The following is a 70,241-nucleotide window of genomic DNA, read 5'->3' as shown; positions in this document are numbered from 1 at the left end:
CTTAAGGTTAGCAGAGTTACATTTTACAAGGAGCTATTATCAAGCATAGTTATAGTTTCACGCCTTAAAGCACCCAACACAGATATCTGTCCACACTTTCTGACATAAAGAACAGTGCAGTAGCAGCTGAAGCCTCATTACAGGGGATGAATGTGTACTTAAACTGCTGGAGAGATGCCTAGATATAGACAGGTCACCTGCTGCTCAAGTGCTGAGGACACTGTAATCTGTCAAAGTGCTACATCTGTACTCACAGGAAACAGAGGTACAATTTGCAACTTGTGAGCCAGTATCTTCACCACGAGTGCATCTGTTTAAAGTTAGGAATCCAGCATACGTCGAGAAACTGCATCACATGAAAACTGTAGCAAAACTACTCTGTCATCGCCAATAAGTTACACAGACAGGGACTGTCATGCTGATGACACACCCTACACTAATCTCCACAGTCAGTGATGAGCTAAAGTGGTCTCTGGACTGTGAAAGTGACTGGAAGAGAGAAAGAGAGAAAAAAAGGAGATGGGAGAAGCTTGAGTGAAGCTTGTGTGAATCAAATCACTACTTATAGTACTTTGACATCAAATAAACAGTACTGTTGACAAACAGTATTGTGGTAAGGGCTAGAAATACACAAGAGTGCAACTGTGAAACAAAGTGAAAACCTACCGCTGGCCAGAGGATGTCAGCTGAGGAGGCGAGCTCTAATCCATCCTGAGGACGGACAGTGTTCATGCATGTTCAGGAATGTGGACATATACACCCTAAAACCACCTGCAAATCTGGTTTTAGTGAGGAGGATCCTTAGAGGATCTAAGGAAACACTCAGGGTGGACTGGGAGCATTCAGATCTGTACATCAATTCAGGACAGATGTTAATGCCTGTTCTGAATGGGGTATTTGCTTTGGTTGTCTTTGTTTCGTTACTTGTAAAAAACAGAAGGACTGTTTAAGCACTGGCCCCATCAGTGTTGATTTAGCACCAATACCTTGACAAAATCCCAAACAGCACTGGATCTCATCCAGGAGAAAAATCACAATTTTGACTCACGACAATCAAACTACTGGACGATCGGTGTAAACGTCTCAGACTTTCCCCGAAGTTAGAGTGAAATGAGAAGGAAATGCCGCAACACACACTTCATCAGCCCCACAGATACTTGTCACTGCCTAATATGCTTCTTGCTGACCTGACCGCGGAACAACTTCAGAGAATTGTCCAGCACATACTGTACAGAGATTGTAATACTCTACATTTAGGTCGAACCTTCCAGTAGCCGCAAAAAAGCTAACGCCCAGCTCACCTTTATTCTCTCTGGTGTAGGAAATCGTTGTTGAAGAACGTTTCCCATTATCTAAACGCATACTAGTACCGACACTGACTGTGTCGAGCTAATTACAGCAAGGATATTCTGAGCTTCATCGTATTAACTTAGCGTTAGCACTGTAATCCTGGACTGACAGCCACTCACAGGAGACGGGCCAGAGCGGCTGTGGACCGTCCTCTGCCCTGACAGGCTGAGTGTTTACCTGCGGAGAGAGCGCTAAGACTAACGCTAGCCGCTACAAGCTAACTAGCCATGTCAGTCACTCAGGGAAAACAAAACTAGTGGAAACGTATTGTGCTTTGATTCTGACTCACCTCTGCAAACATCGTCTAAAAGGCTGTGCGTGCGGTGGTCGCGGCTAACCCCACCACATTGTAACATGCGAGGAGGAGTTTGTTTTCTCGGTTAAAAACGGTCGTATATCCAATCTCCGTACTCTCTTCGGAGGGTCGCCATGTTTGCCAGGTTTACGTCTCGGGTGCTCCGTTTCCGGACGTCGCCGTGTGATTGGCTGAGGGGTGATGACGCAGAAACACACCCGTGACTGACACACAAATGCTTTTTAGTGAGCAGACAAAACCACTTGTTTCTTTCTAATCTCATCATATTGCTGCCGGCCAAGTTTAATATTGATAAAAAAATGTAAGGTGTATGAAATCCTCGTTTTGCATCATTCTAATCTTTAGTGATAGGATCTGAGGAGACACTTAGGATGGATTAGCATTCGGATCTGTACTTAGCTATATCTACAAGTGATCAGATCAATCAGGACAGATGTTAATGTTTTTGTTCTCTCATTGTTACTGTTACTTCAACGCTTCAACACTGTTGAGAACAAGTTTGTAAATTCCTCATACACACATTCCAGTTTTCTGGATTCTCCCCCAATTTCATAGGTTTTCTGGTGTAATTTAAAGAATATATATATTAGCATTTTAAAATCTGTCACTACAAACAAGTATTAAAAACTGTACAAAATATATTCAAATAAAAGTAAATTACCCAAACCACATAGTCATTTTAATATTATTCTTGATGTTATTTTAAAATTCCTCCTTACTTAATGGGCTTATTCTATCTCTTTTTTTTTTACATACTGTGAATATTATTTTGGTGCTGGAACAACCTTGTAAATATTCTGTTCCAAGACAGCAATGTATCCAAATGAGCAGTCGATATTTAAGAGAACTGCTCTGTTAAATGACTTCATTTGTTTTATTATTTTTTGAATGAACTACACAAAAATGTACTTACTCAAACAAAATAAAGCAATAATAGTTCCGTCTCGACCAGGGACATCAAACTGCTACTTATACAATAAGACATAATTTAAAGAAAGACAACCATTGTAACACATTACCATTTTGTTTCTGTATTTCTATTCCATTCATTAGTTATTCTATATTTTAAATTCTTGCCTTTTATGTGTAAATGTATAATTATAGTTACTTTTCTATAGGAAAGTCAATGAACTCATTCCACTACTGATTATACATCACAATGACCTGCTTTAATCACACAACGTTTTCTTGATTTTAGCCACAAAGTTCACATTGAGTGCATTATTAATCAACAAAGCAAAAGAGACAGGAGTGCGGTTTGATCACATGCTTGACCAGTGGCCATCTTCAGACCTTGTGATAATGCATTATGCATCGCTGCAGTGGCACCGTCATTAACCTGAGCTGCACCATATACTCTGTTCGGCAAAGAGAGAGAGGTCAGGGAGGTGTTGGTGGAACGAGGCGGAGAGTGACAGCAAAAGATTGTTTGATACAACGTACTGTGAGTGTACTGTACTGTCCATGTCCAGGAGAGTGCAGTACACTCACCGTGGGTGACCCTTCTTCTAACAACCAGGTGAACACAAAAGAGCCATCTAATGTTTCATGTTTCTCTGTCTCCTTCTGTCGCTCTACTCCTTTCTCTGTCTGTCTGACATTTTTTTTATAATATTAAAGTATATGACGTTTACTGTACGTAAGTGTCAAAAGCAGCTCATCAAGACTAGAAAAGAGTAAAAGTAAAAGTTGCGAGAAATATAACAAAGTAAAGTACAGATAAGTGAATGTTGTACTTAAGTAGAGTAACAAAATATTTTGTAGACAACACCGGTTTTATGACCAGCATGTTTTACAAATGTATAGTATTGTGATGTTACAGTCGCCAGCCTCTAACCTGCAGTAGTGGGTCTAATTCACTAGAGGTCACTGCCAATCCATCTCAAATTAGGATGAGTGGACGGTTTTATTAAAAAGAAGTGAAATGTCTCAAATAAATCACTTTTTGCCCGTCATTCATTTCCATAATTGCAAACATTCTGCCACTACTGCCAGAAAAAACATATAAAAAAAAAAAGAAAAATGAAATAATTTTTTTTTTTCCAACAAATGCTTTGGAGGTGTCTTGAGAAGATTTCATGTGTTTTTTCAAAAAAAAAGAATTAATTATTGCAATCCACTGTAACTAGACTGTATCTGCGACATGTCATGCAGATCAGACCATATTGCTTCCTCTTTGTATGGCTCTTTATCGCAGGTCTTATTCGCTCCATCTCTGTTAATGGCAAAGCTGTAAGTGAGTGACCTCACAGTCAGTCAGTAAAGTAAGTGATTAGAAAGCCCAAGTCAATTTGTCATGATTTGAAAATAATTTTGCTTTAATAAGGATTAGTGTAATAATAAGGAAATAAGGATAATAAGGATTTCGACACAAAGCTGTAATACTGAAGTCAACACATTTGCTGAGTGACCACGTTAAGCAAGTTGTTTGACAACTCACAATTAATTTGTCATTTAATGGAGTCATTGACTGAGAGGTAACACACTCTTTTGTTTGAGAAGCCCGTGAGTGACCTGAGGCATTGCGTCTGTGATGGCCAGGCCCTGGAGGAGGAGGACCGGTGTGTCAGAGTTCAGAGGTCAGGAAGTGGAATGTGACAGCAACTGGTCATTTAATGACGAAGGAAATCCTTTTCCCAAAATGTCACCTATTCATGGAAAAGGAAAAACAACTGCAATTTCTGTCACAGCAGATTTGAAATTTTGGGAGGGTTTTATTAAGTTTAAAGCTAAAGTTACACTGCAACAACCGACCAGGTAATTTCTTTCAAAGTTTTAAAAAATACAACACGACAATGTTATGATGGCGTTTTTTCAGTCCATTTGAAGTGCATCTTTTGATATGTAGAGGGATAAAACATAAACTATGGACACACAATCCAAAAATAGCTTAATACACAGCTGTTATTTTGCAGCATTTTGTGCTGATTAAGAGTTTAACCCCCTCCAAAAGACACACACACACACACACACACACACACACAAACACAAAATACCATTCTTTGTCACTGAGGAAACACTTTTTACATAAGTGAGGGTTAGACATTCAAAAGATTTCATGCAGGGTTAGTCAGTTCTTTTTGATTTGGCAACAGTAACGCAGAGAAGATGATTTTGTATAGCAGTGTGTTTGTGTGTGTGTGTCCAGTTTATGTTTGTGTGTGTTTCGTTACTGTGCCCATGGTGGCAGCGTGACACAAGGTAGATTAGGGGTGACACTGGCTAAATGTTTGCAGATGAGGCCTCCCAATATCTAATCACCACAGTAACAAGGGTCACCAGGGCGGGCCAGTGGGCCAACTATGGCCAGAGGCACTGTGGCTGTTGATGGGGCAAGATGTTTACTTCAAAATCAACTGTTTTTGGATGTGTGTGTGTGTGTGTGTGTGTGTGTGCCACCATCACTTGTCCCTTGACCACTTGCCTGAGGGAAAAGTGTGCATGGGTGCTGCTTTTCCAAACTCCACTTAACACAACCTTCTACATGCACAGTTAATTTGCGCCACGGTTGTGGTTGCATGGACTAGGCCCTTGTCCCAGAATACAACCACTGAAATATCCACCTTTCAGGGTGTTAGTATTAGGCAGTTTAACATGTGGGTAGTTATTAGCATGGCAAGCGCCATTCCAAGTCCTCCAAAAATGCCCTTTATTTTTAATCAAATAGAGTCTCCTCTTTAGCATGAGTCTGATAGATGGTATATAAGCTCGACTACTAATCTAATTTTCTGGGTGTGTCAGTCCGACTTTTAGAAAGTTAATTCCGTACAATTTTAGTTGGACGAACATGTTTACACTTTAAAAAAAAGAAAAAATTATTAGTTTTAGTTGGACTAACACAATTATTTCTTTTGTTTCAATAATGCCATGTCTTAGCCTGTAGGAGTAAAGGAGAAAACAACTAATTCCTGTGATGCAACAGTAACGGCTGTCATGCAACATAATTAGGATTTTTTGTTTTTTTGTTTTGAGTCTATTGGGGTTTTTTTTAACAATAACATTTTGTATTACACTGCAAAACTGGATAGCAATACCACTGAGAAAAGGAAATTAAAAAAGCAAAGCTGTAACCACAGGCAAAGACATTTTTCACTCAAGTTATTTTTGGCCCAATAACTACTGTCTTTTACAGCAGAGGCCTGGCTGTCACCGCTCTTATATACGAGGTTTTAGAGCAACATACAATGAGATAACTGCATTTATTTACAGTGCATTAGCAGTTTTCATTTGCACTACAATGACAATTGGGAACATTGGACTCATGCTGAGACTAACATGGACATGTCTACATGTCTGTATACAAGGACCTAGCTTTATGTTGAGTTATTACATCATTCAAACAGTTTATTAAAAGAACTGCTCAACAAGACAGGGCAGATTAATTAGAATTTCAAAAAAATATAGTAGAAACAATGCTCTTTTTTTTGGTGTCACCACAATTGAGTCTTTGCCATTTAAAAGGTTCCATGCAGAGTCTCAGTTTTACACATAAAAACAGTCAAGTTGCAAATTTTGGAACAAAGGGAAGTTTCTTTTGTTAATTTTGTATCGACTGAAGGAAAACATGTCTGCTACAGTAGAGCCGTGGTTATCATCACTTTCATATATGAGGTTTAAAAGCAACTTGCTGTAAGATAGTTGCATTTAAAATAGTTCTGAATTTAATGAAGGCACACATAGACTGCATCATAACTTAGTTACCAAAGTTGACACGAAGGGTTCAGACTGTGAAAGAGATCAGTGTAGTTATCATGTCATTTCCCTGTAGATTTTTGTATTAAATCAGTCAGTTAATATATCAAACATTGTTTTATAAGAACATAAGGAGCCTCCTGTTTTATGGACACACAGTGAAAGACATTTAACTGTGTTAATTGCTCACATTATGTATTAAACTGGGAGAGTTTGCTTATTTTCTCACAAAATGAGCAGAAATGTGCTATTTTTATACTCTCCCTTGGCATTTTCAACCTTTGAGTTGATCCAGTAAACTAATACAGCCACACAGAGATAATGGAACTCTACATTTCACTTTTCAGAATAGTCCAAATGAACCTGTTTTTCATCCATTTAAGAAATTCCACAAAAACATTGTGGGATCCTGTGGGCAGGAATACCACAAATCTTCAGGGAACACCGTAGGAGAAAATTTCCTGGAATTTCAGGGCCTGTGCAGCCACAGCAGCAGCTTGTCCTGTGACTCAATGCAGCTTATTCTGAGATAACACAGGTAGCAGAGCTTTTTTTTGTTTTCTTGTCTGTTCCTCTCTGGCGCTCTGGAACTGAAAGGAAAACAATAAACGCATAGGAGACAAGGAGGGAGTCAGGCATCTATACGAGGAAGCGAGGGAAGAAAAAGTGCATTTTTTTAAAAATGGTGAATAATTTGTCTAACCTGACATGATGCTGGGCAGGACGACTTCCTGTGGCTCAGGTTTCAGTGTATGTGAGTGTATGTGTGCTACGGGGGGAGGGTTTGCTTCCTTTACCTCCCATTTTCTGATTTTAGGAACCTTATAATAGTGGCACACTTGGACAGAAGATACAATGAAAGGAGAATTACCTATAGATTAGAACAAACAATGCACATATGAACATAAAAACTGAACAAATATAGGTGTGAAAGTCTAACATTACGGATAAGGTGTAGATAGTATGGGTCAGTAAAGAAAAATGAAAAAGAAAAGAAAAGAAAAAAAATGTGCATGAGACAAGATAAAGACTTCAAACATGAGTCTAATTGCCTCGGGTAATGGTATATGGTCAGTTCTATAAGCTAAACAACCATGATCAATTCAAAGACCACCATTTAATTAGCAGTGCGCTGATATACTGTATCTCTGATGCCTTCAATAACCCTTGCTCATCATAAAGCTGCAGACGAGTGGGATTTACCACAGTGAGGCTGTGTTATTATGTGAAGCATTTCCTCTCAGATGCCCGCCCAGTCTCTTTGTCCAACGCGTTGTTATTGTTTTGCTTAATAACTTCACAGTTATTGATGACTTTTACTTTAATGCTTTGTGCTCTCTCGCTCTCTCTCTCTCTCTCCCTCTCTTTCTGAGTGTGTTTCCAGCTTGAGGTTTGGCAGCGTTTGTTCTGAGGTTTCTGTGGCTGCAGGTAGCGGACCTGTTCACTTAAACACTGTACCTCTAATGTACTCCAGATGATACAAATATTTGGAACTCTCCCACAGGCAAGTGCTCTCTCTCTCTCTCTCTCTCTCTCTGATACACACACATGTTTGCACAGCTATCCCTTTAAGGACACTGCATTGACTATCATTAATTTGGACAGCCTAACCAAAAGCCTTAAACTCTAACCTCAACCCAACCAGAATTCAATCTTAGCTCTAAACTTAACCAGTTTCTTATAAATGAGGTTCTGCCTCATTAGGACCAGGTGTTCGTCTTCATAAGGACTACTGGTCCTGACAAGGTCAGTGTTAATGCCATGAAAGAGTGAGAGAGAGTGAGGACATGTTGGCTGTTCTTCACAACTTTAAAGGGTTTTTGGAGGGTTAAGACTTGGTTTTAGGGTTAAAATTAGGTTTAAGGGTAAAGGTTAGGCATTTAGTTGTGATGGTTAAGGTTAGGGTAAGGGAATGCACTATGTCCGTGAGAGCCCTCACTAAGAATGCTGTACAAGAATGAGTGAATTTGAAAATTGGCCCTAACCTTTACCAGGCAGCCAGGGGCAGAGAATTATGGGGCATTTAGGTCTGTTTTACAGGACCTGAAAAAACATACAGTGGTTCACATGACACCAGATGGCAGGCCAGTAAAATCACAAAACCAACACCTTCTAAGAGCAATGCAGACAGAAAAACAACAGACAGGAAAGCAAATATAATGTTCTAATATTAAACATTTCGCAAAGTTAAACAAACACACACAGACACTCGCTCTCTCTCGGTCTCATACACACAAGAAAAATGCTGGCCAGTGATAATCTCTGCATCAGCAAGACTTTGTTTTCTTACAGTCCCAGTCCCCTTGTGGTCTCTGTGCAGTTTCCTTCTTCTCTCAAACTGCACTCATTCTCTCCGGTGTTGCATGCACACTGCTGTTATTTATATTAGCATGTTGAGGTAAACAAAAACCTGTGGGCTTTGAGAAACGATAGGGAAACAAGAGAGGGCAAACGCGTTGGAGGAGCGGATTTGGGATGGAAGAATAGAGGAAGAGCGATGGAAAGAGACCACCTCAAAGTAATGAAAGAGGGGACCGAGGTGGGAGAAAGAAATGAAGAAGGTGGAGAAGGAAACGGAGACCACCTCACAGTGAACTCCAGAGGGAAGAGTGCAGATTTTGAACGTCTATTTCTCTCCAAACACAGCTCCACTTAGACCCACTCTGAGGCTGGAGTAACTCTTACTGCCAAGTCATCCCTTACTTTACCCTTGTGTGCATGTGTGTGTGTTGGTTTGTGTGTAAGAGAGAGAGAGAAAGAGAGAGAGAGAGAGAGAGCCTCCAAACACTGACTGTGCTCTGGTTATTGCTTTCAAAACAGAGATGAAAAATAGTATCTAATATAGAGTGATGCAACTCTCTGTTTCTCTCATTCTGTGTGTGTTTCTCTCGCTCTCTCTCTGTGTGTGTGAGTATGTCAGACAGCTGAAGACAATCCTCTCCACTGTTAATACAACAAGGAAACATACATTTCCCCATCGAAAAGGCACACTTCCATCATCGTGAATGCCCCTGTGTTGGGGTTAAACAATGCCTTCTCTCTGTGGAAATAACACACGCTGTGTTGTGCGTGACCTGTGGGGCTTTTCCATACTGATAGTCCATAGATCCACGCACGATAAGAGAGCAGTGTGGTTTTTAAAGGTAAACATGGAGAAAACCCATTTTAGTTCATCAATAGACACCCCCCCGCCCAACTATCCCCCATTTTCAGCCGAAATTAAACATTCACACAGCTTAAATTCAATCAGGGAACTTTGTATAGGGTGCAGTAAATTAAGTTAGGAGAAAGAGCCTATGTGTTGAAGAGAACCCTGCCGGCCTTTGATAAAGCGCCTGTGTTTATGTTCGTAAAGCGGGGCCACTGTGATATTGTCTGGTATGTGGAGAGTTACAAGAGGCTTGTGCTTAACTCAATTTGCAGGATAAACAGCCATGGGCAGGAGCACTGAGAGGATTCCTATAAAGTTTACTCCCTCCTTCCTGCCCCCCCCCCCTTTTTCTTGATTTCTCCTCCTCTCTCCTTTGAAACATTTATTTCATTTTCTTTATTTTCAAACTTGTCACTATACAGTATGCAGGATGCAGGTCCGATGCATCTGAGACATATTAGTGGTCATGCCACGGAGGTGAATGCGGTGGCTTGTGGTCCAGCTGGGGGTCGCTGTCGTCAGTGGACAGGGTCAGTTAGAAGGGTCATGGGTCAAAAATGATTGTTGCAAGAAACATGTGTGTCTCTGAGAGTGTAGTTGCTGCGCTGCACACACCTTCCTCTTCTTGAACCCCTGCCAAGGCAACATTTGAAATACTTATTCATACCAATACTCATTGATATGAACATTTGTTTTATTGTAGTGTGACAGCAGCTTGGTGCCTTTAGGCTTAAATAGTGATTGCAGCCAGCCAAAGCTGGGGGCCATTTGATGATTTAGTACTGTTTTTGTTTGTTATAATTAATGCAACACAGGCCGTGATCCTGACCTGTGATCTTAGGACTTTCATATTGAAACAGAACTCGAACTCATTCATTATCCAAAGCTCATAAAATAACCCATTTAACTGAGAAACCATTGATCTGATCCTCCACTGCAATAATAAACATACTCATCAATAGATCGGACCTATTAAACCAGAAGCATCTGATAATTTTTTGAGTGTTTAGAGAACTTTAGCAAGATATTTACGAAAATGATTTTTAACACGCACCTGAACAAAATACCCTACCTGCGTATGCATGTTTCTGCACTATTATCGCTATTATGTACGTTTATACAATAACACAAACTACTTCGTAATACTGTATATATAACTAAAGGCCAATGACAAATCAGTTTATATACACTTAAAAAGCACAGGCACTGGGTTTGAGTGCAGCCTTTTCAGCAGTGTTACATTTCAGGTCTCATCCTGAGGATGTTGCAGATTGATGCTCATCACAATTTGAGGTGCAGGAGTCCAAAGCACATTTCATTGCACGCACACCAATACACAGATAAACACGATCATAATGAACATATACACACACACACACACACACACACCCACACGCACACACACACACACACACACACACATTCACATTCTAACTGGTTCAGGTTGAGATGAAACTGATAATTAACACTGATGGAAACCAGACTTGTAATCTAGTCTCCTCAAGTCCCCCCCCCCGAGTGTGTGTCAGTCTGACTTCCTCTGCCCCTGTCTTTTTGGAGTGTTGAGGGTTAATATAAACCAGGGCCTGTTACTCTGTATAATGGGGACCTTCAGATGAAGATGCAAGTCAGGGAGACACAAAGCTGAGAGAATTAAATATGAGCTAGGTGAAGCGAACACTGGAGCACAACACAACCCACTGTCTTGACTTATAATGACCGAGAAATCCATTTTAACAAAGATTTACAGCTCCCATTTAAACACACACAGGCCTGCACCTTTGACATGTAGACATTTGGATTTGTCTAAGGACTAAAGGAGGCAGATATAAACTGTGATTAATGAGCGGTAGAGAGTGTTTTTGAGTGTGAGTGTCAGCCATCTAGAAGACTATAAATCATAGCAAACTGAAATGCAGAGTGCCAGATGCCCCCAAACTGATAACAACCGTCCAATCACCTTCACACATCAAAGCAGGGTAGGAGCTGTGTTGCCGGAGCCCCCTCGCCTCTCCTCTCTCTCTCTTTTTGATTCTCTCTCTGTGGAATGTATTTCTCTGTTTGGTAGGTGTGAGAAATCTCCCTCGATGTACGTGTGCGTGTGTGTGTGTGTGTGTGTGTGTGTGTGTTTCAGGGCGTCAGAGGTGACATTCCTCCATGTCAGAGCAACAGCCTCAAGTTTAAGATAACACAGCCATGGTGATCTAAGGGTGGGAATTGATTCCCCCCAGTGGTTGGTGAGGACCTCTAGGTCAGAGCTGATGACTTTACCTTCCACACGCAACCTGCGCTGGACAAAAGTGGAAATCTTTCATGGTCACCATCATCCTATCACTGTACTTATTTCTTCAGTATATTCACATGATATCAAATTTATAACATTTATGGGAAGAAATTCTTGGATTTTTACTTCATAAACAATTCATAAACATCATATGTACTCTGTAAGATCATTTTTGTTTTCCGGTTTGTTTCGATATATCATTTATACATTAATATGCAACTATGTTCATGAATTGAAATGAAAGGTGTTTATAATGTTACATAAGCAATCTGAATTATGAGTTTTTATCTGTCAGAACTCCTTGCTTAGCTGTTGACCTGTTGCTCGTAGGACATCTGGGAATATCATACATGCCTCCCACAGCTCCACATTCACCCTGTTCAAACAGACCACCAACTAATTATGGGTTTCCCAGATCCCTGAGCTCAAGAAATCACTACAGAATAAAGCCACTGGTATGAGATGTTTTCCTTTGTCCCCCACCACTGTTGATTAGTTGACTGGGGATTCAACAAATGAAAACAAACTCTCCATAAGTTTGACTGAGTCTATGGAAAACAAGTTTGTTTCAGAAATATCAGGTCAGCCGATGGTGTTGAAATGCAGCCTCTTTGGAGTCTAATGAATATCAAAACAACTGAGAGGGATGAAAGATGCCTTCATTTTTTATTCAAGACTTTACCAAATATTTACAACACTCCAAATGCGCAGACTCCAGATCCACTCAGCATTCCTGAAAATAAATAACTTTTATTTGAGAGGGGTAAAGGAAACTTTGCTGTGTATAAAAATAAATACAAAATACTTCATCTACGTTGAAACTGCCACAGAGAACGTGTCAAAGCAGAGCAGTTCCTCTGAGATCCCTTTTGTTTGTATGTCTTTTCAACATTCATTGTCGCAGTGGTCTCTCTCTTCGTGCCCATCATGTCTGTCCTAAGTGCTCCTTTGCGAACGTTACAGTCCAAGCAAAGGGGAAAATATGAAAATCCCGCTCTCCTCGCAGGTCCTGACGCACAGCGGTCTGTGCCTTTGTGGGCCTCAGCTGTGATTGGCCTGTTTGCCTGAAAGGTTGATCTGACTCACTGGCACCTCAGTATGGATAATCTGTGGAGAAAGCAATAACTTAATAACAAGATAGTAAAACATTTTAGAGCTCTTCTGATGATGTAACCTGCATGAAACTTTTAGGGAATGCAGTTTTCTCCAAACCCACATCAGTGTTGTAACAAATGTGGACTTTCAGTGTTTTGTTTTGATTGTGAAATGTTGTGGTTGTTTAGCAAAAAACAACAACGTGCGTAATTAAGGTTTTGCAACGAACACTGGGACCTGCATCCAAGTCATAACGAAAATGAAATATACTTAATGAGTTACAGATGAAGTTGGAGGAAAATTCTCACAAAAGAACATGGAATCTACTGGGATACGAGCACCTTTACTGTGCGTAAAATGCGCCTATACAAGCCACATTTGCCACAGTTTGTCTCTGCAGGACAAACAAGTTAAATTACTTTATCTTACCGTTTGTCCCATCCACGTCTGCCCTGCTATGATGTAGTGGACAGGGACCACGCGCCTCCCATCCTCCAGACAGAAAACGCGTAACTCAAGCGCTCGTGCGCCACGTAGGTGCAGCTCGTTCCCCGCGCGTCCAGCTCGTCGCTCTGCAGAACTTGGCACAGGAAGTCGATGTACCGCGCCGCCAGCTTCAGCGTCTGGATCTTGCTGAGTTTGTCCGACGGGAGTGTGGGAATGATTTTTCGGAGCGACGTGAATGCCTCGTTGAGAGACTGTGTCCGTTGCCGCTCGCGGATGTTTGCCATCACGCGCTGCGTCTGTGGGTCCTCGAAGGAGCGCGCGGGGCTGCTGCTCGCCTCGCTGCCGCCGCTCCCAGCGCTGCCGCCTCCAACGTCGCAGTTCTTTCTGCACTTCTTTTTCCCGTGGCTCGGACTCTGCGCGTCTCCCTCCTCCTCCTCAGTGTCCGCGCTCCGCCGTGCGGTTCGCCGCTTCCGCGCGCCTCTCCGCGGCAGCTGACGGTCAGTCTCCTCCTCGCTGTTTCCCGCACTGTCCATCGGGGAGAAGTCCTCTTCCCGCATCGTCTGTTCCAACGCTTTTCTTTGGCCCCGAGAACCGCGTATAAACCCTGACCCGAATTCCCTGAAATGGTTACAACATCAACAAACCGGACAGGTAATGGGAAGTGAGGCCTACGATGGGGTGTGAGCTGAAGTATGACCCTAATTCTCGTGCGCCACGGAGAAGTAGAGGAGGCTGCCAGACTGGGAAGATCGGGGCTCTTATAGGAGCAGGCAGGAGGATTTTGGGGCGCGCTGTGATTGGGTGGAGGAGTGTAACATAATACTGTGTCAGAAGGAGAGGTCTAGTTATAATATTAGGAGTAGAGTCTAAGACATGAAGGCTCATTTTTAACCCAGAAATGGGAAAGGGGGTTTAGTTGAGGCGGGATTACTGAATCATAAAGGTGTAGATTTATGAAGCGTTTAGGAATTAATTATTTACCTCTACTCCACCCATATTTATTTCTGCATATAATCCATGAGGCTGTCTAAAATAAATCCATCTTTGAAAGTAAAATGAAAAAGGGTTAACTCCATGGTCATGGACACCAATTTCGAACATTTTCATTATTTATTGATGAATTCCTCCACAGTCTGTTGTCTCATTGTTCAGGTACATGGACCCTGTTTGCCATGGGAGCAGTGGTGAAAACTATCAGGCCTACTGAAACACAGGAGGACGTCACAGCGGGAGGCCCCTGCTCTTATACGCAGACCGACGTGTTTATTTTTCCCGTCAGCAGCCCCGCGCTGAGGTATGCGCTTAAATGGGTCTGACTCACGCAGGGATCTCGACACCACGGCTCAGGTTTAAAAGACGGACCGTCACAGGGAGCTCTCAGGGCGGATCCGTGCGCACAGCGGGGCGCTGAAGGCGGAGAACGGCTGAAGCGCAACACAAACACTGGAGGTGATGAAGATGGGGTGAGAGAGAGAGAGAGAGAGAGAGAGAGGGAGAGAGAGGGAGAGAGCTTCATAAAAAGACCAAACACATGACCACCCAGCATAATACCACAAAGCCTACACCAGGCAAATTGTAGAGGTAGTCTGCGCCAAAAGGCCTCTAGGCTACTGTCAGGCCTGGTCGCCATGGAGACACATTACAAGCTCTTTTCAGACATGTTTCTGACAATCTCTGTATTCCATCCAGCAGTCAGTATAAGTGTGCCACCTCTGGATCCTCTCGTCCCAGTTCTCTTCTCCTCATATTGCTGACTTCACTCAATTCACACCTAAGTGCCAAAGACAACACCCAGCGTCATGTCGAGAGCCCGGATTTGCTTTTCAAATCCACTTCATTTTGGTCTGATAAGGGTTTCAGATGCCCATTTGCTTGGATTTTCTGTTTGGGGAAAAGCCTCGAGCTTTCACGTTACGACCAGGTGACGATTAGGTCGCTGTCCAAGGTGCTGAGAAACACACCTGGCATTTTCACTATAACGTGAGGCAGGCAGTTCTATTTTGCACCGATGTGCTTAATCGTTTCCAATTATTATTAATAGAAAAAGTTTAACGTTTTTTAATTATATTACAGCATAACAAACACATAAATCACCCATAAATCACCATAGGCTATATGTTTATTTTTGAAGCAATAAAAAACCCTCATATATTAAATGAAATCTTTAGGGAAAGTGTTCTTTGTTGTCAGTCTAATAATTTAATACAATCATGTTATCACTGATATGGCAAACTATTGTATATAAAAAAAAGGCTAACAGTCTGATGTATTTCAGAAAGCTTGCAGTTATATGCTGACATAATGTTTGATTCACCTCAGCAGTTCCTTGTATATCAGTGGTAAAGTCAACACAGTCGAGTCCAGTGTCCATAGAGTAAAACTAACACTTTACTGTCCAGTCTCAGGTGTTTTCCAGCAGGTCCATCATGAAGGAGATGTAGACGATGGCCAAGCGCAGAGTTTCGATGCGGGACAGTCTCTTCTCGTACGCAAACGTGGGCACTTTCGTCCTCAGTTCGTCAAACGCCTCGTTCAGGCTGAACATCCGCTTTCTCTCCCGCACGTTGGCCGCCTGTCGCTGGACCACGGTGATGATCCTCCTGCGTTTGGACTTGCTGTGGTCGTGGGCTCCGCGGCTGTAGTACCTTGGCGCGCCCACCACCAGATGCTCGGTGCGCGCGTCCGCAGAGCACGCATCGTTGTCCAAGGCCGTTCTCCAGGATGCTGTGAGGGTGTTCGGGCTCGGTGGGGCCTCATTCACCTGCTGTTTCGGTCCTAAAGTGCACTTCTGTGGAAACTCGAGCAGGTTCATGTCACTGACTAAATGAATTAACGTGGAGTCCACCAAGCGGCCTTGGAGCTCCATCTTCTGACACCAACTGCAGAGAAGATGTCACTTTTATGCGTCTGATACTCAGTCAAGCAGAAAGAAGCGACGCCAATCAACGCGTCCAGGTCGGTCTCATGTCTCTCAGCAGACCGGAGAGTATCTCAAAACAGTGAATCCAAATCCGGACAGAGCTCGACAGGGTAAGATCCTATTTGGCTCAAATCCAAGGCCCTGCTGTTTTAATATGCCACTTCACAGCGCGACACCTTTGCCTGCCCCGGCTCTAAATTGGGTCCATTTCTGTCGTCAGTCGGCCGATAAGTGGGTGGAATCAGAGCAGAGTGCCTTAAAAAAAGGCCAAGAGGAAACTGGAGGGCCACGCCAATTGATGTGCTGTCCTTGAGGCACTTAATGAGCTTCTGAAGAACGGAGGCTCTTGACAGAGGGTCATACAGTCTTGTTTGCGCTCTCTCCTCTGCTTCAGAGGCTAAATAATGACACTTTTATCACTTAAACAGGCCAGGGGAAGACCAAATAGAACATTCCCTAACAGTCACTACACCACAAGCTTTTCTGTTGCAAATTAAAGCAAATACCCTAACTGTTCGTTCCCATGGAGAGACACTGTGTCCACACTGCAGAAACTGCTGAGAAGGCCCATATTGTAACTGTCCTCTGAGTCCAGTGGTCAGTTTAAAGAGTTGTTTAGTGTACTTTAGTGGGAGTTAAATATAAGGTCTGTTTTGGCCTAAATAGTGTTTTATTAAGTTTAACCAAAGTCACACGTTCTCATTTTTCATAGTCAGGACCAATCCAAAATCTCTTTGTGACTGTGGGTGAAAGTATGTGCTGTGTTCATCTATTGCACACAAAGAGTGCAAATGTCTCACCCCGCAAAAACTCACACTGGTCTATTTTGTGCAGGTGTTGTTATTTTACTTGGACACAGAGGTGTCTAACAAATTCCATATCTGACCTGCCAAATAGATTTTCCCTCTTGACCCAGTCGGTTTATTATAATTCAGTCTGACTGTTTAACTTAAGAGCACAAACAGATTTACTAAACAAATTGTTTACTCAACTCCATTTTTTCGGTTAAAGGAGGAGCATGTTCTGTTGTAAAAGTTGCTGAATTCAGCCAGCGTAGCACTGGTGGTTTGAAAGCCAACTCATAACAACAGATCTGACTGTTGGTGAGACTATCCCGCAAAGAGTGTGTTTTCTCACTGACTACTCTCTGAATACATTATAGTCTGTGCAGCTATTAGGTTTAAATAGCCATATTAAATAGGAGTTTCGATGTTTGTTACTACTATTATTATTGTTCATGTTACACTGCACCAAGTTCAGAAACACTTCATACTCACAACTCAGCACAAGTACAGTTTACATTGTGAGTTGTGAGTTGGCACAATAGGAAATATTATAAATCATCTATAAATAATCAGGCTATCAACAAATATCAAAATATTATTACTGCAATTATAATTCACATAAATGGTGAATGGCTTGTATCTTACATAGCTTAGATTTTCTAGTCTTGATGACCACTCAAAAGCTGCTTTACACTACACTTTTGCCATTCACCCATTCACAACCATTCACTTCCATACAGCATCTTTGTGCTGTTCATTTTCTACCACTCATCTTTCATTCATACGCTGTCGGCAGAACCGTCAATGTGGGATTAAGTGTCTTGCCCGATGGGAATCGAACCCATGACTCGCTCTGCCACTGAGCTACCTGGTTCTCTGTCTACTGGTTCATAAAGAACAAAAATACCGGTTAATATAATAATTGTAATGATAATAATAATAATAATAATAAGAATAATGATGATGATAATTGTGTAACATTGAGGACATAGGGGAAGACTGTGGCAACCTCTGAAGGGAGAAACTGAAAAAGGAAGAAATGCAGCATTGACCGTGTAGTCCTGTGTTACTGTATTCAATGACAGCTTTGGCATCAGTCATTCATTCACATTTCTGTCTGTTACTGTATGTTACTGTGAGACGATATAGGAGGTTATATACTGTATATATAAACATGTAGTTGTTATAATCCATTAACTATGTTTGTATACTGCGCAGCAAACGCTAAAAAGGTCCAGCTGTGTTACCACAACTTCTAATTACTCCTCACAAATAAAAACTAAGCAGAAACTCCACCAAACTACGTCATTTGCCAATATTAACTGAGAGATTTTTACTCCTGTTGTTTCCTGGTCCAAGTTTTGATTAACTTCCTGTCGTTTGCTGAATGAGCTCACACATCTGAGAACACAGCGACACTCACTGAAGTTCCTTTTACATTCTCCTCCTTATGATTTCATACACACAAATGTGTGAGTATGTGTGTGTGTGTGTGTGTGTGTGTTGTACACATATTTCAGCTAAAGTGTATCTTCGCCATCTTCCCTCCGCCACTTCTTCTTCCTCTCTCCTCTCTCTGTTTCCCTGGCAGGCAGATAAACATGATGGGACATTCCGCTGGGTTGTCGTGGAAACATTGAGAAAGCACAGCTGGGTGGGAGAATATGAGGTAATCTCACCCTGGGGCTGCTGAGTAAATATTGGTCTTAAATAAGGAGTAAAACCCCAAAAGAGATACACAAACACACACACACACACACATGGCTGTGGCCCAGGTTTGTGGAAATACACAGGGCAAACATTAATAATGGCAGAGTTACTGCTCTGATCTGTTATTATTGATTATGCAAATAAATGAGGTTCTATAAGAGGGACTTTAGTGTTAACCCCAAACCTTGCCCATCAGATTGAATGTTCAAACAAACTGACTACATGTTCTTTCTTGTGTGAAACTGGAAGTGTTAACGTAATATGACTATTTCACTGTTGCATGTTCACCATCTTTGGTGAAGACAGTGAGACTGTCAAAGATTTACCCACTGGTTTATTTTGTATTACTGGACAAAATAATCCTTTGTCTGACCTGACGATAGCGATAGAGGGAAAATGATTACTAATATGCACTTATTATTGTATACATATGATTGTGTGCACTGGTGTGTACTGTGTGTGCTGTAATACATCATCACGTACCATCATCTTTTGTCATAATTTGGTACAATGTAATTTTTTTTGGTGATCTGCTCTGTGCCTCCAACATCTATTGTCTATCCCACTATATGAGAGTGAATTTTGTTTGTTGGTTGTTTGTCTCTATGAGGCCCTGTGATGGACTGGCGAACTGTCCCAGGTGTACTCTGCCTTTTGCCCTTTGTCAGCTGGGATTGGCACCAGCACCCCCTGTGACCCTCATGTGGAGGATAAAGCGGTAGAAGATGGATGGACTTTGGTGTGATGGACATTGGTTTGACTCACATTAGACTGCATGATACTATGCGACATGCTTATTTTTTTTTCATTGTCTGTAACTTACTGCCTAATCCTGTCTTTTTTCAGCCATAACCCTAACATTACTAACACTTAGTAATTAAGTAACAGCTGAGCTAAAAATTTACCTATGGGTCATATTCAGGGATTGGAAGGAGCAAGGGGAGCTGTTCTTCATCTGAACCAAGGGATAAAGGACATGTGGTCTTGGTTTCTGTACAAATTGTAAAGCCTACTGAGGCAAACTGTGATTTGAGAATTTAGGCTATACAAATACCAAAATTGAAATTCAGGGGAATCACCAAAGTCAAACGAGTTTGACCAAGTTGTTTGGTGACCCACTGAGACATAACTCTCAAAATCACAAATGTCGTCATTGTGGTGGCAGTAACGCAAAAGAGGCCGTCATCCGCTGGGAACCGTGACTTTTATTACAATTTCATTTCAGTGCCAATCCATTGCAGCCAGTCTTATTTTTCTCCTGGAGAAGTGAAAACTGCTAAAGATCCGAGGATTATCCCCTGAAAAAAGTTATTATTTATCCTCTGGGGAGCCGACTGCCATCGGCACAGCAGCATGTGACTATTATACGTTGCTTATGAGGTAATGAAATGTTGAAAATACTCAAACGTGTGGCACTTAAGTCACTTAGTTCACATGAGTCTAGGGGAATCTGCTTATGTTTTTCATCGTATCTGTGTCATCGTATCTGTGTTTTATCCACATTTTTTGGGGGGCCCTGAAAACATGCTGCACAGGGGGAAAATCTCAAAATGCCACACTTAAATACAACTAAACTAATGCGCCACTTTGGGATACCAAAGATCTCATAATCCAACCTCTCTCTCTCTCTCTTGGTTATCTTTCTTATCTTTCTTTCTTTCTTTTCTTCCTTGTCTTGTATTTGAAGTTTGTTTGGTCTGTTCTCCTCATGGTAACTTTTATTTTCTTTCCTTAGTCCTTCTGGTGTGCTTCATTCTGTTTCTGTTGCACTGTACTGTATACTTATTTGAATAAAGCTTTATTTTAATGCCATGTACAGGCCTGACTACAGCATTCTGAGTCGTTTTCGAGGGATTTCATGCAGATGAAGACATTTCCTGAAACAATGCCAAGTTTATGGAACACTTGTACAAAACGACAAGGAAAGTAAAAAGCTAGTTTACGTTTAGTTCTCTTTCCATGTGGATAGGGTCTTAAAACAGCACCTTACATCACGTAGCTCAACGATGCTCCTGACACTGAATCCCTCTATGGACATCGGGTCCATATATCATCATAAAATCAGTTGTGTGTTTGGGGAATCATGATGTCTCTACTTTAACATGAGGGCCGAGTGTGAACAAAGTATGCACGTATTGTTGTTACAGTGAAGTTTTAATACAGAGATCACCAGAGAACATTGTGCTACTCCAGAGCAGCCAGAGCTGTTCTCACCATGTAAATCTGTCTTCCTACTCCTCCTCTGGCTCCGTCCTCAGTGTGCTGTAAGAACACAGCCAAATCTCTCCCACTACCATTGTAAATCTGAAACTAGACACTTTTCTCTCATTCTGTCGCTTTCTTACTCTTTCACTCTCCTTCTGTGTTCTCTCTTTTACCGAGTCGAGTCGGTTGACGCTTCCATCATTTTCTATTGCATGTTTTCTCCACTCAGACTCACTCGTGATGCATCCTACTCTTTTTTACAAATTGGTGATTTTTATGGTGTTTTTTATGTCACCTTTGTTGAAGTAGAGGGGGAAAAACGTTTACACCATAAGCAGAGCAAGTACAAGTTTTTTGGTAAATTTAGGAGTGTGAGGGAGGCTGAGAGTGGGAGACAGTGGGAGTAAGGGAGATGAGTTTAACTCCTGACCTATCTGCCTCTTCTTCATTGTGTCACAGTGACTTTCTTTTTTTGTTCCTCTCCACACACAGACGGCGGCTCATTGGTTCGTTTGTACCACCTTCCTCGACACGTTGCCCTCTGATTGGCTCGGCTCTCCGGCCAGCGCTCAGTCGCAGCATGTTTACACAGCTGGGTGGCCTGAAAGAGGTAGGGCTAATGCATGTATGCATGTGTGTGCGTGTGGAGGTTGGATAAACCCCAATACCACATCATACATCTCCTCACGCACCCACCTTCTCCTCACCCTCTTCCTCCAACCCCACAACTCCCACTCGCCAAACCGCTGTGTGCCCTCAGCCACTCCTCAGAATCACCCTCCTCCTCCTATTAATCCAGCAATCTAGCTCCCACATGGCAGCCACACTAAAAATCTCATCACATGGCACGACTCCCCCACCCATCCTTACCCATGTCAGCACCTTGCCTTCACTCTCCCCCATCCCCCATTTCTGTCTGAGTAATGTCTGTGTTTATTTTCTGAAAAAAAAAAAGAAGGTTCACCCAGTCTTTCCTGTGTATTTTGAGGGTGCTGTGTTTCATTGCTTTTTTGGATTATATTCCCAGCTGTGGTGTGTGCCTGTTTTGCCAGACAAATAGATACAACTGTGACAGTGATAATAATATGATAATGAAGAGTGGCAGCCCTCATGGACGTTGGCACAGCAGGCCTGTCCTCATGCCATCTGACTGCAAGGGTGTTTGTGTAAGTCATAATCTGTTAACTCAGTGTTTTTTTTCTTCTTCTTTATGCTGACATAATTTAGGGAAAATGTGTTTACACACCACAGCTCCAGATAGATCAGACTTTTTTTTTCTTCTTCTTCTTCTCACAATGTGGTGCCAGAACTGCTTTGGAACAAAAGTTAGTTGGAAAAAATATGAACGGTGCTGAAGAAAAACATTGCCATTTCTCACAAACACAATATTATTGAAAAAACCCCAACAACTTTTGAATGTTTAGTTCCCCACTGATCAGTACACTGTTCTGTTTACAGTTCTTTGTTGTTTGTTACTCTCACTACAGGCTCTCTCACGCTTGACTTAATCTGAGAGGACATGGATAACATAGCCGTGGTGCTAGAGAGCACAAGAAAAAAAAAACCCAATATATATTGGAATGTGCAAAAATCTGCAAATAGCTAGCTGTTACCAACATTGTCAGTGCTGTGGCGACAGTTGTTACAATCTCTCGCCGTGTAACGCCAAGGCCTGCACTCCGCTAACATGATAAACCACTACAGCAGCTCCATGAGCTGATGAATGTTGATAGCTCTGGAAACAAGGCAGAAGCTGGCTTTTTGTTGGAGCAGCTTCTTTTTACAACTACTTTCAGTTTTTACTATTTTCAATATTAACTTCACAACACTAAGCTGTCATAGCCTTAAACCATCCTCATAAGTAAATGTACAGTTTGTAGAATTGAGCTAAATCTGTTGGTGAAGTTGCGTGTTGCAGGTGAATATACCTCTCATCTCATCCTCATACCTTCCTAGTATGTAGGAGAACATATGGTTGCCTTCAGTGATCATTAAAGCCCAGTATTACACACTGGACCTTTAATGTTCACAATCCAGTAAATGGAAATGGGAGTTAATGAAAAATGTTTTGGTAAAACATCTGAACAATGTGCTTATATCATATGGCCCTAACATGACATTTTGAGTAAGACCTACAGAAATGTCTTAGAAAATGGCAAGAAATATCGGCAAGATTGACAATGTACAAGAAACTGCAATGACGCCATGGTTGGAAAACCCCTGACTAGAGCTTTTGAGACATTTATTCCAAACATATTGGCCCAGACATTCTCTGTATTTAACCATTTCGGGACATTGTGCAGATGAGACGTGTTCATAATAGCAGGAGAATCTCTGCAGGATCCAGGTGAGGGGGGTGGAGCCTGGCTTAAGCATGCAGGAAGCAAGACATTCACCCATTCACTTACTATGGACTCATTAACTGGGGAGCTGGCAAGACTTCTGCAGCTAAGCTTGCTTCGGTTTAGTTTGATGTACTGTAGGGCCCCCTTTGCCCCTTTTGTCCTGGGCCCCCAATGTCTATTGAAACACCCCTGCTGCTTATCCTTTCAGAGTCTTAAGGTGGAGCTGGAGCCAATATCACAATAATAGGTGCACTTATTACAGCATTTGTAGTCATTCAAATGGTCATGGTGCAAAGAACAAATGCGAAAATCACAACTTTGAGCACTTAACACACTGCATCTATATTAAATCAATTTCAGCTCAAAGAAGCTCATCGTGTGCTCTCAGATCGGCTGGCGTTAAAAGCTGCTGGTTAGAGCACGAGTCTCTAAACTTGGTGAGGGAAACTGGGAGGATCTTTGTGTCTAAATGAAATGTTAAACACATTGTCATATGTCGTCTTTATTAGTTAAAATCAGGCTGCTTTTGAACCTCAGAGGACAGTTCACTGATCACACTGGTTTCTTTCATCCTCTTGTCAATGACTTTATAAGTGTTTTTCCAGTAATCAGCTCCAATGCACACACCACCACCATCATCGTCATCATCATCATCGTCGTCACCAGTATTGACCACCCATGTTTCACTTTCTCTTCATCTCTCCTTCTTTCCTTCTCCTTTCTCTCATGCCCTTTTTCCTACACTGAGTCCCCACAGGCCCACTCTGCAGTTTGACAAGTTTGTCATAAAATTATTATAATAAAATATTTACTTGTGTCCGGGGTATTGTCCTGTAAAGATACACGGCTAAACATGAGATCATTTTTTCCGAGCCTCGTTGTCTCCCTCTTGGCTTATTTATTTTTCTGTGGTTTTGGGAGGTTGTGGCTGAAAATCTGATGATATGCTGTGTGTTCCCTCCCTTTACCCCACCCCTCACTACTCTTCTCCATATTTCTGCTCTGCTTTTTTTTTCTTTTACATTCACAGTAAATCACTAACTTCACTTCTACATTTATGTTCCTAGGGATGACCTATACATACTTTATTAATGTTGTCTCTGCAGATGATGTTACTATCATAATAACAGCATACTTTATTGATTAATATATTTTTTTTACCTTTTGTCTTGTCATTTCCTGTGTTTTGGGTGTAGGAGTAAAGGTTCGGTCAGAACACTGACTAGACGCAGATGAACCTCATATTACCTCCTGATTACACCTCGCTCTTTTAATCTTCAATCTTTTAGGGAAAACATTTTTGGTATCTGTGAAGTTGGTAGTATAAAAAAAGCAGCAATTGCTTGTCTTGTGCTGTACAGTAAAACAAATGTGCTATTTCACCTTATTGCCGTACTGGGTTTATGTCAAAATAATTATTAATAACAGTGAGGTTTACATGTGGGGGTTCCTGTTCCAGGCCTCATGTCATAAAGTATACATTTATTTTTTTGCTCCAGTATAATTTAAATTGACTGTAAAATGGCCATCCTATAACTAAAATAGTTAGATTTATTAACTAAACCGTGATGTGTGTTGTTGTTTGTTATTGTTTCACCTCTGTCCACATCAGAGAAGGAAAGATAACATAACTAAATCACTTAGGGATCACTGGACTAATCTTACTTTCAGTTGCATCATCAACACATTCACTGATGACTCCCTGTGGAATCCACAAAACTGTACAAAGTAAACATACACTGTATGTAGACCCGAAAATTAGCAAAATGGTGTCACAGGAAACACTTGTCAGTCGTCGCCGGGACTACTGAGGACAGGACAGTGGGTGTCGGGTGCCAAGGAAACACACTAACTATGGGAATCTAGCTCACTGACCAAAAGTAATGTTTACTTTTGGGGTTAACAGTGTGTGTGTGCTTGTATTCGGGTGTGTGCAGACACCGATCCCTTGAGAAAGACTTGAACGCTTGAGTCGGCCTGTCTCTGTGTGTGTGCATGGGCCTACCTGAGGGAGTGCAAAGCTGAGGTGCCAAAAATCTCAGAAATACCTTTGAAAATGCCATAAAGGGATTTCATGGTTGAAACTAGGCCTGTGAGAGACGGGCTTTGATACATCTCCGTCTTGTCTGGACTGGGCTGGTGGATATATGGCCACAGTTGTACGGCTCTGACTGGTGGAACACTTAAGGTTTTATGACCTGCTGCCATTTGGGGCTCTGGGATGGAGCACAGTGCCCGCCACATAACTAATTAGGCCTGGCTAATGGAGGTGCACAAGGGTGGAGATCTGTGGATTGTGGGGTGGTGGATTTGTGGTGGTGTGTCTGCATGGATTAGAGTGAAAGCCAGTGAGAGTGTGGCATGTCTTGTTTGCTCTTTTGAAATTTGGACCTGGGACATTAGGACTCCACAGCACCACAACCGAGAGAACATAACTATCAAAGCAGCAAGAGGTGTAGGTAAAGATTTTAAAAGTTTGGCCGGCTCAACAGAAACAGCACTTCTCCTATTGCCTCATTCCTCTAACCCAGGGGTGTCAAACTCATTTTTGTTCAGGGGCCACATACAGCACAATTTGATCTCAAGTGGGCCGGACCCGTAAAAATAGTAAAATAATAGCATAATAACCTATGAACAACAAGAACTCTTTGCTTTTTTTCTCCTTTGTTTTACATTTAATGAAGGATATTTTTACAAAACATGAAATTTCTTGAGAAATAGTGCAATTTCAACAATATCGTGCCTAAATGTACTATTTACACGTCACACTGGATCTAAAAAGGCACAAACATTTAGTCACAGATATCTGGAAGAGATTTAGATTGTAATTGTAGTGTGAAATTTTAACAAATTCATCCTGTGGGCCGGATTGGACCCTCTGGCAGGCCGGTTCTGGCCCCCGGGCCGTATGTTTGACACCCCTGCTCTAACCCCTCCTTCAGCTTCTCTCCATCCGTGGCTCATGAAGATGAATGACTGTGCCTAGATATGAGAGTTCAGTGGCGGGGAGTTAGGGGCGGCGGGGGTGTTGTCAAAAGTGGAATGTGTGTGAACTGCACACCGCCTCCTATAAATCAGGGAGACAAGTAGGGGGAGGAGCAGGAGGAGAAGGGAAACCGGGATGGGGAAGAGGAGGAGTCACTGTGAGGGAGTGATACTGACAAGATAAACTGGAAACTTTCTGGAGAAAGTTTGAAATGTTCTTCTTCTTGGAACGTCGGATTCTGCTGTCAAAGCCTGGCTGTTCTTATTATACAACATTGACTATTGTCATGACAGTCAACACAGGGAGTTCCACTACATTGTAACTTTCAAATATTATATGGAGCAACGGCTGGTACAACTAAACATTATCTCTAAAGCTGCAACAGTGACATTCAAAACACCAAACGTTAAAATTTGTTTCAGGCAGTAAAAGTTTACAAGATTAAGTTTGGATTCATGTCAAACAAAACACATCACTTAGATAATAGATGGAAAGCTTTCATTTAGCCTGTCCATAACACAAACTTGTGGAGAGCTCAACAACTTTGTAATGACTGAAGGTATCTCTGCACAGTTGATTAAAGAGGTAGATGCAATTTTTGATAAAATGTTAATGTTTTACAAGAACTACGATTACCACCCAATGGTTTTATGCCTCCATCGACTAACACAGTTTCACTCTACACTGCTATTTTTTCCCCAGACTCATGTTACTTATTGATTTAAAATAAATTAAACTTAAGCAATCAAAAACATGATTTGTGAGTCCATTTTGACCTTTACACTTAAACCAAGACATTTAAAAAGATTGCCTCAAGCCATTCTTGAGATATCTTATTCACAAGAATTCACAAGGCAATGTTTTTTTTCGTATTTGAGGTCTCATTGACCTTAGCCTTGGACTCCAAACATTTAACATTCATGTAATTGTCCAACGGAAGCTTTGTACCAAATTTGAAGAAATGCCCTCAAGGTGTTCATGAGAATTAGTGTTCACAATGCAGAAAAATCTGACCTGTGAGGCCACAGCGACCATGACTTTTGACTGCTAAAATCTAAGTGAACTCTTAACTGTCCATTTTACAACAAATGGCACGTAAAGTCAGAATTTTTTTTTTTTGATTTACAATTTTATTTTTGAATTTTCCATCTATTAGCTGGGGCCAGTCCCAACTGACATTTGGCAAGTAGCAGGGTACACAATCTGGACAGGTGACCAGTACATCATGGGGCCAACATAGAAAACCAGAGAACACGCAAACTCTACACAGTAAGGCCCTTGGTCGAACCTGGACTTGATTTAGTGGTCATCTTATTGGACTGGGCAGACTGGGTTTCATAAGAGGGTTTATAAGCTATGGTGTGGAGCAAGACTTAGTAAGAGGGCAGATGTAGGCTACATCATACATCCACACTACTATGTGTTTGTTTAAAAACGTCTTCTTTGGTGTTTTACAGCAGTTAACATAATGCCTCATGTTTGCATCACTGCCTTCTTCTCTTGTGAACACTTCTTCTTTAGAGGCTCTTCTTTGGTGTTTTACAGTTTAGGGATGATGGTGTGGGAGATTTGCGCAAGGTTAGGTCCCTCTCGACCCTCTGAGGAGCTGGAGGACAAATCTCTTCATGGTTCCCTTCTTCCCTTTTCTTTTCATCTCTTCAATCTCTTTAACCTGATTATCCAAGGTCATTACTTTATTCATGAGTTCATCCCAAGATTCAGTTGTCTCTCTATTTTTGTCATCCAAGGCCTGCGTGGCATTTCTTAAAGACTCTACAAGGTGGGACTTTTCCCCATGCCACTGGAGCCTTTGCTTTTCCAGGGCTTCCTGCATCCGGACCAGTGCCAAGGATGAGGTTTCTTGCTCTTGCTTGATGAGAAGCGAGGCCAAATCATGATCAGTGGATTTCTCAACCTGTTTGGTGCGACAGGTATTGGTCTCCTTCTTCATGTCTGATTCGGCTTTTAGATCAAGCATGGCAATTTTTCTCTTTAGCTCTGTGATCAAGATGGTTTTCTCATTTGTAGTCTGTGCAATGGTGTCTGCAGCAGACTGGGATCTGGTTTTCACAACAGCCTCTGGTTCACATGTTTCAGTATGAACTGATACAGCCAGTGCCTTTTTTTTCCACGTATACTTCTTTGGACCTTGGTTGTTGACTGGATCTCTGTAGTTATTGTATGCCTGATGTCTGTAGTTATTATGGGCCTGGTGTCTGTAGTTATTGTAAGTCTGAATTCTGTAGTTGTTGTATCCCTGATGTCTGTAGTTATTGTTGGCAGGATATCTATAGCTATTGTGGCCCCTATGTCTGTAGTTATTATAGGCTTTATGTCTGTAGTTATTGTAGGCTCTTCTGTAGTTACTGCAGGCTGGGCCCCTGTAGGAGGGACCCTTGAAGGTATTGGAGGAAGCACCGCTGAAGTTATCAGATGGCTGACCTTTGTAGGTCGAGTGAGCTGAGCTTTGGTGGACATAGTTAGCTGGTCCCTGGTATGCGTAACCAACTGTGCTTTGGAGGACATAGTTAGCTGATCCCTGGTAGGTGGAGTCAACTGTGCTTTGGAGGACATAGTTAGCTGATCCCTGGTATGCAGAGCCAAGTGTGCTTTGGTGAATGTAGTTAGCTGGTCCCTGGTAGGCAGAGCCAACTATGCTTTGGTGGACATAGTTAGCTGGTCCGTGGTAGGTGAGGTCACCACAGCTTTGGTGGACGCAGTTAGCTTGACCATGGTAGGCGTAGCCAACTTTGCTTTGACGAACACAGTTAGCTGGTCCCTGGTAGGCACAGCCAACTGTACTTTGTTGTATATAATTAGCTGGACCCTGGTAGGCGTAGTCAACTGTGCTTTGGTGGACATAGTTAGCTGGTCCCTCGTAGGCAGAGCCAACTGTGCTTTGGTGGATATAGTTAGCTGGGCCCTGGTAAGTGTATCCAACTGTGCTATGGTGGACATAGTTAGCTGGTCCCTGATAGGCGGAGCCAACAGTGCTTTGGTGGATATAGTTAGCTGGGCCCTGATAGGCGGAGCCAACTGTGCTGTGGTGGACATAGTCAGGTGGCGTTTGGTGGGAGTAGATAGCTGGGCTATTGTATGCGTAGCCAGTCTCTGTGTAGATTTCAACTGTAGACTTTCCTTCAGTTGTCTCATCAACCTGTGCTTCATTGGTTTCATTTTCAGGCGAAGCATGCGTTGATACAGATTTAGTCTCTGCTCTTGTCATCAGTGAAGACTGTGCTTCAGTTTCAACTGCAGACTGTTCTTCCATTTTCAAGTCAACTTGTGCTTCATTTAATTCATTTTCTGATGAAACCTCAGTTGACAAAGATGATGGCAGTTGAGACTCTTCAGCCTCTGCTCTTGTCATCTGTGAAGACGGTGCTTGAATTTCAAATGCATACTGTTCTTCCATTTGTAAACCGTGCTGTTTTGTGCAGTTGGTACCAAACAGAAAATGTTATCACAAAACTGTACGGCAGTTGCATAAATAACTCCTTGACCTTTACATTAACCTTAAACACAGCATTGGTTATTTACTTTGTTCTCCTTCCTTCCATCCTTCTCAGTTATCAAATGACACTAAAACACACAACATGAAAGGCACATTTATGAAATAATGATGTGATTGTCAGCTTTTTTGCTGATGTCATATACTTTCTGCCAGCTCATTGGAGAACAGAGAATTTCACCTGCCTTTCATCTGCAGTCTCACCACGCCATAGTTCACCATCCTGCATGTTTTAATAAATGATTTATGATGATTTTTGTGTGAAGTTTGCATGTTCTTTCCAAAGGTGTGAACGTGAGAGTGAATGGTTGTTTGTCTCTGTGCCTTTCGCCCTGTATCAACTGGGATTCTCTCCAGCCCCCCTCATGTGAAGGATAAAGCAGTAGACAATGCGCGAGTGAGTGATTTTACAGTTCAAAAGCAGGTGAGTTTTCCTACGATGCTGCAATGGCAACCCACCTATTATCATTATTATTTTCAAATTGATTCACATGGCCACAATTAAGTGCTCAGAATTGATGGAACAGCAATTGGGCACCCAGGATTTAAATCAGCACCACCCATTACAAGTTACAAGACAGGAACAGTTACTACACTTGATCCTGACCAAAAGGCTGAGAAGCATATTAAAGTCTCAATGTCTTAAAGTGACTCAAAATAGTATGGTTCACACATTTTGTTGTATTTCAAAAACAGCATACTTGTAGTACAGAAGTAATGTGCTTTGATACTTTAATAAATGTCAAGTGCTGTTAAGTATACTTGTCTTAGTTTCTCGTTATAAGCCTTTAATTAAGATTTGTTTTTAATCAAGGAAAAGTCCTTGAATCTGTTCAAAGTTCACAAAAACATAAGAAATACAATGTATGACTACACAGGCCCAATACTGGGACCATAGTGTTACATATGACGTCTTTAACACTGAGGCTAAGACTAATCCTATTGACAATTCCTTTTTTATAATATTTTTTTTGTTTGGACATGGGTACGCATGTATCAAAGCCAGATGTTATGAGGCCATAAAATATATGTTTTTACATTTTTTTTCATAATATATGTTCATAATCACTGTTTTAATCAGCCTGTTGCATTCACAGCTGGGATATTTGAGATCAAATGTCAAAGTCTGGTTTGGCCAGTAGAGGGCAGTAAAAGCTAGCTAAACGGTATGTTGTTACTGTAACTGAATCTGACTTCATGTTGCCTTTGTTTGATTTATTGATTACTGTTATCCGTTGTTTCAGATACCTTCACATCAAGCAATCACTAGACATTCAACTCCATCATAAGCGATTTAAATAAATATTGTGACTGTGCATAAACCTCAGTGTCACAGCAAAAATATTTTCCAGTGTTTGTTTTTTGGCAGTGTTAATCATATTACATTTTTTTACATTACGTGTCATTTAGCAGACGCTTTTATCCAACGCAACTTACAAGGGAACTGAGTACAACCTGCCAGGGGTGGAGTTGAACTTGCGACCATGAAGTCTTTGGCACACAGGGTACCAGTCTTAACCACTGAGCCACTCCACCCCCTAATCATATGTGACAGATGAAGGAGGGTCAGTTGTACAATGTCTGGTCCTGATAAGGTCTCCAACTCAACACCTCACTGCTTAAACTCTCCCTTGTGGGGCTGTCTCTCAGCCCTTCATCACCCAACAGCTACCGGTGTGGGAGTGAAGTGAAAACCAAAAACAGGTGATAACTGGCATGTCAAAATATTTGAATCTTTAATCTGTTTCAGTCAAAAACTGACACATTAACAAATCCCTTAGTGCAGACTTTGCAGACAACAGTTTTCTTTGAGTTTGGCAGTATTGGTTGTCTTGCATATTTCACTGGTCAGAAAATTGACTGTGTGCCATTCCTGGATTTTTGTTTCCCAGTGTCGATGAACTGGTCTGACAAGTCTGTACCTGTCCTTTTCTTAGGCACAAGCTCCAAAACTACTTAAGTCAATGCACTACTACTCAACCTCGTTCACTAAAAGTGTGTTTTCTTGATAAGGCACCATTGTATATTTCACTGTAATGACCATGGTTGATAACACCACAATTATTTAACACAATGAACCTGATTTTCAAACACAATCTGTTTTCAGGCAAACTGCTGTATATCACTTTTCCTCTTCTTCTTGGACTTTGGTGGCTCGGGATCTTCACTAAAACCAGACGTGACATCACTATCTGTTGCATGCTTCCTCTTTTTGCTTTGCTTATCACTGAGGTAGCCACTGGAGTCGCTCCCGTGGATGTCCATGGTGGAGAGCTCAATTTCCTCTTCCTCTTTCAGATGTTCCTCCTTCTTTTTCTTCTTCTTTTTCTCACCCACTTCATTGCCGTTTGCCTCTATCATTGTTTCATTTAGCTCTGGTGTGGCGATGCTGTCCTGTTGGCAGGATGGTGTTAGCTCATCTTCTGTCTGGTCCTCTTTGACTTTGTCTTTCTTCTTCTTCTTCTTTTTCTTGGGGGTTACATCAGGAGACTCCTCTGTAGTTTCTGGATTCGGTTCCGTGTCTGCTGTGTCTGGCTGGTCTGCAGGGACACATGTCTCAGAGTCCTCTACTGCCATCAGCTCTTGGAGCCTGACACACACAAATCAATTCAGTGAGTAGCTGCACCTGGCAGGGCATTATACACATGTAAATAGACAGTGTAAACATCAGTTTGAATAGCAATAGAGCATCCAGATTTGTCCCCTCCTCCAACCATCCCCACACAGCACACTTGCCTGGTTCTATCCAGCTGTCCTCTGATCAGCAGCACACCAGCAGTGTCAGCATCAAGTGCAGTCACCTCAAACTCCAGATCTGTTCCGATCCTTGGTCCTGCGTCCCTCCAGGTTTCAACAGAGATCGGATTTGGTTTGGGAATGCTGGCATTAAAACAGCCATGCACCAGGCAGCCCACGTGGCTTATTCCTAGTTTATTTACCTTACCCTGGGGACAGAAACACAGTGGCATTTTAGCCTTGTTTCTACCAAGCTGCAACAGTGCAGTTCAGCTCGCCAAGGATTTTTGGATTGCATCAGATTTTAAATTTTTATCTCTCCGATATCCAACCCAGTGATCTTGACCAGTATTGAACCAATACCGATACCATCCCTAGTTTATGGGTAACCTCAATGTTTCATAATGGGAAATAATTGTGTGATGATAGTGCACATCACTGAACCAAACTGATTGGTGGAAACAGGGCTTCTTTGTTTTTTCCTGGGTTGGAAATATGTTTTGCCAACTATAGTCATTGATATTGTCTGTGATCCCTTAATTTTTTATTTTCCAAAAAATTTATTCTTCCTCAGAGCCTCAAGTGTGTTTTTTTAATTCTAAATAAAAGGCATGGTAGGACAGACATGTGCCAAAACTCAGGAGTATGACAATTCACACCAAATGCTGTAAATGTAAATCTCACCAGCAATTTCTGTCCGTTTGTGGGTTGAAACACAATAAAGTTGGCTTCTACGTCCATGTGGATGTAGCTGCTGTCATCGTAGACATTTCCGTGCGGGCCCACAATCCTGATGTTGTCATAAGCTAAAGGTACGCCTTTCAGGCTGCAAGAGACGCAATGAAGCAATTTGCACAGCACTTAATCATCACATGGAATAATCAATCCAATGTCAAATGTTGAGCTGGGCTAAGTTTGTATGCTTAATGTTCCTGCTACATTACATTTACACAAACAACATACACAAATAATTGAAACTGTACTCATCCACAGGAACACACTGATGTGTATTGCTGCCACACCAGAAAAACAAAAATCAATCAGTATCCCATAAGTGCCATGTTTTGACAAGATGTTTTTTCATTTATAACAAGCTATTACAACATTAGTATCACATATAGCAAGACACTAAATTAACTCAAGTAAATCAAGCTCTCAATGTGATTATTCACTGGTTTCATTACAACATATAATGAAAAATGTTGCTTGTTGACAACACAAGACATTGATTATTAGGTTTGGGAAACAACAATCTAAGCTAGAGCTGAAAGAATTAATCGATTACAAAATTCATCGACAACTATTTTGATCATCGATTCATCGGTTTGAAGCTTTCATCCTTCTCAGTTATCAAATGACACTAAAACACACAACATGAAAGGCACATTGATTAAAAACAAGATTTCCGACTGTTCAAGCTTCTTAAATGTGTATATTTTCTTAATTTCTTTGCTCTGGATAACAAAGAAATCATTAAAAGTTAATCATTTTGGTTTGTGGACAAAACAAGACATTTGAGAACATCATCATTTTCAGGTTTGACAAACACCAATCAACAATTTAATACATTTTCTGATATTTTATGGACAAAAATGATTAATCGAGAAAATAATCGACCAATTAATTGATTATGCAAATAAGTGTTAGTTGCAGCTCTAATCTAAACTTTTCAACGTAGTTTTGATATTTTATGGAGCAAATAACTCATCAACTAACCACGAATATAATTGATGAGTTAATCAGATATGAAAACAATCGTTAGTTGCGGACTGAACATCTTTAAAGCAGCTGTGTGTCCTTGGTCTCTATGGTTGCATAACATTTCATTTTGCGTTTAACAGAACAAACCCCTATATAATAACATACATATCATAAATGACAAGTAAGTTAATGACGACTGTGGCCATTGTTGTGACATACAGAAAGTTTTCCGGGGGGCCGTGAAAGCACCATGACGTCTATCGGGGGCTCACGCGCCTTTACAATACTATCAGTTTAGTTAGACGATTTAGTGGAACTTTCATATCAATGTTTAGCACCGTCCTATTGCCAGTTCACAACCACAATTCACATGAAGGGAAGGACTTGTGGCCCACGATTCTCTGACCGGAATCAGGTCTATACTGTCCCAAACCAAACGTAGTTCCTCTCAACAACAATATAAACAAACTACATATGACGCGACGTTAGATAGTTGACACTGGTTTGCTGTTGTGTTTATGGACCACTCGAGTGGATTTGTCGTGTTGTCCACGTAGTTGAGACGTTTGTTACGATAATGACTGCTCGTGGTGCGTTAAATGTTTTTTAGTTTTTTTTAAATTTTATTTAGTGTGACTACCTCTCAGAGAACTTGAGCAGCTCGGCCTCCAGCTCTCCCTGGATACCTGTCCTCTTCTTGTGCAGGTACATGGGCGGTAAAGCGACGTGTCTGCGGTGCGTGTTCATGACCAGACACGAGTACGGCGCTGACAGCAGCTCAGAGGCGGCGGCAAACGACGGGATCATGCACGGAATCTCATACGCATCTCTGCCCGGCGCGGTGGACAGTCCGGCGGATTGGAGTTGGACACTGGCGGCGGGGGCTTCACCGGACATTGTCGCATGTTTTGGATCGTCTTCGTTATGCTCGAGGTTCGCCATGCTGCTAAGCGAGACCGGAAGACTTGCTCCAGTGGACTTCCGCCTTGACGATTACTTTTCCTTTTGTTGTTTTTAGAAGGACACCTGCTGGCCAGGAGGCGAAATTAGAGAGCTTCCTGCTTGTGCATGTTGTCACAGTGAGGAATAATAACATGGTTTTCTAGACAACAGGAGCTCCCTGCGGCCCTTGTTAATGGTTTACACACACTCACACCACACACACACACACACACACACGCTTTCTTAGACTTAGCTCTTGGACGGATAACACAACAACACAGCTTTGAATTTTGAGGTAGTTACTGTAAACTGTGACTCGAGAAAAAAAAAAGCGTATATGTATATAAATATATATAAAAGTAGTACAAATATACAACATTTAGACTTAAAAACAGGAAAGAAAACTGTACGCAAACAATATGAAAATTAAAATATTGCACAGATAGTGTCGGGTGATTATGTTATTATGTTGTTATGTAATTTAGCAGTCTGATGGCCAGCAGAAAGTAACTGTTTCCTGAGTCTGTTTGTTCTGCAGCGGATGCTGCGGAACTTCCTGCCAGACGCCAGCAGGGAGAACAGTCCATGGTGGGGGTAGGTGTGGTCAGTGAGGATCTGGTGAGGAGTGGAGTCCCAATCATCTTCTCCACTGTTCTCACCACACTCTGCAGAAACTTCTGCAGAGAAGCTGATTTCTAGTTCCTTCCTAGAGTAAACAATCACCATAATAATATGATGGGTTGTTATCAGAGCAATTTAATGTTCATCTTCCTAAAATAATGGCCTCGGTCATTTTTTGACTAAAATAAAACCACCTACATCCACAGTTGAACAGATCATAAGATCCTACCCCTGTTGTATAATGTGTTAAGAGTAAGACTTAGGTCATCTTATGTTGCCTAAGTCAAAAGACAATGCTTAGCTATAAATATTGCACAGTTATTTAGCCTTTTTATTCAGTCTTTTTAGCAAAATACCTCAGTCCACAAAGCTTACAATTTTCGTTAGAAGGCAATAAATGTTTTCCAGAATGATCACGTATTTGTGACCACACCTCAAAGGGTTGAGATGCTTTTCCTTTTTGGCACTTCAATGCAAATCTGCCATGCACCCTCTTACCTCCACTCTGATCCAGGGTTCCATGTAGCTCCACTACATGTAGCTGTCACTTTCATGCCACAGAGAGCTCCAGTGGGCCAGTCCTTCCTTGGAGTGTAGGGAGCCCCAGTGGCTCTACCCAGATTCCTACCCAGACCAGGCACTCCCCTGCTTGGACACAAGTTCCTCAATGCTCCACTCTGCAACCTGGGTGAGGGACTCCTAGAGTAACTGGAGCTTCACCATGCATTTCAAAGTTTCAGGACCTTTCGTCAAGGAAACGTGTCATGCCCGTCAAGTGTCATCACTTCTTTGACTATTTTCCACATTAATAGGCATCAGTAAATAACCCACTGAACAACAGCTGGAGGGATAATTGAGGAGACCCACATGTGTAAAACTGTGGCAGTAGTACCTAATGCAGTAGGTAATTGGTTTATAAAATTAGAATTAGAATGTTATTAATTGTGCTGTAATGTGGCAACCAGCTTAAATAATACACACATGTGCACAAATGCACTCTGAGTCAAAATGATCACTGCTAGAAAAAAAATATCTCTCAGATTGGTGACACTTTATTTGAATTAAGAAGCATTTATAAAAAATATATCTCATTTATAGATATCGGACTAGATTCCTGATATACAAGCATGGATATACAGTTTAGTACATTGGGCATCACTGTATTTTCATGCCAAAGCATTCCTTTATCAGAAGAGACACACAATTTACTTAAGGCTAACTCATCATGTGCATTCCATGAACTGATAACAAGACAGACAATAAGGACATTAAGGACGCTGTCTCTTTAAAGTAAGTCAATCCGCTGCATGCTTGGTGTATTGTCAACACTGCATTGCATTGAATCTTTCCTTCCTGCTTGTTTACCTCAAAAGTCAGATGATGTCAAGCAGATGGTAAATGGTAACCCAAGTGGTGGCCCTCCATCCTGGCTTTGGTGTAAGTTGAAATGAGAACGTTTGAAACCATGTTTGCATAAGTAGTCAGAAGCACAAACAGCTCCCGCTTGCTGTCAAGCTATAGAAAGTTCCCTTCAGGCACACAGAGTGTGCGTCCCGGGACTATAGGCGAGTGGACATGCTACATTTGAATATTGACAGCAACCAGTTCATTGCCACGGTTTCTGTTTCAGTGTGCACTTCTCGTCTTTGGTGGTATGGCATCATGGTGATGCTGCAGCGTGTCCGTTGTAAGAGATCTGAGAAATGCCATTGCTGGAGTTGTCCAGGATCTCCTGTTGCGAGGACACACAAGCACACTTGATAATTAAACATGCACTATGTGTGCAACTGTTGGAGCCACTGTTGCCATTGTTGTTCCACGTTTTGCTACCTTCTCAGTCATCTCGTGGGAGTGATGCAGTGAGTGTTCCCTCTCCAGAAACATCCTCTGCTGCTCAGAGCTGGCCAGGCGACAGGTCAGCCACGTGGATAAGGTACATGATGAGATCCCTGGAAAAGACGGGAAAAGGGAAACCAGCTGGTCAAATACCAGGGCAGCAAAGAAAGAGTGGGCTGTAACATCTTGACTATTTCATATCTTTAGAGCCCTGGTTGATAGAGCTGCCTTTTAATCACAAGTGATGCTTTTCAAAATAGACTGAGCCCTACCTTGATCTTGACTTGGTCTAGCCCTGTATTGGTATTAGTATAAGCCCGGTCTTGTTATTCAAATCCAATCCAATCCAATTTTATTTATACAGCAGATTTTTAAACCCCAGGGTGGACAGTATGCAGTACATACAATATAAATAAGAAGGCTAAAGTAAAGTACACTGTACACACTTAAAAGCCAATAAAAGACGCATGTAACTGTTAGAACACAGAGAATTTCAGCTGCTTTTTTCTGTTACTATATTAAAACGTACAGTATATACAGAGGCTATAAGAATGTACAATATAGAGGGTCTTATATCCTTTTTTCAGCACAACCTAGGCAATCTGATGATCTTGTTACTGAATATATAAACACACCTGAGCAAAAAGTACTCAAAATGTTTAAAATCGGATTGAATTTGTGACATTTGGAAATACGTCACAGTTCAAAGTTCACTTGGCTAATTTTTATGAACAACGAGAAAAGAAAAACTTTGTGACTTCTGCACAGTTATTGCAACTTTATATCTCTACTAAAAATGCAACATGAAATGAATCATAACTTTGACTCAACAACACAAGACGAAAAAACATTTTTCTTTAAAAGCCTGAATATGTGACCTATAAACACACACCCCATATAAGGAGTTGTGTGTTATTCCCATGGCAGTTTACCATGTCATTTTCCATTACAGTTGTTTATCTGTCTTTTAAAATGCTTGTCCAGAGTGCGTCTGGGAAACTTGGAGCTGCAGGGTGCACAGATGCAGACATCAAGCAGTTGTTTTATGGAGGACTGTTAGCGGACAATCATGTGATCACGATAAAAGTATGACTGGACTCCTGCTTGCATGTCCAGGTTTAATTTTAGCAGCAGAATCCAGTAGCTGTCTGACTTTACTTGCACTCTGTGCTCTGTGCATTACTGTGTGTGCAGAGTTGGAATGCTGCCACAGACATTGCTTGATCAGCATTATGTGAACTCATTTGACAGTGGTTTATTATTTCTATTCAAAATGTATGCAGCTTTTTTTTTTCTTTTTCGAAATTTACTGTATATTGCGTCACCTTGCACCGTGCTTTGAGGGGTTAATTATTTTAGTTTACCCAGACAGGCGAGAGTCATGGCAGCCAGGTGGATTGAGTGCATCGTGTCTGGTCGCTTGTTCATCGCCCGAACAAACTGGAAATTCAGAATCCCACCAATCAGACCACAGATGCAGCATGCTGAAAAGAGGATCATCTGGGGGACACGAGAGACAGCAAATAGAGAGATCAGTTTATGTTTTAGGAAACGGCAAAATTGATATCCTTTCAGCAAAACTGTAAACAAACTGACAAATGAGATGAAATAGGAGATATACAAACTGCTATTGAGCTTCTATCTCCATTATCTGCTGTTTTGGGTGATGGCCACTGGGAGGAATGTGTATGAGTCAAAATAAATCTCATTTCCCATTAGAAAATTGGATAGCACTCAAAGCACACGCTCTCTTCCAGAAATTGTAAATATGCTCGCATCACTCACTTGCTGTATTTGTGATTGTGTGTGTGTGTGTGTATGAATTCTGCAAAGGTTTGGTGAGGTTTTATTTTTACTATTTAATCAATTACATTTCATGGATGACATTCTTATTATTATCAGGAAAATCCAAATCCAGGAGGAGGTTTCAATTGTTTTCCAGTGAGATCTGCATGTGTGTGTATTGTGTCTGGGTTCTCTTTCATTGCCTCCAACACAGATTCCTTTAGTGCCTTTAACTGCATGGAAAAGGGCATCTCCAATTTCAGTCATCATCCGGTGAAGTGTGCAAAGCTGCTGGCAAGAGTCTGGAGCCAACCCAACCTAATGCAATCATCACCCCACAGGCCGACAAGAAGGGAGGGGGCACAAGGAGATGAAGAGAGGAAGACTGAGTGAGGCAGAGCGTTGAAACGACTGGGAGAATGACACTGAAAAGAGAATGCAGAGATGAAGGCGAGTGATGGAGAGGGAAAGGCGTGAGGAGAAATATGACAGCAAAGATAATAAGTGGGGATGGATAGGGTGAGGCAGAGTGGGAGAGAAAGGTTGAGAGATGTCTCTGTTACAGCAGACTGACACTGATCCATCATACCCTCCCACAGGAGACAAGTGCAGTCACTGAGAAACACAAGGACTTCTGGCAGTCACTGGGAGAATATGAGGTGATCACAGGCAGAAAGGATATTGACAGTGACAGTTTGTCCTCTCTGGTTTCTTATCATTGCAATATTTCCAGTTGTTTTTGTTGCATATTGACAGAATTCAGCTTTCAGTCCATAGCATTACAAAAAATACTTATCTGTTTTTGTCTCATCTAACGCTAATCACCAGAGCTCAGAGTTTTGTGTGCAGTTTACTTTGGCATCAAGAGATGTGAAACAGAGGACTAATAACAGAAGGGATGAATGAATCTCCTGTCAGTGAGGCTCTCAATGGATTGTCAGTGAGAGCGGCTAGTCTTTGGAAATCAACAAATGTCAAATAATATTAACATGACATTTTCTTTTCTTTTCTTTTATTTCGCTAAGATGATTTCCACCTCTCACACATTAGCACAAAGACTCAAACAATTTTTCCTTTGGTCAGAGGGTGCAACAACTTCCATACATTGCTGACCAATCACATTAAAAGGCATTTGCTTTGAACCATTAAAAACACACTAAACAAAGCTTCATTTCATATTTTACATACGTTGCGTTGCCACTTGTCGCCCTACAACTGATCAAGCCGAGAAAATACGACAACATAAGGCCGCTTGTAGTGAATTTGCTTTGGTAATATATTATTGCAGTTTTTAAATGTTTTCCTGTGAACTATGGACATGTTGGTAGGTAAACATTCCCCCATTCATTTGTAGCTTCTAAAGCAAAATATAGATTAAACAAAAAAAAAATTCCCTACTGTCCCTACATGACAGTGTCTCAAGGTGTGTCCTCAGAGGAACTTACAACTCATTTGCACTCAGGAGATAGCTGATGTATTTTACTGCACGCTGGATTTTTAACTTCAGTCTTCTGTGATCCTTTCTTGCTGGACTCCAAGAGAGCTTCTGTACAAAAACTCTACTGCTTTTTATGCACAAATGGCAAAATAAAGACTCTTGACTCTAAAGGCTGTCCCTGTACTGTGTGTGAATGTGGAAAATAATATAGTAGTGGTGCCTGCGCAGTAGATGCCCTTTTAATTTTCACCCCTGCCCTATGCACGCCACTGGGTATGAAACATGTGTGATAGAGAAATGTGTGAGTAAATGGGTGTGAATCTGTAAATGGCAGAAACTGTAGTGCGAAGCAGCTTTGAGTGGCCATCAAGACTACAGAAGCGCTACATCAATACAGACCATATATGTATATGTCTATGAGGCTACGTGTATTCGTCGATTCCTCACATCTGCTGGCTCTGGCCTTACATTCACTGCACAAACACAAGGGCGGTATCAGTTTTCCTATATGAAACACTTAGCAAGACATTGATACGCCACATTCATCCTAAAAAGTTCCAACTTGCCACACAGTTTACACAGGGAGACCACAATTTAGAGAAGACAAGGCAGTTGCACAAAAAAGAACGCGAGTACTTACAATAAGACCTGTCCTCTTTCGAGCACACAGCACTCCACACATCCCACAGACCAGAAACTAGTGAGAGAAGAATAACATGTGAATAAATAACGAGAACCAAAAGTACTTGTTAGTTTGTCCGAGGGGAAACGACATTAATAAAGTTTAAAACATTACGTTCACCTTCTCCTCCCGGTCTCGACAACAGGAAGGGTGAATGTATTCGTTACCGCGGGCACTTAGCGTGTCACTGTGGCCTCCAAGCAAGAAGACATGTCGTCCTGTATTGAGACTGAACTCGACACAGCTCAGAGTACACTTACAGGTGCACAGTCATTTGGTGAGAGTTGATGGAAGCATAGTGAATGAGTGTTAGTGCAGTGTGCATATTTTCAGTTAAAGGTCCACTGAGTAACTTAGTTAACAAGCTTTCACATCAGGGACGGAATTGCTTTTGTATTTTCAGACCCATGCTGAAGTTGACCACTTCCTGAGGTGATAATGTTTAAGCTCCTGAACCAAGCAAGCTCTCCTCTCTTCTTCAGTGTTATTTATTTTTCTTTTCATTCTTATTCAGTAAAATGAACAAGATTATCACTGCGACAGTTTCTTCTTGTGATACAATTTTGTTATGGTCCTTGTGAATAGAAGGTGCATTGAAATTCACCTCCGAAATGAATTGCATTTTTTGAAATATAATAATATAAATATTAAATTGCTTCAGAGTTGAATGCACAAGTCTTTTATGTATGTTCTTGGTTAATGGAAGCTGCCATGTTGCACTGTCATTTTTCTACAGCAGCCCAAAAGGACAAACCAACCAAAACGTCATGGCAACCCAAACTAAGAGGGACAACGTCTTCTTGTATACGAAGGTCGCTGCAGTTTCCCGACATGCTTGAGCGAGGGAGCTTACACATGGGTACTTCTTTGACATCTGTGTTGTGGCCTTCATCAGGACACAGGTTTTTGTTTTGGTCTTTGCTTGTATGGTAAGAACCAGTTTCAAATGAACTTACATCAAAACATGTTAAAATATTGTTTTTCTAGTATATTAATTCTAGGATTTTCAATGGGTCAGCAGCAAATTCAAAACAAGAGAAGAGAGAGAGAGAGAGAGAGAGAGAGAGGGAGGGAGGTGCACTCAAACATGAGGGGTCATGAGCAGAAAATAGAGGGAGAGTGATTGTGAGTAAAATGCTTTTACTCTCCCTGAGCACGAGAGTAACAGTGCAAGCATGCATGGATTAATGAACCCAGTCTCCAGACATCCATATGACTGCATCTCAAACATCTAAGACAATAAAGCCACATAAAGAGAAAACAGCTATGAAATGCACTCTCTACCTAAACCAGGTTATTAATACTTGAAAGAGTTAGGGGCATCTCAGTGATTAATATTAGATTAACAACCACCAACACTGAACAGAAATCACCTTAATACCCTGGTCTTGGAACATTGGATTTTAATTTAAATAGCTCATTTGCATTTAGGTTGGAGTTATTTTGTTATTCCAATACTTCTACAGAGATGAACAACTATATCTTGAAAGAAAAAAAATCTTTACTAACGTGGCAAGACGACTTAAAGCTACATCCACGGAGATATATACTTATCCTTCTGAGTAAACAAAGTAGGATGTAAGGGACAGCATTTGTTCCCAGGACGCACACAAAGTCCGCTCCAGACGGGGGACGCGTCGCCCTGCTGCGGCTTGTGTTCGCCCCGGACCCTGCTGATGCCAACGGCTCCCAGCACGATGCTCGCCACACCCAAGCCAACCTCCACCACGGACAGCAAGAGCAGGCTCCATAGGATTTTGCGACTGGAGCACATCCTGCCGCGGGCATGTCTCCAGCTGCAGCCGGACGATGAGGAGACAGGAGGCGGACACAGAGGAGGTGGAGGAGTCGAGCCTCGCGGTGCGCCGAGCGCGGCGCGGCTTTTTACTGCTCCATGGCTGGCTGGAATAAAAGCACGAGGTGGCAGTCCGGACAAGTTAGTGCAGGGAGATGAAGAGGAAGAGGAAAAGGCAGACTAGAGAGTGGTAAAGTAATAAAAACTAGCGGAGGATGAAATCTGTGGCTTCAACGGTTGACGCTGTGTGCGAGTGAGATAGAGAGAGATGGGGATGGGGGGTGGGGTGTCAGCTGAAGTTCACCCGCTCTCAGATGCGCACACACAGGTTTGCGGACCTGTGCCCAGCCATACCAACCATTTTATTATTACCTGTTATATCACACACGTTCTATCACTGACACAGGGTTAAGGGTGGAGGGGAAGGGGGGTGAGCGAGTGGGTGGGAATGATTCTGTTTTTTTATGTGAAGCACTTGTAGGACTGTACGAAAAGTGCTCTATAAATAAAGATTGATTGATTGATTGATTGACTGGTTGAGGTTTGGGACTCCATTAGGAGTAGTACTGGTCCTAAGACAGTCAATGTTCATGCCAGAAGTGGTCCTGAAGAGGCCACACACACATGCTGGTTTTGCACCCTTAGTGTGGACATTCAATCAGTCATGCATTCCCTAGCCCCTCACCCTAACCTTAACCATCACAACTAACCTAACCGAAACCTTATCCTAACCCTATAACCATAAAACCAGGTCTTAATCCTTTTAAAAGCCCATTAAAGTAAACACACACACACACACACACAAAGTTTTCTTCAGTGCCACAATTTTAAGGGTTGCCTTTTTTGTCATTTCAACAGATGATGCAGTTATCACAGCTCTGCACACAGCACTCACATTCATAGACCACAGCAACACATTATGTTAGAATGCTGTTTATGGATTATGGATCCATCCCAAGAACACCATTGTAAAGTTTGCTGATGACACAGCTGTCACAGGTCTGAGCCATGAAAACAGCGAGACAGCCAACACCTCCTGCAGTGGTGTTCCCATAACAACCTGGACTTAAACACATCATAAACCAAATAAATCATAATAGACTTCGGGAGAACCTCTCAGGGAAGAGGAAGTAGAGAGGGTACTGCTTCCGATACCTGGGAGTCCACATCACGGCTGATCTCACCTGGTCAGCACACATTGCACATCAGGTGGCAAAAGTCCCCCAAAACCTGCTGCTCAGGTTCTACCACGCCGCCATTGAGTCTCTTGTCCTACTGCTGCACTGTGTGGTTTTCTAGTCGCACAGCAGAGGACAGGAAGACTCTACAACGGGTGGTGAGAACAGCAGAGAGGGTGATTGGAACCACACTATTCCCTCTGTCTGAGATCTATGCTGGCAGACTTCAAAAGTAAAGCTAGCTGCAAAGACCGCTCCTATCGTGGACATGAACTGTTTGTTAACCCCCATCCCCTATGACAGGAGATACAGGACACTTATGGCGTGTTTCCACCGGCTCAACTCGCCTCGGCACGCCATGGTTATTTTGCGTTTCCACCAGCGATAGTACCTGGTTCTTTTTGTAGTACCTGCTCTAGCGAGGTTCCAAGCGAGCACAACTAAGTGCCTAACCTTAATCCTTATTCTAACCCTAACCTGAACCACAACGCTAACCATAGAACCAGGTGGACGGGACAGGGATTGGAACCTTCAGTCATACCACTCCCAGAAAGGCTACAAGACGCAGTCTCCCATTACTTGTTTTTAAATTGGGGACAGGCCTTAGTTTTAAAACTAGTATGTTATGTAATGCTGAGTGATATTTAATTGGAAATTGGGCACTGATGTTTACATACACTAGGTGTAGGGATGCAGTTCTACTCTGTATTTTAATGTTACTCTCCCATACTGTAAATAAAGTTCATTTAGATAGGGTTTCTCCTTTGAGTTAGGGTTAGTCATTTTGTTTAGTCTGAACAGCGTCCACTGCCCATTTCCGTTGTTTTGCCCCCTTATTGTGTACACTATTTCCTTTCACTCCTTTGTAAAGTAAATCCTTTATTTAAACCATCTTAAACATTTTCGTTTTTTATGCTTGCTCGACAGGACGACAGGTTTGTTGGAATTTGGATAACAGTAAGTCAAACACAAATGCAACTCTAAAACTCCACTCTTCATATCGTTTAAACAGGGTTTAGTTCTGAAGGAACTGGAAAAAGACAGAGCATAATGATTTATTTGACCTGGTCAAACCTCTGTTTGTCCTAATACTTCATGTCAAAAATGACCCACTGTGACTCACTTATGACTATAGAGTTGACTTACATGCTGTGTATATAACGTTGTTGTTAAAGGATTGTTGTCGAAATAGTGTTCCATTTCTGTACAAATCTGTTGTTCAAATCATACATTTGGAGCTGTGTTGATGTTACATTTGTAAATCATATTCCAGGTTAGTAACATGTAAGGGGAAATTATTGTACCTGTCTCTCAGTCTGATGCATCTCTATTTCCCCCAGAATTACATGAAATATTTTTTAAATAATAATAACTGGAGGGTCCATTAAAAAACTGGTACAACACAAAACCATTTCTGGCAGTTACTAAAACACAGTGTCCAGTTGTTTTCTATGTATATTCCATCTCTTCATCATCATGTGTACACAAAGTTGCTTGACTTTGAGTGTAACTGAAACGACTCACTGTTGGTTTACTTACGTTTACCTCAAACATCACCTTTATTTGATTTGGATAACTGTGTGCAGCAGTGTATTTTTAAAAAAACTTGGTTAGAATTCAAGGCCAACTTTTGTTAATCTTTAATCTAGAAGAGCATGTAGCACACTGCAGTTTCCTGCTTTGACCTCAGCTGCTCATTGCTGCCTCACATGAGCGTTTACTAAACAAAGGGTATAGGGTGGGTGGGTTATGCTCTGTCTCTCATACCCTCGCTGGCTGCTGTGTCTCGGCCAACCGCGCTGTGTTTACAAGCAAGAGGAGGTTCTGGGCCAGTTGTTATTTAGTGGAGGGTTGCATGAAATAAATATGAGGACCACATGTAGCCAAAAGACCTTCAGGCTTAAAAACATGCGTTCCAAAGTCACATATTGGGGGTTTTATATTATCACCAACTCAGGCGTTCTGTGGTCAGTGCGAACATTCTTCAGAGATGTAAAACAAGTTGCCCAACAGTCCTGATTTTCTATTTGAGTTGCACAGGTAATGTCTATAGATTCAGAGAGGCGTGTTTGTTTTTTTTACCACATATTCAAAACGGACTATACATCACCATCTCACACAAAAGATACACCCATATTTTGATAACTTACAGACGATCCCTCGCCATGTGCACCCCTTAGTCAAACAGTAACTGCAAAGCTGTTACCCCTCACAGTAATGCTCAACATGCACAATGTTGCAGTGTAATAAGGATCTAACACGATACAGGATGTTTTCAACCAATTGTTTAATGTGAAATGTTTCTTTTAGTTTACAAAAGGTGCCCAGAGCTAAAAGCACAGGTGTTCAAATTAATTAGAAAGGATTTCCTAAGAACCCCATCATATAATGCGATTGCTGGACAGGCAATGCTTTTATTTTAGGAAACAGGAAGTAATCTTAATATCATACTTTCACTCAGTTTGCTTACACTTTTTTTATTTATTTATTAAAATAGCGATTAATTAAAAAAAAAAAAACACAACATGCACACATTTGCTCTTGTCTTTTTTGTATTGTGAATATGCTCATGATACTCTGTTAACTAAAAAAACCCCAAAACCATCATAAAAAAATGTGTATCTTCTCCTCAGAACTGTCACCTGAAGGAAAAAGTATTGTTGTCTAAAAAAACGAACCAAAAAACCAAGTCCAATTAAGAGTTTGTTAAGAGTATTCAATCGACAACCCTTACCCAAGAACCCTTACCCAAGAACCCTGAGATATTCAGTGTCTTCACTGCCTAATAACTTCTAACAAAATGATGTCACAGCAGTGTTCATGTAAAGTACCACTCATAAAGGTCATTAACTACATGGTACTCCTTGTCTTTTGAAATGTGGTCACAGGCGAGACAGATGGGATGAATGAATTCATTCTGCATTGACAAAAGATGAGGCACCACTTTATAATACTTTCTCCACTCAAAATAACCCATATATGCTTTATCATCCTTGTCCAGCTGCTGTAGAAACTCTGCCAGTGATTTTGCGTCAGGGAAGTCATTGATGTGAATGAAGGAGCCATTGGGAATAAACTGCTCATAGTTTTCTCTTGGTGGACCCATAACTACAGGGACCGACCCTGCAACGAGGGGCCCGTTTACCTTTTCTACAAAGTAGTCCTTGTGGAGCGAGTTCTCAAATGAGAGGTAAAACTTACAACTAGCAAGGGTTGGGTAATAGTCTTCATAGCTCAACCGACGCCCTGTATGTGCAGAACCAAACAGTTCAATCTTTATATGTTTGGACAGTTCATTGTAATATTTCTCTCTTGTACTTGTTCCAGTGCTCGCAGCATTGTTACTGACAATCCAACACAACAGTTTGTCTTTCTTGGGCAGAACAAAGACGTCCTTCATCTCTTCTTTCTTGATAGTCACCTCATTCCTCACCACAATGTCGGCGTCTCGTCTGTAGCTCAGTGTTAAGTTGAACAGGTTTTCCAAACCTGGTATCTTCAGTGTGTTTGTCGGAGATTCCACGTGAAACCAAATCCATTTTTGAAAAGATGGACGTGGGTCCTTGGGAAGGTTATTCCAGTACCAGTTGATACCTTTATGGAAGATAATGACTCCTTCTGCTCTGCTGTACATGGATCTATCATCAGTCAGTATGCAGCTACTAATGTTGAAGTAGGTTGAGCAGATTTTGAAATCAAACTTCACATCAAGAGGCCAGAACCACAGCAGGACGATGGGCTTTTCAGTGGGAACTGTGCCTTCAGAGGTTAGTTCATCAGCAAATGTAGATGTAGACGGACACAAAGGAGACTGTGACTCAAAATATAGAAATAATGCAATAAAAGTGACGGCAAGGCAAATTGCACTTATTTTTGCCAGACATGACGGTTTATTTAAAAGGGCCATCATCTGTGGGGAAAAAAAAAAATGAAAGTAAGAAAGACAGAAACAACATCATGACTTAATTGACAGCAATTCAACTAAAGCTTAACTAAAAGAAACCACTGAAGCAGTCAAATCATAAGTTTGTAACAGTAACTCGTCAGAGAAGAGGCCTGAACTACAAAGCAGGATTTGTAGATCTGTTTAACGTTGGGATTATCTGCGTTACCACATTAAGTATGTTTACATAAAAACAAGAATTCTTGTTAAGACTTTTAAAATACATGTAAACTAAGAGAATAAGGAGCTTCTCAGTTGTACTGACAAACGGCGTGGTTCCACTAGTGCGACTCGACTCACCTTGGCACGGCATGGTTATTTTGCTTTTCCATTAGTGCTAGTACCTGGTACCTGCTCTAGTGAGGTTCCACACGAGCTGAGCCAATACTGTGCATGACATCGTCAGACTGACATGCACAGTATTGGTCAGAGTGCCGTCACAGGAAGAGACGTCTGACACAAGAAACAGGCCATACAATGCCGAACTGTAGATCAGTTACAAATACTAAACAATTCTGAAAATGTGGATTAATCTCCAACATTTAGCATGAGAAATGTCATCATTTAACAGGAAGTCCGGTGTATTTAGCGACAGCACTGCCAGAAACCTGCACACCCTGTCACTGAGGGTCAACATCAGGTGGACAGACAGGATCCTTAATGTAAATTTACTTTACTGACATGTGAAGTTTGTCTTGTGACATAATACAATGTCACAACAACATATTGTGAAATTCCCACTCCTGTTTGTCCTTCAGTTAAAATCATCACATCTTGCAGAATGTTTTTTGGCCCATTTTCAAGTCAGATGTGTATTTAAACATGTATTGTGTATCATTGCCATGCACGTACCACCCACTAACATATTGGTATTGCTGGCTGAACATACAAAAGCTGGCCACATATGGACTAATAAGGATCAATTAATATAATTATTAAAAACATTTGAACATGATGAGGGTGGAAGTGTCAAATAGAGCATTTAAATGGGATTGTCGCCACTGGTTTAACCACTTCTATTCATCAAGGTAGTAGAAATATCAGAATTCTAGGGAAAAAATAACTTCTTTTTTTACTTAAAAAGAAAAATCATCTATTTTAAGCGTATAGTCAGCACTTCATAGGCAACACCAGCCATCTTCAGCTTCTTTGCATGTGGCTTTAACCCCCACATCTCTCTTCCTCCTCACACGACTGGGGCAGCCCCGTCAACTTCCTTGTTTAAGCTTTTAGACTTCTTAAAATGAAATTTAAAAAGGGAATCTTTACATTTCTGTACAGTATACTGTCCAGCATATCAAACAGTGGATTGTCGGAGCTGCTCAGTGGCACAGCTCAAGTGTAAGAATCATTATTATATAAACACAGAAATGACATTTTGAAATCACCACTGAACAGTTCCAGTTGTGATGCTGCTGAACACAGAAACTGCTGGCCACACGTGAAAACTCCAAAAACACTTCCTTTTTTGTTGTTTCTCAGGAGGATATCAGGAATTGTGACCATCACATCACACGCCACCAACGACTACCTACTATTTCCTGTTAGCTACACCTGTTTCAGCAACCTGTGAATAATAAAAGAATAATTTCTTCCTACCTTGCACAGAGGGGGGTCGTCTCCTCTCAGTTACTGGTGAAAAATAATAAATCAATAATTATCCAGTACCCACCAACACATTCCTCCAAATTAACGTATTCATCACTTATACTACTACTACTACTACTACTACTACTACTACTACTACTAACAACATTAATAATAAAAACTCACCGGTTCCTCGGCGGTACTTCAGCTGATGCGGAATAAGGAAGTAAGAATTGTGAATTTGAGACACAATTGAGGAAAATGTTTATATTTTCATTAGTCTGTTACGTTCTGTAATGGCAACGCATCTCTAAAAGCTCTTGCGTGAGACGTGAAGAAGCAAACGTTTAAGAAAATTAATCATGCAGTCGCTCCCCACACCATTAAAATGAGCAGCACGTCTACATCGTTTTTTATGGTAAAACGAATGTGTTGTGAACGCGCAGAGCTCACGGTGCATTCAAGTACACCGTTTATGTTTGGGTGTATTTTCCTCCGACTATTTTAATTTGGTTTTTCTGTTTTTGTTTCTTTTTGCCACATTAGCATGCGATTTGTACTATATTGTACAAATCTAATGTGAGTGATTTGTTGTTGCAATTAGTTATATTTAAGTTCAATTAAAAGCACGGCTTCACTTCATGCTTATTGATATTGTGAGACTACCCTCACCTATACACATATACATATGCATGTTTTGAATTTTTTAACCAATAAAATGGATATAGTGACACCTGTTATATATATATACACACACACACACACACACACACACATATATATGTATATATATATATATATATATATAAATGCAAAGAGGGCAGAGTGAATGTTGCAGGTATTGTGAAACATAGCATGAATTAAATGATTTCCATCGATAATCCTCAACTCTTTCCTTTTTAAAAAATAACATAACATGAACTCCAACACACCAATCTACATCATTTTACTGAGCACATATCAAGAACAGTTAACGTCTTTGGAATAAACTGAGAAACATTCTAATCTGCACAATTACACAATTATTCCATCATGCACAATCTAGTGAGCAAAAGAACGTCACACAACTACAATTAGGAGAGCCGCTGATACTGATAAACAGGAGAGCGTCAGACAGATAGAACATGTAGAACTCAGTGTTAACACCCTTAATTTCTAATTTATCTGGCAATGTAAATATGTCTATGCTTGTACACCTCCGTGTAAAGTGTTACAAAATATCTTTGTTTACTTTTATCATTTATGCTGTTCACACTAATTGTGGATGATAGGTGTAATGATCTTCTATTGCAGTGTTCTCAGTGCAGTTCTGGTGTAAAGTACCACTCATAAAGGTCATTAACTACATTGTACTCTTTGTATTTTGCTATGTGGTCACAGGCATGGTTTGGTTTTACATGCAGGCATTTTAAACCTACGGCCTGATGGGAGGGATTGGAAATCACCATGTAGTGGGTGGGATCCATCTTCTAGGATGGACCCCACTGGCCTCTGTAGCTGCCTCGTGTAAAGGGTTTCAAGGTTCAGCTGTGGCTCTCCAATTAACCTACTGGCCCACCTCACAATCTGATTCAGGGAGTTTTTATTTTTTAGGGGTAGGTTGCTGAACCAGGACACCAGGCTAAAGGAAATTACAGATTCAATGAAGCATCTGTAAAACATAGTGAGCATCTTTCTGTCAATATGGAAGGAGGACAGTTTCCTTAGACAATGTAGGCGTGGGTTCGCCTTTTTATACACAGCCTCACAGTTTGCCTCAAAACTTAGTTTGCTGTCAATGATGGTCCCAAGGTCCCCTCATCAATTGCAAAGTGATTCTGATCGACTAAATTATGACTGAGTTCCTGTATTTCTGTACTGAAGTCATAAGTGTCAAATCGGGAAAATAATTTATTAAGAGCATTTGCAAGGTCAGAATCTCAATCAAAATTCTCTAAAATGACAGGATGTACTCATAGTTTTCTCTTGGTGAACCCAGAACGACAGGGACTGTCCCTGCTGCGAGAACAAAGTCTTCCCTCATCTCTTCTTTCCTGTTAGTCACCATATTCCTCATCACAATGTCGAGCACCAGGGATGTGCACATGATTATAGAGGGGCAGGGGCTTTTTTTCAGGCCTTAATAACACAATATGTAGAATAATTCATGTACAATTAATAAACAAAGTAATTATAATAAGCAAACTACTATGTTGACATTAACACTGTGTTAATGTGCAACCTTGGAAAAGCGGTGTTGACAACAAAGCTTGTATAACAAAAAGAAATACAGACTACACATCTAAAATGTGACAAAACCAAGAAATGACTAGTGTGACTGTTAGCAGGAACAGCAATGTTAACGACAGCAAAGTCACAATGAACTCAATATCTGGAAGAAGCTGAAGAATTGTGGCAAGTAAAATAGCCGACACAGACAGCTGTAATATTAGATTATTCTTAAATCTCATGAAAAAGCAGTTATCTTAACAAGCACACATGGGCGCTTTTATGAAATATGACTCATATTTAAATACGTTGAATAAGTGGAAGGCGACGTGTTAGCCCCCACAAGGAAGTTATGTTAATGGAACTATAACTCACAGGTTCAAGTCGCTCCACTGTCACGTCTCATCTATGGCTTCTCTCTCAGAGACAGAGCGGAGCTGAAAGAAGACATGTTCAAAATAATTAGAAAAAGGATTTCCCAAGAACCCCATCAAAAGCAAATGCTGGACAGGAAAAGCTTTTATTTTAGGAAACAGGAAGTGATCTTAATCTCATACTTCACTTTTATTGTTCTCAGTTTGCTTACACTTTTTTTTAATTTATTAAAATAGCGGTTCATTTTTAAAAACCAAAAACACAACATGCACACATTTGTGCTTGTTTTTTTATTTGTATTGTGAATATGACCACGATACTTTATCATCTGTCATCTCAAAGTACGGGTAACTTGATACAGCTTAATCAGATTTATATTTACAAAAGATTTAAATTTATACATTTAAAAAAACAAAACAAAACCACCGCTCATCAAAAAATGTGTATCTTCTCCTCAGAACTGTCACCTGATGTTAGCTGAGAAGGCACTCCACCACCATCATCCAACATCAGGTGACAGTTCTGAGGAAGGTGGAAGATACACACCAAAACTGGTAAACAAGGAAAAGGAAAACTTACTGTTGTCCAAGTCCAATTAAGAGTTTGTTAGTGTGTATGTTTTCTAGTTTTCTTCTCTGTTCTCAACTGTACAGCGACCTTGGGTTTCGTGAAAAGTGCTTTATAAATCTAAGTCATTATAATTATTATTATTTTTTAAGAGTATTCAATCAACAACCAAGAACCCTGAGATATTCAGTGTCTTCACTGCCTAATAACTTCTAACAAAATGATGTCACAGCAGTTTTCATGTAAAGTACCACTCATAAAGGTCATTAACTACATGGTACTCCTTGTCTTTTGAAATGTGGTCACAGGCGAGACAGATGGGATGAATGAATTCATTCTGCATTGACAAAAGATGAGGCACCACTTTATAATACTTTCTCCACTCAAAATAACCCATGTATGCTTTATCATCCTTGTCCAGCTGCTGTAGAAACTCTGCCAGTGATTTTGCGTCAGGGAAGTCATTGATGTGAATGAAGGAGCCATTGGGAATAAACTGCTCATAGTTTTCTCTTGGTGGACCCATAACTACAGGGACCGACCCTGCAACGAGGGGCCCGTTTACCTTTTCTACAAAGTAGTCCTTGTGGAGCGAGTTCTCAAATGAGAGGTAAAACTTACAACTAGCAAGGGTTGGGTAATAGTCTTCATAGCTCAACCGACGCCCTGTATGTGCAGAACCAAACAGTTCAATCTTTATATGTTTGGACAGTTCATTGTAATATTTCTCTCTTGTACTTGTTCCAGTGCTCGCAACATTGTTACTGACAATCCAACACAACAGTTTGTCTTTCTTGGGCAGAACAAAGACGTCCTTCATCTCTTCTTTCTTGATAGTCACCTCATTCCTCACCACAATGTCGGCGTCTCGTCTGTAGCTCAGTGTTAAGTTGAACAGGTTTTCCAAACCTAGTATCTTCAGTGTGTTTGTCGGAGATTCCACGTGAAACCAAATCCATTTCTGAAAAGATGGACGTGGGTCCTTGGGAAGGTTATTCAATTGCCAGTCGATATCTCTATGGAAGATAATGACTCCTTCTGCTCTGCTGTACATGGATCTATCATCAGTCAGTATGCAGCTACTAATGTTGAAGTAGGTTGAGCAGATTTTGAAATCAAACTTCACACCAAGAGGCCAGAACCACAGCAGGACGATGGGCTTTTCAGTGGGAACTGTGCCTTCAGAAGTTAGTTCATCAGCAAATGTAGACGTAGATGGACAAAAAGGAGACTGTGACTCAAAATATATAGATAATGCAATAAAAGTGACGGCAAGGCAAATAGCACTTATTTTTGCCAGACATGACGGTTTACTTAAAAGGGCCATCATCTGTGGGGACAAAAAAATGAAAGTGAGAAAGACAGAAAGAACATCATGACTTAATTGACAGCAATTCAACTAAAGCAGGTTTTGTAACTATGTTTAACGTTGGATTTTCTGCTTTACCACATTAAGTATGTTTACATGAAAACAAGAATTGTTGTAAAGACTTTTAAAATACACGTAAACTAAGGAACTTCTCAGTTGTACTGACATATGGCATGGTTCCACTAGTGCAACTCTATTCACCTCAGCACAGCACAGTTATTTTGTTTTTCCATTAGTGCTAGTACCTGGTACCTGTTACTTTTTTTAGTACCTGCTCTGGTGAGGTTCCAAGCAAGCTGAGCCAATACTGTGCATGACATCGTCAGACTGCCATGCACTGATTGGTCAGACTGCCATCACAGGAAGAGACCCTCTGACACAAGAATCAAGTCATACAATGCCAAACTGTAGATCAGTTAAAAAGACTAAACAATTCTGAAAACGTGGATTAATCTCCAACATTTAGCATGAGAAATCTCATCATTTAACAGGAAGTCTGGTGTATTTAGCGACAGCACAGCTGAAAACCTGCAATCACGAGCCGCGAGCCGCATCACAAACCCTGCCACTGTATTTCAGTTCAGTGTCTTGCAGGAAGTACTGAACAAATCTTTTTAATTAACTGATTCTAATGATTCAGTACATCTGCTTTACAAGTCAAGAGTCACTACTTTGTGTGTGTCAAGTTTCATGCAGCCACTGTGATGACCCCGTCCATGTAGAGGAGGTACTATAATGTAATGAAAAACCAACCTAACCGTGTAGAGCTGAGGTGAGCTGAGCAGGGCCCATGTAGTGGAAACACGGCATTAGGCTACATTACCCCGACACACATAGTATTTCTTCTATCAACCAAATAAGAGTTAAAAAATTCATAGTGTAGGAGCCAGTATTGAGTTAATTTAGTTTAGGGTTAGTTTAAATGTTTAGTGCAGGATTACTTGTTACAGTGTAATTTGTGAACAGTTAAAGTCGTTCCTATGGGCTCGACTCGTAGGTACCGTTTTACATTTTTGCGACTTTCGCCTGAGCACTTCCCTCATGTGGCCATTTTACCTTTACATCTCGCCGCCTCTCCATTACGGCACATGACTTAAAGGAATACTTCACCGATTTGCATTTAGCTTTGTATTAAAAGATTAGGGTTAGTATTTTTGATAAATTGTACTTCCCAACCTCAGTTTCCCCTAAGTTGAGAAACTCGTAGGGGGCGGGACCTCATTCCCAGAATGTAAACAGTGTCCGCCATCTTTGCTAACAGTTACGCTAACAGGACCAAGTGTCACTGGTGGGCATGTAACAAAGAAAAGAATGAAGATATTTTTCAACTCAGGGGAAACTGAGTTTGGGAGGGACAATTTTTTTAAAAAACTAGCCCTATTCTTGTAATACGAAGCTAAATGCAAATTGGTGAAGTATTCTTTTAATAATCAAAAATAAGGAACAATGTATTTATCTTTCAAATAGGCAAATAATCCTTAATTTACAGAACGGATGGCCACCCTAGGGAGAGTATACCCCCAGTTGGATTAGAGTCTCAGGCCTCAGCACTCTGTGTATGCAACACAATCTCCACCTCTGACTAATACAATAAATAGTAGAAAAAGCCAGTACAAAGAAAAATAAGACAATACTGTATAGTCAATGCTGACAAATTACACCTGCTAAACCCGAAACCACCTTCTACCAACAACCTTTTAGCCCCTTGTGAAACAGAGGTGGAAACCCTTTTTTCAATGAATCACTTCAAACGACAAAAGCATTCACAACTGAATGACCTGGTCGAGCTACAACACATTACTGTGCATGGAAAAGTACTGGGTGGTTGAATTCTGATTAGGCGATGGTACCATGGTAACTTATGCTGCATACTTGTCTTCAGTTCAGATCAAACGTACGTTATTATGAATCATGACATTATGAATTATTCAAAGCTCGACTGTTTCGTTTTTCGGTTAAATAAATAATTCACTGAATGTTATTTTTCCTGCTGTAAAATCCCAGGTTAAGAGCTGTATGTAAACAGCCATACATGTTGAAACGTTGTTGTCTTTTGTCCTTCTTTAATTAATTAATTAATTAATTAATTAATTAATTAATAGTGGCTGTCTTATTCGAAATGCTTATCAATGACACAGCAGATATTGTAAGATCACGTGCAGTGTTTCACAAACTCCAGTTTGTATTACGAAAGGAAATTACATCCATCCAACCATCTTCTACTGCTTTATCCTCCACATGAATGTCGTGGGGGGAGCTGTGCCAACCTCAGCTGACATAGGTCGATAGGCGGGTTCAAACCCTGGGCAGATCACCAGTCCATCAATCACAGGGATACACACACCTACGGTCAATTTAGAGTGTCCAATTTACCTAATCATATTGAATGTTTTTGGACTCTGGGAGAAAACCCACGCATGCACAGGGAGAACATGTAAACTCCATGCAGAAAGGCCCTTGTTTTGGCCGGGTCATCTTGCTGCAAAGGCGAGAGTTCAACCACAACACCCACTGTGTGACCCAAGGAAATTACAATTTGAAATTAAAGCTGCAAGCTTTGTGCAGGCGTTGTGCAGGCCCCCGGGTAAGCCATGGAGTCTGTGTTCTGGTCGGGTCACTTATCTCGCATGTGAAGATTAGGGCAGATTGGTCAATGTATGGCAATGTTACGGGTCACTTCCTGTATGGCAAGACCTACTTCCTGTGTGCAGGTCATAGTTTGCAGACGTGTTCAGGGCAGGCCCTTGATCTCACATTTCAAGCTTTGAGCCGATCAGTCAATGTATGGGCAAGTTAAAAGGCACTTCCTGTTTCAGACTACCTACTTCCTGTGTAATGTCTTGCAGACGTGCTCAGGGCGGGCCCTTGTTCTCACATATCAAGTTTCGAGCCAGTTGGTCAGTATATGGGCGAGTTACAGGGCACTTCCTGTTTAGCGGTGAAATGGCAGAATTAAAAATGGCTGACATCGACGTTCGTAGATACGTTCAGGGGCGGTGTCTCATGTCACGTAAGAAGTTTTGTGCCAATGTATGGCGAAGTTATAGCCCACTTCCTGTTTTGTGGCAAATCGTTGAAATTTGCCAACACTCTGATGGCTGCCGTGGCCACGCCCTTTTAAATCTGCGACGGTTTTCAATAACTTTTGAACTTGGATGGGTCTAATTCAATTTGAAGCATTTGGCACGTGGTCCCAAAAGGAAACAACAATGTTCCCACCAAATTTCATGAAATTCGGCGCAACTAAATTTCGGCCACTCCATAGTCTTTGACCTGAGGGGGCGCTACTGAGCCATTTTGCATTGGTTTTTAGCAATATCATAATTTTATAAAATGTTTCGCCAGTTGAAGGTTGAACGCACATCTCATAATATCTTTAAATAGCTCCAAGGTGGAGCTACACACCCTGTGTGTCTCATACTCATAGATCTTATCAATAAAACTATGCAGCAAAGACTTTTCCCACAAGTTAAGGGTGTTTTTTTAGGTCATCATTTGCTGTTACACCTGAATTTGCCATCAAGGCATGACATTACTGTTTATTCATGGTGTTGACAGCATTGGGTAAGAGGTGGACAGACAGGTGGCATACTGATGTCTTCATCCTTTTATAAAAGTCCCGCTCATAAATGTAAAGTTACTTTACTGACATTTGAGATTTTTCTTGTGACATATTATAATCCAGTTTTACACATTTAATTATTTAGACTATTTTGAGTCTGATATTATGTTTCAGCTTTGATTTAGATTCAGTCACACCTGGCAGAATGTTTTATGACCCATTTTCAAGTCAGATGTGTATTTAAATATGTATTGTGTATCATTGCCACTAACATATTGGTATTGCTGGTTGATCATACAAAAACTGGCCGCGTATGGACTAATAATATATATATATTATATATATATAATATATAATATAGTTAATATAATTATTTAAAATAATTGAACATGCTGAGGGAGAAAGTGTCAAATACAGCATTGAAATGGGATTTTGGCCCCTGGTGTAACTCACTTCTATTTCGCCCACTTCTATTCATCAAGGTAGTAGAACTATCACTATTCTAGGGGATAAAATAGCTCCTTTTTTTACTTTTAAGTCATCCATGTTTAGCGTACAGTCAGCACATCGTAGGCAACACCGGCCTTCACCAGCTTCTTTGCATGTGGCTTTAACCCCCACATCTTCTTTCTCCTCACACGACTGGGGCAGCCCGTCTGCTTCCTTGTTCAAGCCTTTTAGACGTCTCAAAAAGGAATTTAAAAGGGAATCTTTACGAGTGTCATTGCTGTCAACCACATGTACAGTATACTGTCCAGCATATCAAATGTATTATACAGTGGATTGTCTATAGAGCTGCTCAGTGGCACAGCTCAAGAGTCATTATTATATAAACACAGAAATGACATTTTGAAATCACCACTGAACAGTTCCAGTTGTGATGCTGCTGAACACAGAAACTGCTGGCCACACGTGTAAACTCCAAAAACACTTCCTTTTTTGTAGTTTATCAGCAGGATATCAGGAATTGTGACCATCACATCACACGCCACCAACTACTACCTACTATTTCCTGTTAGCTACACCTGTTTCAGCAACCTGAGAATAATAAAAGAATAATTTCTTCCTACCTTGCACAGAAGGGGGTCGTCTCCTCCCAGTTACTAATGAAAAATAATAAATCAATAATTATCCAGTACCCACCAACACATTCCTCCTAACTACCGTATTCGGCAAAAATAACAACAACAACAACAACAATAATAATAATGATAACAACAACAACAACAACAATAATAATAATAATAATAATAACAGTAATAATAATAATAATAATAATAATAATAACAATAATAAAAACAGTAATAATAATAATAATAATAATGATAATAAAAACTCACCGGTTCCTCGGCGGTACTTCAGCTGATGCGGAATAAGGAAGTAAAAATTGTGAATTTGAGACACAATTGAGGAAAATGTTTATATTTTTATTAGTCTGTTACGTTCTGTCATGGCAACGCATCTCTAAAAGCTCTTGCGTTTAAGAAAATGAATCATGCAGTCGACCGTCAGCTCCATTTCTACCCAAACGCACCCGCGCGCACACCCACCCACCATTAAAATGAGTAGCACGTCTACATCGTTTTTTATGGTAAAACGAATGTGTGTGAACGCGCAGCGCTCACGGTGCATTCAAGTACACCGTTTATATCACTTGTTCCGATTTGGGGTTTTTTTGCCATTCGCGTGCGATTTGTACTTTATTGTACAAATCTAACGTGAGTGGTTTGTGGTTAGCAAGCACTTATATTTAAGTGCAACTAAAAGCAATTAGCTGTGTTCCTTGGAGATTCCTCATTAAGCCAAATCCACTTCTGAAATGTTGGGAATGGATCGAGAGGCATGTTTTTGAAATTCCAATCAATAGGTATGTGGTAGAAAATGACTCCTTCTGCTTTGCTGTACAAGGATCTATTATCAGTCAGTATGCAGCTATCAATGTTGAAGTACGCTGAGCAGATATTGAAGTCAAACCTAAAACCACAAGACCAGAACCACAGCAGGAGGATGGGCTTTTCAGTGAGAACTTCAGAGGTTTCTTCGTCAGCTACTGTAGATGGACACAAAGGAGGTGGTGGCTCAAAAAAAAATAAAGAATGCAATCACAGAGCAGGCAAGGCCAACTAAAGCTAATTTTGCCAGATGTAGAGTTTTATGGAAACAGGCCATGATCTGTGGAAACAAAAAAGGAAACAACGTGATCAAAATGTCAAAAATGTCTGTTTATAAAGCATAAAGTATAAATTATCACCCACCTCTTTATTCGAACTCATTGACATTCATTTCCAAAACATAGTTAAAACCGTTACACAATAAAATAAAACTGTTACACAATAGGGAAACATATGAAAATCACCATACAATCCTACTGGTTGATCTATTTCATTTCAGTCGTTAAATAATATATATATATTTTTAATGTAATCTCAGATTTTGATTTTGTTTCTTTTCATCTTTTAAAACATTTCAGCTTGAATGTCATTACGGTGACGGTGTTTCCACCGGCTCGCCTCGGTACCTGGCACAAAGTACTTTTTTTAGTACCTGCTCTGGCGAGGTGATGAGGTACTATGCAAGACGTCACCAGACTGCCAGCCATTGGTTGGTTGGAGTGCTGTCACAGAAAGAGACGTCTGACACAAGTTGAACAATGCCGAGATCAGTGAAAAAGACTTAACAATCATAATCCCTAACAGACGTCACGCTCAGTAATGTATGGTTACTTTACTGATATTGGAGATTTTTCTTGTGACATATTACAATCCAAATTTACACATACATATATTTATTTAGTCTACTTTGAGTCTGATGTTATGTTCCAGCTTTAATTTAGATCCAGTTTATAATCAAGTGAACATATTGTGAAATTCCCACTCCTATTTGTCCTCCAATTAAAATCATCACATCTTGCAGAATGTTTTTTGACCCATTTTCAAGTCAGATGTGTATTTAAACATGTATTGTGTATCATTGCCACGTACCACCCACTAACATATTGGTATTGCTGGTTGAACATACAAACACTGGTCACGTATGGACTAATAATATACATAATATAATTAATATAATTATTTAAAACATTTGAACATGCTGAGGAAGAAAGTGTCAAATACAACATTGAAATGGGATTTTCACCACTGGTGTAACCACTTCTATTCATCAAGCTAGTAGAAATATTGCAATTCTAGGGGAGAAAATATATTCTTTTTTTACTACTTATTCATTTTTAGCGTACAGTCAGCACGTCGTAGGCAACACTGGAACATCATCAGCTTCTTTGCATGTGGCTTTTAAACCCCACATCTTCTTTCTCCTCACATGACTGGGGCAGCTCGTCGGCTTCTTGTTCAAGCCTTTTAGGCTTCTTAAAAAGGAATTTAAAAAGGGAATCTTTACGTCATTTCTGTCAACCACATTTACAGTATACTGTCCAGCATATCAAATGTATTATACAGTGGATTATCTATGGAGCTGCTCAGTGGCACAGCTCTTTGTTTTCACTTATCTTCAACAGATATTTCATAAAATAATCCTAATTTAAAAATTGTTGTAATTTTGCACATTAGACCTCAACATTTACACAATGTGGGATAAACAAACATTTTTGGCATTGTCTATAGCTATAGTTTAGCTATGGACACTGGCCTTGCTTAATTAGTGTGACACTTTTTAATTAGGATTCTTCAGCCTGGACAAACTAATGAAAAACTCCAGGTGTGTGGTGATTACCTGTCTTGGAGGCAATTAAGCAGAGCTTAACACTGCTAAGCTTGTTATAGTTTAGCAGTGTTGAAAACAATGTAGTGGAATATACTATAGGTGATCAGCTTGTTTGTTTATGGGCTGATGTACTGACGTACTGGTAAAGCCATATAACAAGTAAAAATATATTTCATAGGCGTCGACAGCTACTATTCCGCTAAGTCCTTGGTTACTACGGCCCTTAGTAAGTCACTTCCTGCACCACAGCCCTCTGAATAATCCTCAACACGATACCCCGGGGAATACTTACTTTATTAAAAGTGCTGGTCAAGTCGAACACGAGACTAAAGGTTCTGCTCCTGTAACCCCGCAGTTTTTATGATCAGTGTTTTAATTCAGCAATAGTTCACTCTGGTTGTCATCTGTTCATCCATTAGAGGCCAACAGGACATGACCTGGCTGCTGTTTAAGTGTGCAACCTTCTTCCCGAGGATGGTGAGGGATCCAATTTCACTGAGGTCGCAGGCTCTGACTGCACTGGGACTTTGAATACACTTGCATATGTGCATCGATGTGTGTGTGTGTGTGTGCTTATTCTGTGGTTCCTGCACTGAAGTGTTCAATAGTTAATAAGAGCCTTGTTTACTTGGCAGAGGTGCTGCCCACTCAGCAGATGCTGCTACAAATGCTGAGAGATACAACTTAGGGAATAGACATTGTCACACTGCTAACACAAAATATTAGCAGCCAGTGCTCACTCTGTGTGAATACAGAACCATGTAGAGCGTTGTCTTCTCAAACTGAGAGGGGAAACATGGTGGAAGGATGACGAGGGTGTGCCCACTCGACAGCCCGTATATATAAATGGACATGGTTATTAGGTTTGAGAGGTGAAGGAATTTGCCTTTTCAAATATCTACATCATTCAGTGTGCTGACATCCTTTTAAATTGTCTACTGAACAGGACGTAGGGAAGGTAAGCTGATATACAGTGGTCGATCTCTAAATAACACCATTAAAATAGATTTCACAAACGGATCACAAAGACAGGGCCACATGTTGGTGCAGCAGCTATAGCCTCACGTCAGTTTACAGAAGGACAGCTGGTTAGAAATTTGAGTGGGAGTGTGACGGTGGAGGAACAGGGTGGAGGTTAAAACTGGAGCATGGGCTCTTACTGTTTAAAGAGGGAAAGAATTAATTGATTTTATAAGTGGTTGTCTTTTTTTGTGCACATATAGTGTGTTCCCACCGGCTCTACTCGTCCTCTTCTTTGATCCCTGTGATTGTCCTTTGGCTGCATGGCAGGCAACACACACAAGACAGTCCGTGGCCAAGTGGAAAGACTTGTAACCAGAGGGTCGCCGGTTCAAATTCCCACCCGGCCAAAAAGGGCTGGGGTACCCCTGAGCAAGGTACCCAACCCCCAATGCTCCCCGGGCGCTACTCAGTGTGGCAGCCCACTGCTCCTAATTCTAGGATGGGTCAAAATGCAGAGGATTAATAAAAACTAACTAACTTTAAACATGCTCTGGCTGGTTTGGCAGTGCATGATTGGCAAAAATAAAGCAAAGCTTGTGTCTAAAGTCAGCTGGGCAGGAGATGAGGTCCTGACACCTTCTAAAAAAGTAAACTTCAATTAGCATATGATAACATCTAATTGTGTTGATGTTACAGTCCTCGCTGTTTTACAGGTTATTCATGATCTTCTGGACGATTAGACCAGTCTTGTATAGTCTAAGTACTAAAGCGATACTAGCGATACAAAAGTACAAGTATCTTACCAGAAGATGACTTTGGTAGAAGTTAAAGTCCCCTTTATCAAAAGTAATTTTCAGATATAAAATGTACGTAAGTATTAGAAGTAAAGTAAAAGTATTTAAACAAAGTGAGCAATTCCAATTTGTAATATGACATTTACTGTGGCTTCAACAATAAAAGCATAATAGGCACTCTGTTATTTATAGAAATATAAATAACAGAGTAAAGTACAGATACGTGAAAAAACTGCTGAAGTACAGTAACAAAGTATTTGTACTCCTGGATTAGACTTATATGATTTCATGAAGACTGATGTTTGTATATGATCAAAGGTAGTTTACATTATTATTACCTCAGTGAAAAAAATTATGTGTCATCCCATAGAGAACAGTTGAAGCTGAGCTTCAAGTGGTTTTACTGTGAAGGCTGCTACGGTAATACTAAAACTAGTGACACAAGATTAGTACTGAAATGTAAATAGAACACAATACATATTTGACGACATGTGATTGTATGGCGTTGATATTGTAATAATCTATTCAGAGCACTTAACTTTTATTTGCTTGAAGATTAACCTATTGAACATAAAACACATATGTGAAATGTATCACTTGTGGAAATGATTTAAAATGCAACAAGAGCATGTAATCAAAATAGCCAAGACATACTGCATGCAGCTGCGCTATTAATCCACCGGGTGGCACTTCAACATAATCATTAAGGCAGGCACATCAGTTTTGGTGAAATTCAAAACAATAACACACACAGAAACTTTAGTCTAGTGTGTCATCATGTCAGTTAGATCAATCATCATCACACGTGTATAGTGTAGTTCACACAATACACATAATCGAAAGGGAAAGCGGGAGAAGCAAAAGCTTATCTTACAGTCTTATCTAGTTGATAGGTTAAACCCATCTACAAATATAACGTCATGTCTGAAACAGACGTGACAGGAACACAACCCTGAATAATTGTGTGTCCTGTACCAAGCGGTTGATTGTTGATCAGTTAAAAACCTACACATGCACACACACATTCACATATAAATGTAGCTACTTAGGGCCACTGTTGGCTTAATGGGGGCCCCAACAGAGCTTGACACATATCACAAGAGAACACTATGTGTAATATTACATCAGGTAAAGTGTACATAACACATTAGTAAACTAGTTCAACCAGTTTCTCCTGTTCACTGTCTTCTTACAACAAATTATCAAACTTCATGATTTAAAAAAAACAACAAACAAACACATACTGATATAAACTCAGAATCATGTATTGACTATTTTGTCAACTTTACAACAAGAAGAGGTCAAACTTTTAACGTTGTTAAAACTAAAGCAGTTGACATGGCCTCAATAAAGACTAATAAAAGGAAACACAGTTCACTGACAGAGAAGCATCAGTTGCTCTCGATTGCACCTGTTGCATTTACCTTTAATTCATTGATTCTAACTTTTCCAACTCGCTCAAGTTAAATGCTAAGGGCCGACGAATAAACACCTTATTTGTCGTAATATCTTTTTAAATACATTATAAACGCATGAGTAGTTTCTGTTGCAGTACCACGAGTGGCCACTGGAAGAAAACGTCTTCAAGGCAGAGGGGGCGGGGCTCTACAATACGTCGATAGTCGGACGCTTCATTCTTGAGATTGAGTTGACTTCCTGATTCACCCGAACAACGCGGATGTGTTGGTGAGGAGTAGGTAAGCCGATCAATTTGATCTGATTCATCCACGAATTCTACGGCAAATATCACGCAGTTTCACTGTTCCTCAGAAGTGTGTGTGTGTGTGTGTCTGAGTTATACCACTTTCCTCTTCTTCAAAGTTGTGCTCAGGTAACAGAAGTCCACCAGAACACCCGAGAGGCACCTTTTATACAACGTTGAGACAGTAATTCACTTTTTTTAAAAGTTAAATCATGGTTTGAATTAGGATTTCATTTGTTGTAAAGCCACGTTTGAAGTAGTCCTCAATATACTCGCAATCCATGTCTGTGTCAGTCTCCCCACACCACACATGAGCTGCTATTGAACTGCTGACTTTGTATCTCATAATTATGACTTTTTATTTCATAATTATGACTTTATCTCATAATTTTGACTTTTTATCTCATAACTTTGACTTTGTATCTCATAATTATGACTTTATCTCATTATTTTAACTTTTTATCTCATAATTATGACTTTTTATCTCATAATTTCGATTTACTTAGAGGATGTTTTATCTCTTTTTTTTTTTCCTTCTGGCGGAAATGGGCTTCCTTTGAAGTTTGCTTTGAGAGGGACGCTCGACCTAGGGCGACCTGGTCGTTATTATGTAATATGTTTGAGCTTGCTGTTAGACAGGAAGTGTTATTGAAGTCACCTGTCCTCTTATTCATAAATCGAGGGAGTGAAACAATGAGCAACAGGTTAAACAAGGAGGGTTGATTACACAAGTTACGCAAACCAAGGCACTCTGTCGTTCATTTTTCAGGGTTAGTTTTCCTTTCTAACTTATTGAAACATAAAACTGCTACTTCCTTATTAGCTGCTGGTGATTTTAGTTTACCAACTGTGGATGGACCCCAAGAGCAAATCCTACATTGTGTTGAATCTGGCTTTGCTGTAAAAAAGTTTTTTTGAACGTCAGGTCTCACTATGTTAGGTTATGTTATGTTACCATCAAATCAATAGATCGTCATTCAGGACCTGGAACATCTAGGGAATATTTCTAAGTGTTGTTGATTCTTAGACGCACGTGGAAGGAAATGTAACTTGGATGTACGGCAAGTGGAAATAAATGTGGAGAAAAACCCTCACATAACTCTTTCTTGCCGTGGTGATTGATGAATTGAAATGGTACCAAGCCCAAACTGCCTACAACTAACAACTTTCAGTGGCTTTGGAATTAAGTGTACATTTGCCACTGCAGTCCTCTTTTGGTTGAATGCAGCATTAATTACACTGTAACTTTTAACAGTCCGTTGACATTAACTGTGTTATAACCTTTGTGCCATTTATACCATGAGGAAATGTGTTGCCAGTAGTAAGGACTTCTTCTTTCTTTGCAGATTTAGGATGGCTTCCACTCCAAGTTCCACTTTGCGACCCCTGTCCATCGTGGTCGTGCTGCTGGCTGGAGTCATCATCCTATTTACAATGTACTACAGATCTTTTCCAGTTCCAAAATGTCATCCTGCCCCCAAACCAGCTGCTGTTCAAAAACAGTCAGTGGCCACAAATCGGTCAAAGACCAAAAAGCCTCTTGTGCTGCTGTGGTTTTGGCCTGAAAGCAAAAAGTTTGATATGAAGGACTGTAAGAATGTTTTAGAAATGGATCACTGTGAACTCACAGATGATAGATCTTTATACTCCAAAGCTCATGCAGTTCTGATACATCACAATGATATCAAAGATGACCTGTCCAACCTTCCCACCACACCAAGACCCAAATTTCAAAGGTGGATCTGGTTGAGCATGGACACGCCCCCAAACACGCGCAAGATCGCTGGCATCGAAGCCCTTTTTAATTTAACCTCGAGCTACAGGAAGGATGCAGACATTCCTGTTCGCTGGCACCTAACTGTCAAGAAGAACCCAGGCCCAGATTTTGTTCCACCAAAGAAAGAACGAGTGCTTTGTTGGATTGTTAACAGCCATGACCTCAACACAACGTCTGCGGAGCGTTACAACTACTACAACGAGGTTATAAAACACATAAAGGTGGATGTGTTTGACATCTCAGCTGACAACGTGAAGGGAGAAAACTATTTTCAAACTATTAGTACCTGCAAGTTCTTTCTTTCTTTTGAGGAATCAAATCACAGAGATTACATCACAGAAACATTCTATGGTCCGCTCGCTGTTGGAACTGTACCAATAGTTCTGGGCCCACCGAGAAAGAACTATGAGAAATTTGTCCCTGGTAATTCCTTCATACACGTAAAAGACTTTCCTGATGCTTTTGCTCTGGCTGAATTCCTCCTCAAATTGGACGACGATAAAGAGGCTTATGAAAAGTACTTTACTTGGCACCGGTTCTATACTCTCAGGCGTCATTTTACTGATGAGCAGCATAAGTTTACACTTGCTGTCTGTCAGGCCTGTCGTCATATTGGCTTCAGCAATGAGTATAGAGTGGTTCGGGATCTGTACAAGTGGGTGTCCCAGTGACACTGGAGTCTGTGGTGGTCCTGCTGCAGAGAGGCATTTTGTGTATACAAACTACATTGATGCATTATTGATGTACATATTAGTATGTTTGAATAGGAAAATGTCATCAACCATAACACTCATCATCAGCTAAGGGGTTATATCAATATCAAAATGACCCAAATGTGGTCATGGGGTTTTCCACTGGACTAAACAAACAGGTTAACAGGTTAACAGGTTAAGTTCTGCTCTATATGTATAACAAGTTTAATGTCTGACTGTAATGAAAAATACCACATGCTTGTTGAAGATATATTTCCCGCACATTCTTGAGAAAATAATTGTCACATTTTGTGGGTTTTTTTTTTTGCTGTGGGGTTGGAGTTGCCATTAATAGGTTGCCATAATCACTTTCTCTCTTTCTTGGGATAATAGCCCAGAAGCCCATGGTTCTCCTAAGGTTAGTTAGAACCAAACCAAAGATGATCATGTACATTCCCTGAGGGTTATGCAGAAGCCTAAGAAATGTTCAAATGTTCTGTGGTTTTAACTAAAAGAGAATGTTCTGAGTTATGAATGTTTGTATTTTTAACCAGCTTCATTAAAATGTTTAGATATCGATTAAAAAAGCTTTGCAGTTGCTAGATTCACCTTATCCATTTTTTATTTTTATTTTTTTTACAGACAATTGTAAATATGAACCACAGAGGAATAAATGTATATCCCACTTTCTTGATTTGTATTTTTGGGTTGGTGAAATTATGAATAAATATGAATATGAAAATGTATCTTTCAAGGAGTATTTACTTACAAAAGAGTTCTTCTCTGTTCCTCAGTCAAGGCAGTTTGAATGTGGGTGGAGCTTGTATGGAGAGAATTCTGTTCAAATAGAATAGATTTGAAACCAAAAAAGAGATTTGAGAGCAAAAAAGAGTAAGTGGCAATGAAAATTTTTTTTTGAGATCAAAACAAAACAGGTTGCAACTGAAAAAGAAATATGAGAGAACATATTTCTTCAACTTCAATCAAAACTAATGTTTGTAAGTAAAAACATACGACCATTTTGCTTGCAAATCAGTCCTCTTTGCTTGCGTGTTATAAAGAATTCAACGGCACTTGTTGGGTGGGGCCTACGCTGGCGGATGAGAGAAGAGTTTCTATTGGTTGGTTTGGCCTGGCTCCATCGTCAGCTACATCTTCCGCATTACACCCACTTCTCCCTTGTGCTGTGCTGCTTGGAGGAAAGCCTGTTGCTCTTGAAACGTTTCCCATATCGTTGGCCACAGCCTGCCGTACGTTCACAACAACAACAACGCAAGTAATGAATTAGAAGAGAAACGCAAATTTAGGTTACTCTGCTCAGGCCGTGACTAGCAGAGACATCCATGTTGCTGCTAATCAGTGTGATTGCAGCAGCAGGGCATTATAATTCATTACTTGTGTTGTTGTTGTGAATGCAACAATATATAGCACAATTTATTACTTATGGGAAATGAGGCTGTTTGGGTCAGGCCTCGGGCTTCTTTTTTCCCCTCATTCCAACACATTTCATGCAGGTTGTAAATCATCGCTGTGCGGTGAAGAGTAAATCGGACTGCCTGCTTACTGGATAGGGGCAGACCTGATGCCGCTGCGTGCATAACCGCACATTTTGGGCATGTTAGTGTCATTTTTGGAGCCCTTTTATGATGCTCAGCGTGAACTGGAGGGGGCCAAATATCCCACTCTGTATCTTGTGCTGCTATGGGCAGAACGACTCAGACATCACTGCCAGCAAATTGCCAACGATGCTGCACAGCTGGCAGCCGTGGGTCAACAGGAGCAGCACCCGCTCCCGCTGAAGATCCATGAAGATTACGTTTGCACAAATCCAGATCCAGCTGCAGTTTTTTTTTTTCATTGTGAAGAATTGTGTGTTTAAATAATGTGCTACAAATTAGATGTATTACTATGATTGTTGTTGTCATCATTTTGAGGACACAGAATAGGGCAAGATGGAGGCAGATGATCTGTTAAAGGGAGAAGCTGAAAGAAGAGCAGAACAACAACAACCATTATTCACACCTTGACTCAGGTGAAACCAACGTCCTGAAACTGTGCGGGTGGGGGTGGGGGCTGGTATTGTCTAACTCAATGACTCTCTTGACAGGTTTCCCGCCTTTTCAGAACTGTGAAACATCTCAGTTTAACTCTAATGTTGTGAGTTCATTGTGATTATTAAAGGGACACTAGCATACCTACAATCACCAGCAGTGTCTGGGTAAAGGAGAGTTTTCACTCTCCTTTCTCAGAAGCAAGTGTTCTACGCTTGTGCATCTTTACATTACATTACATGTCATTTAGCAGACGCTTTTATCCAAAGCGACTTACAAAAGTGCATTTAAACATTTGGGTACATCTTCCTCCTTGTGTCCAAGTGCCAAAGACTCTTGAAAGACTGTCATCACATGCATTTATTTTTAGTCAGCGCATTATTTTGTTCAATTTGTAATACATTTATTTTCATCCACTAA

At 40.8% G+C, this 70,241-nt stretch overlaps 8 protein-coding genes across 16 annotated transcripts in view; 1 reads left to right on the top strand and 7 right to left on the bottom strand.

Moving 5' to 3' along the window:
• The window catches only part of snx13 (sorting nexin 13), a 20,845-nt gene extending 19,048 nt beyond the window's left edge, over positions 1-1,797 (bottom strand). The window contains exon 1 of one of the 3 annotated variants that reach the window (XM_044052691.1): positions 1,640-1,797. In XM_044052691.1, coding sequence (XP_043908626.1) covers positions 1,640-1,651 — 12 coding nt within the window. In that variant the 5' untranslated portion in view covers positions 1,652-1,797. Of the gene's footprint in view, positions 1-666; positions 735-1,639 lie in introns of those variants that run through there. The other 2 variants (XM_044052689.1, XM_044052690.1) reach the window with 2 other exon arrangements.
• A 10,643-nt stretch (positions 1,798-12,440) lies between these two features.
• Positions 12,441-14,072, bottom strand: twist1a (twist family bHLH transcription factor 1a). The gene is made up of 2 exons (XM_044052103.1): positions 13,318-14,072; positions 12,441-12,900 (listed from the first exon to the last, which is right to left on the bottom strand). The coding sequence occupies exon 1, from the start codon at positions 13,890-13,892 to the stop codon at positions 13,344-13,346; it is 549 nt and encodes a 182-aa protein (XP_043908038.1). The 5' UTR covers positions 13,893-14,072; the 3' UTR covers positions 12,441-12,900; positions 13,318-13,343.
• Positions 14,073-15,689: 1,617 nt separating this feature from the next.
• LOC122786082 (fer3-like protein) lies at positions 15,690-16,201 on the bottom strand. The gene has a single exon (XM_044052104.1). The coding sequence runs from the start codon at positions 16,199-16,201 to the stop codon at positions 15,737-15,739; it is 465 nt and encodes a 154-aa protein (XP_043908039.1). The 3' UTR covers positions 15,690-15,736.
• A 15,315-nt stretch (positions 16,202-31,516) lies between these two features.
• polr1f (RNA polymerase I subunit F) lies at positions 31,517-35,215 on the bottom strand. Its single transcript, XM_044053212.1, has 4 exons — positions 34,875-35,215; positions 33,218-33,359; positions 32,534-32,742; positions 31,517-32,387 (listed from the first exon to the last, which is right to left on the bottom strand). The coding sequence occupies exons 1-4, from the start codon at positions 35,174-35,176 to the stop codon at positions 31,901-31,903; spliced, it is 1,140 nt and encodes a 379-aa protein (XP_043909147.1). The 5' UTR covers positions 35,177-35,215; the 3' UTR covers positions 31,517-31,900.
• Positions 35,216-36,833: 1,618 nt separating this feature from the next.
• Positions 36,834-43,619, bottom strand: LOC122786181 (transmembrane protein 196). Of its 4 annotated transcripts, none has more exons than XM_044052265.1 (5): positions 43,148-43,619; positions 41,497-41,553; positions 38,998-39,133; positions 37,628-37,746; positions 36,834-37,529 (listed from the first exon to the last, which is right to left on the bottom strand). In XM_044052265.1, the coding sequence occupies exons 1-5, from the start codon at positions 43,310-43,312 to the stop codon at positions 37,458-37,460; spliced, it is 549 nt and encodes a 182-aa protein (XP_043908200.1). In that variant the 5' UTR covers positions 43,313-43,619; the 3' UTR covers positions 36,834-37,457. The 4 variants fall into 4 exon arrangements, with proteins under 4 accessions (XP_043908200.1, XP_043908203.1, XP_043908202.1 ...); XM_044052268.1 differs by lacking the exon at positions 43,148-43,619 and adding an exon at positions 43,048-43,141; XM_044052267.1 differs by lacking the exon at positions 43,148-43,619 and adding an exon at positions 41,659-42,542.
• Positions 43,620-46,781: 3,162 nt separating this feature from the next.
• LOC122786179 (4-galactosyl-N-acetylglucosaminide 3-alpha-L-fucosyltransferase 9-like) lies at positions 46,782-52,884 on the bottom strand. Of its 2 annotated transcripts, XM_044052263.1 has the most exons (4): positions 52,625-52,884; positions 50,228-50,249; positions 50,054-50,086; positions 46,782-48,421 (listed from the first exon to the last, which is right to left on the bottom strand). In XM_044052263.1, the coding sequence occupies exon 4, from the start codon at positions 48,419-48,421 to the stop codon at positions 47,330-47,332; it is 1,092 nt and encodes a 363-aa protein (XP_043908198.1). In that variant the 5' UTR covers positions 50,054-50,086; positions 50,228-50,249; positions 52,625-52,884; the 3' UTR covers positions 46,782-47,329. The 2 variants fall into 2 exon arrangements, with proteins under 2 accessions (XP_043908198.1, XP_043908197.1); XM_044052262.1 differs by lacking the exon at positions 52,625-52,884 and having other exon boundaries at positions 50,228-50,716.
• Positions 52,885-53,360: 476 nt separating this feature from the next.
• Positions 53,361-59,647, bottom strand: LOC122786180 (4-galactosyl-N-acetylglucosaminide 3-alpha-L-fucosyltransferase 9-like). The gene is made up of 3 exons (XM_044052264.1): positions 59,463-59,647; positions 59,193-59,225; positions 53,361-54,521 (listed from the first exon to the last, which is right to left on the bottom strand). Exon 3 carries the CDS (start codon positions 54,519-54,521, stop codon positions 53,430-53,432), a length of 1,092 nt encoding a protein of 363 aa, XP_043908199.1. The 5' UTR covers positions 59,193-59,225; positions 59,463-59,647; the 3' UTR covers positions 53,361-53,429.
• Positions 59,648-65,232: 5,585 nt separating this feature from the next.
• LOC122786685 (4-galactosyl-N-acetylglucosaminide 3-alpha-L-fucosyltransferase 9-like) lies at positions 65,233-68,516 on the top strand. 3 transcript variants are annotated; one of them, XM_044053150.1, is made up of 3 exons: positions 65,278-65,296; positions 65,421-65,485; positions 66,648-68,516. In XM_044053150.1, the coding sequence occupies exon 3, from the start codon at positions 66,655-66,657 to the stop codon at positions 67,747-67,749; it is 1,095 nt and encodes a 364-aa protein (XP_043909085.1). In that variant the 5' UTR covers positions 65,278-65,296; positions 65,421-65,485; positions 66,648-66,654; the 3' UTR covers positions 67,750-68,516. The 3 variants fall into 3 exon arrangements, with proteins under 3 accessions (XP_043909083.1, XP_043909084.1, XP_043909085.1); XM_044053148.1 differs by lacking the exon at positions 65,421-65,485 and having other exon boundaries at positions 65,233-65,296; XM_044053149.1 differs by having other exon boundaries at positions 65,236-65,485.
• Positions 68,517-70,241: the final 1,725 nt, after the last annotated feature.

This window comes from Solea senegalensis, linkage group LG20 (genome assembly GCF_019176455.1).
Source record: "Solea senegalensis isolate Sse05_10M linkage group LG20, IFAPA_SoseM_1, whole genome shotgun sequence".
In the NCBI taxonomy this organism is placed as follows: Eukaryota; Metazoa; Chordata; class Actinopteri; order Pleuronectiformes; family Soleidae; genus Solea; species Solea senegalensis.
Note: the sequence above shows the minus strand (reverse complement) of the source record. Positions and strands in the feature narration are given on the sequence as shown.

Bases quoted from the DNA above. Each gene is read 5' to 3' on its own strand.
- twist1a (XM_044052103.1), bottom strand. From the start codon at position 13,892: ATGCGGGAAGAGGACTTCTCCCCGATGGACAGTGCGGGAAACAGCGAG.
- polr1f (XM_044053212.1), bottom strand. From the start codon at position 35,176: ATGGCGAACCTCGAGCATAACGAAGACGATCCAAAACATGCGACAATG. The intron at 33,360-34,874 runs GTAGTCACACTA...CGTCTCTTGCAG, and splicing joins CTGCTCAAGTTCTCTGAGAG to CCTGAAAGGCGTACCTTTAG. The intron at 32,743-33,217 runs GTGAGATTTACA...TTCTGTCCCCAG, and splicing joins CAAACGGACAGAAATTGCTG to GGTAAGGTAAATAAACTAGG.
- LOC122786685 (XM_044053148.1), top strand. From the start codon at position 66,655: ATGGCTTCCACTCCAAGTTCCACTTTGCGACCCCTGTCCATCGTGGTC.
- LOC122786082 (XM_044052104.1), bottom strand. From the start codon at position 16,201: ATGGAGCTCCAAGGCCGCTTGGTGGACTCCACGTTAATTCATTTAGTC.
- LOC122786180 (XM_044052264.1), bottom strand. From the start codon at position 54,521: ATGATGGCCCTTTTAAGTAAACCGTCATGTCTGGCAAAAATAAGTGCT.
- LOC122786181 (XM_044052265.1), bottom strand. From the start codon at position 43,312: ATGTGCTCCAGTCGCAAAATCCTATGGAGCCTGCTCTTGCTGTCCGTG. The intron at 37,747-38,997 runs GTAAACTAAAAT...CGTCTTTTCCAG, and splicing joins CATGACTCTCGCCTGTCTGG to GGATCTCATCATGTACCTTA. The intron at 37,530-37,627 runs GTAGCAAAACGT...TCCTCGCAACAG, and splicing joins CCCACGAGATGACTGAGAAG to GAGATCCTGGACAACTCCAG.
- LOC122786179 (XM_044052263.1), bottom strand. From the start codon at position 48,421: ATGATGGCCCTTTTAAATAAACCGTCATGTCTGGCAAAAATAAGTGCA.